At 42.0% G+C, this 72,089-nt stretch overlaps 2 protein-coding genes and 1 pseudogene across 2 annotated transcripts; 2 read left to right on the top strand and 1 right to left on the bottom strand.

Annotated features, from left to right (window-relative positions):
- The first annotated feature begins 3,522 nt into the window (after nt 1-3,522).
- On the top strand, nt 3,523-5,577 carry LOC110884093 (protein RER1A). The gene is made up of 3 exons (XM_022131759.2): nt 3,523-4,027; nt 5,073-5,253; nt 5,332-5,577. Exons 1-3 carry the CDS (start codon nt 3,594-3,596, stop codon nt 5,389-5,391), a joined length of 675 nt encoding a protein of 224 aa, XP_021987451.1. The 5' UTR covers nt 3,523-3,593; the 3' UTR covers nt 5,392-5,577.
- A 1,252-nt stretch (nt 5,578-6,829) lies between these two features.
- On the bottom strand, nt 6,830-9,001 carry LOC110884088 (annotated as a pseudogene).
- A 5,061-nt stretch (nt 9,002-14,062) lies between these two features.
- LOC110933979 lies at nt 14,063-39,676 on the top strand. The gene is made up of 3 exons (XM_022177179.1): nt 14,063-14,245; nt 14,348-15,046; nt 37,697-39,676. Exons 1-3 carry the CDS (start codon nt 14,063-14,065, stop codon nt 39,674-39,676), a joined length of 2,862 nt encoding a protein of 953 aa, XP_022032871.1.
- The last annotated feature ends 32,413 nt before the right edge of the window (nt 39,677-72,089 follow it).

Here is a 72,089-nt window from a genome sequence, read left to right on the forward strand (position 1 = left end):
ATTCTCAAATCATCGTTCATCGAACTCGAAATATCACAAATCGTCGCGAAACACTCAAAACCAGGCAAGCCGATCGAACAGGGCAACCTGATCGAACAGGCTAGCCGATCGAACAGGGCAACCTGATCGAACAGGCTAGCCAATCGAACAGGGCAACCTGATCGAACAGGCTAGCCGATCGAACAGGCTGTTCGATCGGACAGCTGCTCGATCAGGGATGCTGTTCGATCAGCTGACCCTTTCCTCTTTTGGAAGCCTATAAATAGGGCTGTCTTTGTCAAACTTTCCACTTTTGGAAAAGCTCTGACCGACCAGCCTCTTCTTCTCACTAAATCTCAGATTTCTCTCAAACCGGTAAGTATTTCACTCTAATCCTTGTACGTTTTTGTTCATTAATCGATTCTCCATCTTTCTATCTTTCAAAATCTGAATTTCATCCATGAAATCACCAAGATCTAGGTGTTCTTGAGTGATGTCATCATGGTGTTCTTGGTGTTCATCAAGAACTTCATGTTCTTGACTTCATTCAACCATGAATAAGCTAGATCTAACCGATTTCCACAACAATAACTTAAAATCTACCAAAGATCTTAACATTCCACGGTGGAAAAGGATTGGAAGATGGGTTTTCATCTATCTTTCAACTCTTTTACACTCAAAAAGGTGAAAACGGGACTTGAACCGATTTACAAATCAATCTAAACGAACACATGGTTCAAGATTCGGGTTCTACCTAGAGATATACCGATTCCGGGTTAAACGTTAAACTTAAGTTCCAAACCGCCTCTGGCCGAGCTTGGGTGATTCCTGCTCGAGTCAGTAGACTAAGTAGGGGCTTCAGCTTCGTGGTTCAACTCGTAGTCAAAATATCTCTAAAACATCAACAATTAACGGGAATAACCAAGTGTTAAGTGATAGGTTAACCGAATCGAGAAGCTGGCCGAACGGCTAGGCTGTTCGATCGAACAGCCCAACCGAACGACTATGCCAGCCGATCGGCTAGGCTAACCGATCGACTAGCATTTAGTCCCACAAACTCATGAAGTGTAATATTGACGAGGTACTGTTCGATCGACTACGTCACTCGATTGTAATCATTACTGCTCGAATCATGAGATACTATACTTCAAGACACTTAGACTTTTCGAAACATTGGAATGTCACCCGATCGAGCATACCAACCGATCGAGTGACATATTTGAAAACAATGCAATGCTAACCGATCGGTTGGGCTAACCGATCGAACAGCTGTTCGATCGGCCAACTTGAAAGGTAGTACAAACCATCATACACAAACACATCCTTCACATCAAAGGAAGAAACAATCCACTTGAAGGAACCAGCCGATCGAGCCAGCCGGCCGATCGAATGGATGTTCGAACGAACTTTCAAACCAATCGAACAGCCCACTCGATCGAACTGCTGTCCGATCGAATGGCCTACTCGATCCAAGTACATTGTTCACTTTTTCCGCGTTACTCATCGTTGTGTTATCAAACTATTCAGGCTAACCTATTCTCAGTGCTCCCTTCAATCCACAATCAACCACTGTGAGTATACTCGATCCCTTTTTGCTTTCAGCACTTTTGGGTGTTACATACGTAAACTATCAAATTTACAAACAACACAAACTATTTGAACGCTAACCTACTTGCATGTATTACTTGTCTAAATGATTGCTGTTTATTATGTTTACACGTGGAGTGCTATCTACCTGCTTTAGCAACATAGTACTATAGTTTGGACTCAGCACCCGTTCCCACGGGGGTTGCTAAGGACAATTACTTGCATGGATTACAGTGGTAATCATGTATCGCGAACTGTCTCGGACAGTCAACTCGAAGTCGTTGGTATCGATGGTCCCATGTTGATAATTTACATGCATCGTTTGCCCTTGTGTACGTGCTTGGTTATGCGTAAACTATTCGAACTCTATATGCTATATCAAACTTGTGTACTCACCTTTACATTATATGTATTGACTTTTATTTTAACGTATGTGACAGGTGTTTAAGCTACTAGCGTGCTAGGGAAGCGAGGCAATAATAAGCTTCTAGGAGCCTGTGACCTTAGGACAGTGTCCACGTATCTGTTCCAGGGCCATAATTATCTGTAGATCTTGTACTGGCACCTGTAGTCAGTAAGATTTACAGTTAGTCGTCTAGAAGTCTTAAGACAATATTTAATTCGGTTTGTAATAATTAAGAATTTGAGTTGTCGGAACAGTTCCCATATTGTTTGGTTGATTTCTATGATAACTTGTTATTATTTGGGACACGGTATGGGACGTGTTATATAACTAAATTGTATGATAGTTGTTGTGGAAACTTCTGAACAATCTGTTTCGCTCAGTGCCGCGCCCCGATGATTCCGCCATCGGTTGGGGTGTGACAGTTTAATCTGTTCTGTAAATGATTCCGGCGATGTCGCTGCAGGGTGGTTGTAGGTTGTGGGGTGGTGGGTTGAGAGAGATTATAGAGAGATTGGGTTGTGGTGACAGTGAAATAGTTTAGATTTTTTTTTAGTTTTCCGATACAGTCCCTCAATAATAAGTCTTTACAAATAAACCCTTGGAAGGTGAAATGACAAGTATGCCCTTTGCACATGATCATACTTAACCAAAAAATTGACTGAGTTAGGCTCAAAGGACAAACCATGCTTGATTTTTAAACATAAAGAACAAAACTCGTCAACTTTAAACATAAAGAACACCGCCTGAAAAAAGGCATAAAGATAAAGGACAATTCTTGCAATTCACTCTATAATTAATTATATATGTTACGTAAATCCGATACAAGTACAAGTGATTAACAAACGACTTGTGTTCACATTTGTGTTCAACTTATTTCTAATTTGGTCTTCGTTCAACTATTAGATCCCACCTAAACTCCAAACTCAAATCCACAACAACCAGAGGTAAACTAAACAACCCATCACCGATCTATCATCATCCACAATCATTAAACTAAACGTTTTGTGTTTGTTTCAGATTAGAGAGTTGTTGGCGGCGATGACAGCCGTACTAGTGCTTTTGACGACAAACATAAGGGTCGTGTTGGGGATCAAATTTGTTAGTGATAGGGAATAATGTTTTTCGCATAAAGATGAGTATGGGTCTAGTGTTCGGTAATGATGATAGTGGTGGTGGTTTTGATTTGTTAGTGGTAGTGAATAATGTTTTTTCGCATAAAGAGGAGTATGGGTCCGGTGTTCGGTAATGATGATAGTGATGGTGGTTTTTTAAAGAAGAGTTAAATGTCATTTTAGTCCATGTGGTTTAGAACATTTTTCTAATTTAGTTTAAAAATTTTATTCCACTCGCATAAAAATAAGTATGAAAGCTTCATGTTGATCTCCACAACAAACCTAAGGCATACAAATTACCATTTACTCTTAAACATATTTTCCTAGAATTGATAAGAAAATATGCAATATTCACAATTAAGAAAAAAAAAATACAATAATAATTAATAATTAAAATAATATTCAATAAAATTAGAATAACGCTTGCAAAATCATCATAGGCATATTCCCGTTTCCTCCATCTATCTACCCCCAAATCAGTTTCCCCACACACCCTCCACGACGGTACCATGATGGATCCCGGATCCACCCCCACCCCCACCCCCACAACCACCACCACCGCCGCCACTCCCACCACAGACGCTGCACCGTCGTCCGGCGCCCTACATTCAACCGACACACCCGCAGCCGCCGTCCAACGTTGGGCCTTTGTTATCTCACAACGCTTCCAACACCTGCTGGACAAGTCAACTCCGTTCTTGCTCTACCGTTGGATCGTCTTCTGCGTGATCGCGATCATCTACACTGCGCGCGTGCTCTACTTGCAAGGGTTTTATGTGGTGTCGTACGCGCTTGGGATTTATATTCTTAATCTCCTCATAGGGTTTCTGTCTCCTCAGGTTGATCCCGAGTTTCAAGACCTTTCTGATGGCCCGGTTCTTCCTAATCGGAGCTCCGATGAGTTTCGCCCCTTTGTTCGTCGCCTTCCCGAGTTTAAGTTTTGGTAACTATTGCTACATACAGTTTTGTTTATTGTTTAATTAACATGTTGTCTTAATTGGAATATAAGGGATTATATAATATAATTGAAAAAAAAAACTAAAATAATGCTTTGAAATTTGATGATAATATGAATTAACTGGAGATTGTTTGTTTATTCTAACATAATCTAGGGTTTGTTTAGGGTATGTATGTTTATGACACTGTGGTTACTGATGGATTTGTTAAAACATTGTTGATGAATTAGTATAAGTTTGTAGCAGATTATAAGGTTATAGGATTGTAAAAATGTTGTTGGATCAACCAACCCCTAGCCTGTATTAGAAATGCACCCATTCTGACCCGATTTCCTGTAGAGCCGAACTGGTTTCAACCCGTTACCCAACCTGACCTGCTCGCTCGTTCTGCAATAATTAGTTGTGGGCTTGCAGGTCTATTTTGTCATTAATATAAGAGCATTAATAGTGGTAGTACCCACCCTTGTTTACAAACCGCCACCTCAGCGTGCCACATCAGATTTCAAACCAACCTTTAAAAACCTTCAACTTTCTTCCAACAACAAACCACGACAAACCTCCACTCACCATCCACTTTTATATAAAAAATATATTGAAGAATTTTGCATGTGTGTGTGGTTCGGTTCCCACATCTTCGTTCCCGGACCAGTCCTTCTCCAAGGACTATGGGGATTAGGGTTTGAGAGTTGGGTCCTTCTCCGCGGACCAATGGCACCTCACCCCATTGGAGGTGCTCTAAGTTTGCTTTAGTACTTTACTACGATATATACCGATGCATTCTTTTATCCTTGCAGTCACAAACTTTTGTCTCCAACTGTCTAGGAATTATGAAGAATTGCCTCTTGTTTACAACAGCTTTCTTGTTAGACTATTTCAGGAGCTTTATATGATATCTGATGATCTCTAGTTCTCTATTAATCTATTACGTTATTATGGTTTTAGGTTTTCGGATGTTCAAATGGCATCTTGGTGCCATGCAAATAATGCATGCAATTTGATGATTTGATTTTTTTATAATTTTTTTCCCCATAGGTATTCTATAACGAAAGCCTTTTGCATTGCTTTCGTGTTGACATTCTTCGGTGCATTTGACGTGCCTGTTTTTTGGCCTATACTCCTTTTTTACTGGATCATATTATTCACTCTCACCATGAAGAAACAAATACTGCATATGGTCAAATACAAATATGTCCCATTTTCCTTTGGAAAACAGGTATCCACTAGCCCCGTTTTATATAAACATTACAATTACTTTGTTATACAACTATTTATCAAGTAGTTTCTTGTACAGAGGTATGATGGAAAGAGGGCAAATCCAGCTGAGACTTCGAGTCTTGTTCCTAGAGACTGAAAGATTGAAAGTTTTTCGTAAGTTTTATTTCCTGTACTACCCTCGACTCACATTATAGATTTAATGGTTTGCTGACCTGCTCGTTCTAGAAGATAATTTCGTACAGGTTTTAATTAGCCGTAAAATTTTAGACGAAGGAAGCTTTGGTTTTTATATAAAGGGCTATTCAAATTCAGTATCGTATCTTATTGTGACTTTGTGTTTATCTGCTTATCTCTATTTATCGTGCGCATACCTTTTATATATGTGTATGAAATTGACCCCTTACAAACCTTAAAGCCTGTTCCCAGTCCGCCAACACTGGTTGATTTTAAGGACACGGGAAGAAATCTTTGATTGAATTATGCTGATATTTTTTGCAAAAAAAGTGTTTTCTTTTTTTTTTTTTTTGTTGAAAAATGGTAAAACCGTAAAAAATCTGCAACACTTTTTTGCAAGCCCGATGGCGGTTATACCCGATTTATGTGACAAACCGAAAGCATCAAACTTGGCCTTTTCTCTCTGTGCAGTCTAGAATATCATGAAGCTGGCCTGTAATACCTATAAACACAATAAAGGGACCTCTTGACACAACCGGTTGTACAGATTAGCCATATCAGCATCACTCTCTAACCAGTGTCAAAACTCCCAAAGAATGGCGTTAGCTAAAATGTAATTTCATTCCCACAATCTAAATGTGACTGTGCGAATTAAACTTAATATCCCAAAATGATTGGATTTTCTTTCCTTAAGCCTGTATCCTGCTTCTTTAAGCTCGGGTACATAGTGTATAAGCTGTGTTGTCAGTGTGTCAGCGATGCTGCTACTATGTGCCCATCTTTTTTGTCCATCTTGGTTTTGGAACCGAATCGAACCGATTCTTTCCCACCTAATGACCTAAAAATCGATTTTAAATCGAACCAGGTCCAAACAAAACTGGGTTTGACCATGTTTGACCGGAACTGGTTTGGGAAAATAACCAGGCTTGTGCACTTCTCTTTCTGACATAACACTTAGGATGTGTAAGACTCAAGACAATTCGCTAAAAATGAGATGCGGAGCCCATTATTGGCACTGACATACTTAATACGTCTACAGAAAAAATATGGTTGTTAGTATTGGTTGTCAGGTTCAAACTGATCTTACCGATACTAGATTACTAGCCAGAAGTTTTGGTTCAAAACACTAGCTAAAAGTATCATTTAGGTTCCTGGTTTGGCGTTTAGGATGCGTATCGTACCAATCCAAAACCATTTTCATTACTCTACTTCTTAAATTTTCAATACAAGTATAAATTAGTTTGACAAACAGTCAAATACACATTGTTACTTATCCGGTGCTTGGTGCTTCTGTCTCCTGATTTAAACCTAAGTAAGACAACTCGACCTTGAGTTCAAACGATTAATAACAGTTACTAGTACAGTTGTTGCTTGCATATATGAAAGCTATGTAGACGATCTTTTGTCATTATAGATGTTATGTAAGCTTTTTTGACGATTTGAAACAGTACCTTGTGAGTTTCTGATAGCTATAATTACAAATTTAAACCATGTTATATGATCACCAAAAGTTATTCACATTAGCATTTTCACACATGAAAACCGCCTCAGCGAGTTTTGACGAGTTTAAGAACCAAGAAGTCAATTTTTTTTTTTGCACAAATACGAATATCTTAAACAAGATTATCTCACATTTTCTTGGATGCTGGTGGTGATCTCTTTCTCAGTATTAGATGGGAGTTCAGTAGGTGCTTCAGGCCATGGTGTTCGCTTCACTGGCACTGCAACCGTCACCTCTAACTGAGGGTCGATTATCCATCTGAACCGAAACAAGAATCATCAAAGAGTTAAGAAACATGATCTAAGAATTAGTAATCTTGATTTGTAACTTGAGTAACAAAACTAACCCGGAAGGAAATTTGCTATCTGTACGAGCCTCGACACGAAGCCACCACAACATCACCTTCTTCCCACAACTGCCTAGCGGCTCCACCATAGAAGAGTCTTCAACAAACGAAAGAGGGCTTTCAATTTCACCAACTTCGTCACCAGCAGCCACCGTGTCCAAATCCTTAATCCACTCGGGTCTAAACTCGGATTCTTCCCATACCAACTTCGAGTTCATCACAAACCCACACCACTCAAGCTTTCGAGGCAACACTAATGCCATATCGCCTATGTAATTCGCACTCTTTTGTTCGTATACAGTAGAATCAAAAGTGTGCCACCCGATTAACTGATCAGACGAGTTACAAGCTGGACCTTGGACCGACAATGCTGGTTTCTTCTCATCTACCACATCCAAATTCTTCAGAATCTCAAAAGGATCTTGATCAGACTGACTCGAATGAACAAGAAACCCAACTGAAACAGCACCGATCCATTCGACCTTTTGGATTTCGTCAACCAGTTCTAAAGTATGCATATTACTATCATCAGCAAACATCACAATCCCATCAAGCTTCTCCTCTCTCACAACTCTGAATCATCAACAATTACAATTATTATAAATTTATAATCAATTTATGTAACAGTTTGGATTAAAGTTTACCTCAAGGCCTGCAATCGCATTTCGGATTCCACCTTATGCCGATCATTCCAAAACATCGGCATCTTCTTGTCGAATCCAATATGCTTAACCCGAACATTCAAATTCGCTTTCGCTCTCTCCAGCAAAACCGCAGTTTCATTGGTGACACCACCCGCTTCCACCACGATCCAAACGACGTCATAGGGCAGATTCATCAACGTATGCATTAATCCAGTTAAATGCAAAGCTTGAAAAGTCCGTACATAAGTTGGAGTAACCACAATCAAAGTTCTAGCGTTTTAACCCCGTACTGAACTCTCTGTTCATGCTGAACAGTTTGTATAATTCTATGAGCTCTCATTACCTCCTGGGGGTCCGGGTGGGGCCACGGGCGGACCCGGATTCCATGGCGCCCGACTATTACTCTACTGGTAACAACAGAGTTGTTAAGTAATGCTGTTGTGGTGAAAGAGAGAGTTTGTGTAATATTGGCTGCAAACGGGGGCGTGGTTAATATGGTGGAGGAGGTTGGAGATAATAAGAAGAAGATTAAACTAGAGAATCTGAATCCAAGGAGAATGGAAATGAGGCAGCATATAGAGTGGAGTATTGTCCAGAATATGTTTGCTGGAGATTTTGTAACGCTGCTGCCGGTGCTCTGCTGCTGCAGCAACTGAAACTTCATTGTAATGTATGTTGAAGTGAGTGCTGCAGTAACAATGTGGATGTGTTATTAGATGGTTTGAAGAGGTGAGTTCGATGGTTGTTGGAGATGATGGTGATGGGTTGAGGAACTAACTGATGGGGGTGGGTTGAGCTAACAAGGTTGGTTGTTGTAGTGTAGAAATCGAACAGGGGGATGCTTTGAATGTAAGGTGGAAGTGGAAGCTTACAATTGTTTAATTAAATTGTTAGTTGGTGTATAAAACATCACCCGAATATTAAGTCAATAAAATGTTATCATTAATTAAATTTACATAAGACCATCTTCAACGCAAAGGGAGAGGCGTCTTCCACGTCACCTGCGGTGACTTCTTCTCTCCTTCTCTCTAATCCACCTTGTCCATACAGATCTGGCACATAGGCAGGCGGCTATCTATAGTAGTCTCTCCCACAAGCATCTCTACCTCACGGACGTCCCATTGAAGATGGTGTAAAGTGTGTATACGTAAATTTTTGTACTATTAAAGAAAAAAAGAGTTTGTTAGACCACACAAAGTGGGCGTGGTGGCCCTTCTACGCCGAGAACACCACCCCGTGTGGTAACGTAGACATGGCGTGGTGGTGAGGGCGGGGAATTTTCCACTTAAGTGGGGGGAATTTTGGTTGTAAGGTGGAGACTCTTGCTTGGTGGGTAGATTTTAGATATGTTTTAATTGGTTGATGTTGTTGTTATTATTATTATTAAACACCACTTTCACGCCCCTCCCACCCTTCACATTTAGTGTGTAATGACTTCATAAGTTTTAACTACACGTTACCTCATTAAAATAAAAATAAAAAGAATAAACCATGTGATTGGTCAAGGGGGCATTGGGCTCACCCTCTAACCCCCCCCCCCCCCTTTAACGATGGTTGCCGCACGTTAAGGGGCTTTAATGAAGTGGTATATTGGTGTTTAACTTCAGATTACGACCACCGTGGCAGGGATGTGATCCTGCAATGGATGGTCTTATGGGAGAGAACTTTGGCAAGCAAATGAGAGGATCTATACTACATATGATAATATGGTCCCATGGCATTATAGCCTAGTGATATCTTGGGGGTGAGATAAAGCTTAGAGACAATTAGATCCTGGGTTCGATTCCTACAAAGGGGGGGGGGGGGTCCTCAGATTTATTGGGTTTCATCTTGAAATGGTGTATAGACCTTATAGCTTAGTGGAGATGGATTTGATCGGATGGTTCTATCGGTGACATGATAATACTTGAGTGGTCTGTTAGTGATCCAAATTTTCCGTTAAAAAAACATGAGAGTATGGTTATATGGGTCAGATTAGGCTTAATGAGCCGAAACTTGCCTCCAGATGTTAGGCCCACTTTGAGACTCGCGTTAACAACAAAAAAAAATGAGATTAACCAAATAAAAAAAAATAAAAATAAAAAATTAGACATGTTAAAAATTATTCTACATACGAGTGTATTGCTCAAGTTTGTGTTGGTAGTATTTAAAAGAGTAAAATGCACGGATAGTTCCTGCGGTTTTGTAAAGTAACACGTATAGTCCCCAACTTTTAAAGATTACACTCTTGCTTTATGTGGTTTGCTCAGTTGTTACTTAGATAGCCCTGAAGTGGATGACCGTTAGTTTTCTCTGTTAAGTCTAAGGGCATACGGGGTGTCATCGGTGACCCCCATCGGTGCCCCATTTCACCGATTAGGTATACACCGCCAACCCACCGGTGACCAAGAGAGAGGAGAGAGAAACGGTGAGCCGCCACCGAGGAGAGAGGGAGGAGAGAGAGAGGGAGTGACCAATCACAGCTTTCCTTTTTTTTTTTTTTTTTTTTTTTTAAAAAAAAAACCAATTCACCTAAGAGTATGTGTTATGGGGCGGCATGTGAGGGGCGGTATGCCTCTTCGCGCCTGCATAGCGCCGGCACACCGCCACGGAGGGCGCCATGGCTGGAAAAAATGGAGGAGGCGCGATGGTGATGGCGCCGCTACTCTTGTTCCTTTCCAAAATTCCACCAATCAGAAACAAGCAATTTTTTTTTATATTAATTAATAAAGTTGAAAATTATTAAATAGGTAATGATGGGTAGGGGCTTTATGACTACGGGCTCTAGTGTTATAACGCCCCATAAAGCCCTTGTGTGACGTGGCACGACACGTGTCGCATAACGCCCCACAAGGGGCTTTATGACTACGGATGGCCTAAGAGGGGAGTGGCGCCATCAAATTGGGGTGTTAGGGGAGTTTAAGAGGGAGTTGACGTGGCACACGGGGATTGGTTTGGCGTAAGAGAGGGGACTCACCTATTAGGTGAGCACCCCCTTCACCCTAAGTGAAATGACTAAACTACAAAAATATTAATTAAATACTTAAAAGAAATAAATTTAATTAATCATTTAACAATTATGATAGGTCCCAAAGATTTTATTTAAATATAAACGAACTCTCACCCCACACCAACCCCCACCCCCACCCCTTATACACAAACTACCACCGTACACAATAGTGTTTCGTCGGAGCTCAACCAACAACCACCGATACAGTGGGTTCTTGAACATGCAACCACCTTAGACCACCATCATTCTTACTTGTTCACATCCAAAAAAAAAAAAAAAAAAAAACAACGATCATCCTCTCTCCAACAACTCAGATCTGAAAAAAACAAAAGTATTCGACAACTTTGTAGTTGGTGGATGTGATGGAGATGACCGATGATGGTGCGGTGTACATCGCGGCAGAGGGGGTCGTGTTTGCTGGCTGAAGTGGGTGGGTAGAGTGGTGGTGTCGGGTGGTTGGTTGCAGGCGGAGTGGGTGGATAGAGTGGTGGTGTCGGGTGGCTGGTTGCGGTTGAAGTGGTCGTGTTTGCCGGCTGAAGTGGGTGGGTAGACTGGTGTCGGGTGGCTGGTGTCGGGTCATCAACGTCACAATTCTCTTGTTGTTTTGTGGTGTTACAAAAGCCTTCATCTTTATCCCCAAATCAATGGTTTCAATCACATAAGTTTTAAGATAAACCCTAATTCATGTTTGTGGGTTTTATAACTGTGATTTAGCTATTACATTGGGTTGATTGTAGCTTTTTGATGTGAGTTTAAGGGTGGAGGTTGTTGATGGTGGTGGAGGATGTTGATGACTGTGGGTGATCTTTGAAATAGATCAAGTTAGAATTAGGGTTTGGTGTAACGAGGAAGAGGACATGAATGGTGGGGTCGACTTTTTAATTAGTTTTATTTGGTTTCTTTTACATTAAAGGCATATTTGTGATTTAGTAGACTTAACAGAGAAACTAACGGGCATCCAATTTATGGATTATCTGAGTAATAACTGAGTAAATCACAGGGAGTAAGAGTGTAATTTTTAAAAGTTGAGGACTATACATGTTATTTTACAAAACCACAAATACTATCCGGGTATTTTACTCTATTTAAAATTTCTACAACATGACGTTGTTGTCTATAATTATAAGGGTAACGTGTTATAATGTTTTTTTGTTTAATGTAAAAAAAACATATGTAGCGGATCTCATTAGTCTTTAATTAATAAATTAAGAAATTTGTATATGTTTTTGAATGATCAACATCTATTTATTAATAGAGAAACCGAGTCAGCAAATAGCTAGAACCCCAAAAATTTTGTATGACCTTAGTTATAATCATAATAAAATAAACCCTCACGTCCCCATAACTATAACTTTTGTAAGCTTTTGGCTTTTTAGAATTGTTGGGAAAAAATTTGATGTTTCTTGTGACTCAGGTTTGACTCCCACTATTTCTACTATTTTCTGTGGCATCCAGGTGAAGGGCGAATACGGGTGGCGCTGGTTCGTCTTAGATGGGAGGCGATTTTTACCGATTATTCCACTGTCGTGCATTCGGACGGGTGGAGGTTGGGTTTCCGCGCATCTGGGAGAGCCTAGGGGCTGGCGGCGGTTGAGTAGTCGACCTTGGCCACAGCTCCCGGTGTCACGGTGGTTGCCATGTCGTTCCTTGCTGTTCAACAAAAAATACTTCACCGCTTTATTTAATTATGTTTTAAATCAGTTCATTAATTAATCACTCAATTAGTTTTTATAGGGTCCTAATAAAGAAACACCCCAAAATCTTAATTTCACACCTTGTATATGGGTCGTATAACGTTATACGACCCGTATAGAATAATCTGACATGACAAACATTGGGTTGTATAATGTTATACGACTCGTATAGATGGAGAAAAAATTAGGTCGTATAACATTCTATACGGATCGTATTATTTTATACGGCTCGTATACACGGTTACAAAAAGACATTCTCTGACATATTTTTGTGAAACAATCAGTTATACAGCTCGTATAACTCTTTACGGGCCGTATATATTTAGGGGTATGAAAATAAGGGTTAGAGATGCGAGAATAGTGAAACGGTTTTTATATAAGAATTACAACTCACATAAAAGAAATTATTGTATTTACATAATTCTTGTAATGCTGAATCTAGAATGTTAAAAATGATTAACTTTTTTTTATGAGTAAAGTGGCAAAATGGTCAATGAGGTTTGGTCACTTTTGCCACTTTAGTTCAAAACTCAAATCTTTTGAATCTAGGTCCATGTAGTTTCAATTTTGTTGTCATTTTTATCCAAAAGCAGAATCTTGTTAGATTTTTCAGTTAACATTCAATTTTTTTTTTGTTTTTTCCTCTTTTTTAATGAAGAGCAAAATCTTCATCGTATTCTTTTTCTCTCTTTTACTCCCTTTCCTCAGGCTCTCTCTTCCTTATTCAAAGAGATGGCACGATTGTATTTAACATTATGTTTTTATCCAATCTATACACTGTTCCTAAAACCTACGTAAATTGTTATATAGGAATAATAATAAACACATAAGTTATCTTAAAATAAAAGCATTCATCAAATGATCATAACACATTTCTTTCATAAAAAAAAAAAAAAATTCTTTCATAAATTTGAAAGTTAGGATTCATGCCAACATCACATAATCAAGTACTCGAGGGTCATCTAAAGTTCCTTATCTCCATTTGTGACTGACGAGGTATGACCCGCATCGGTCAACCCGACCCGGTTACAACCTATTATTTTAATATGAATATAAAATTATTCTAGAACTTTCCATCTCCGCACGGAAGTTACACAACCAAATCTCCAACTTTTCGGGAAGATCATGCAAATCCCTAACTTATCGGAGTATATCCTAGGTTAGAGGAAACCCTAATGGAAAACCTATAAATAAAGGTAAACGTATAAGGTATGATCATCTTGCTCTCATATAACTTTCTCCTCTAAAATTCCTTTTACTCCCACAAACCGAGACTTATTCTCACGCCGGAGGGTGGTTACAGGAATAACCCCATTCCTGTAATGAGTCCTAACAGTGTTTCTGTTTTGCAGCCAATCGTTCGGATCACTGATCGTTGAAGTCCTAGCCCGTAATCAGCGCATAGGTCAGTGTTTCTTCATTGGCGCTATCCGTGAGACCTTTTCAGTGACAGAACCTCATGGCAAGTGATCAGAACGTAGCAGATCAAATGATGACAAACAATAACCTGACGTTGGGGACAAGCCTCGCTGCTACCACGCAGTCTCCCCCAGCCGTTACAAGGTCGCTGGACCCAGAGTTCGAGGCAGAAGGACCGCCGCCAGGTTTTGATAACATCACCACCGTTCCTTCCCAGACTGTGGTGACGAATCCGTTTCTTTACATGCCCTCACAACTGCAATCGAGATAGTTAGGGGGAACTAGCGGTGATATGTTCACCCCAGCGACAATTACTAATGCACAGGCTTCACGCCTCTCCTCCGTCCCTGTTATCACATCGGCAAGCCCCAGCACCATCATACCACAAACTAGCATGCCTCAATACTATCAACCTCTGACTACCAACTCGATGCCACCGCTATACTCAGCAGCGCTTACAGCGGCATTGTCAACACCGCCTCATCAACCGGTCATCATGCCGGCCGGAATTATGAACGCTCCCGTCACACCAGGAAACCAAGTATACTTCCCTAGGTATTGTTATGCACCCCCGTATGGATATTTACCCTCATACGGGGGTTCGGCGTACCCGCTCCAGGGAACCGCGCAGGGTAGCACTCAATCGCCATACGCGGCTTACATGCCGCCTTGGTGGAATCTTCCAACACCACAACCGGTTTACACCCAGACTCCGCCTACAGCTGAACCTGTTTACGACAGGGGAAACACGGTTAGGCCTCGGGTGTCTCCAATAGGAAATTCCAATCCTATAGTGGGTACTGCCCCGGGTATGGACGCCCCACCAATACAGCCTATAAACGTGGAAGAAGACGAACTCACCAGGCCGTACAAGCCGATAGACGCGACTTTCCGGTCTAAATTCACCCGACGAATCGCTGAGGCCCCTATCAAGGAGAAACCCAAGATGCCCCAAACGGTTGGCAAATATGACGGCCTCGCCGACCCGGACGACCATCTCAACTTATTCAAAAGAGCCGACGAGGTAGCCTGTTGGTCCATGCCCTTATGGTGCAAAATGTTCGTACAAACACTAGTGGGCGCGGCCCGGGTCTGGTGGGATAGTCTGCCTACAGGTGAAATATACAGCTTTGAAGATTTAGAGTCCAAATTTATCTTACAGTGTAACACCTCGAATTTTTGTGTCCAATGATGTGTTAACACGTGTCATTTGTTTACACGTGGCATCTATAATAAATAAAGGACTAATTTTGACAAACCTTGAATGTATATAAATTCGAGGGTTATAAATGTCAACAAGGGTAAATATACTGTATAGTATCCCTAAATAATGCTTAAACCTTCAAACGAATAAATAATAGATCGTACAAAAACAAAACGCGAAAGAAAGTGAGAGATTACAAACTACAGGGGTTAACTGTGTCAACATGTTTAATAATACCTCTGAGTGACCCTTTAACGTTCCAAAGACTTTGTAACGGTATTATACACTCACTAAAATAATATATATGAATTTCGCGAAGTTTCGATATGAAACGAGAAAGTTACGATCGAATTCGTAGAAGAAGGGTTAAAAGCGTCAATAATGAAAGTTAAGGCTTTCTGAATAATTAATAAACTAACCGGGGACTTAATAATGCGGGTAAATAACACGAGGCCCCTATCGGTAAATAACCGAGGGCTAAACCGCAAAGTTACCCCTTCAAAACCGAAAGGTCAGGCAAATCATTACGAAAGATTTCGTTATTAATGGCTGGATTCTGCAATCATTGCAAAAGGATTTGAAAATCCTGAAATCTTAACCTCTCGCGGCCCGCGTGAAGGTTAAGCTTAAGTTGAGGCGGGCCGCGAGCCACCTCAATTACGCGCCTGGATTCTTAATCCCAGGCGGCCCGCGTAAAAGAGCATGGGGACTCCCATGCGGGTCGCGTAAAGTGCCCAGATGCAGAATTGTTGTAACTACATGGCTTTTGGAGCTTATGAACGACCAAACCTCAATCAATGAGGCATGGGTGCCCCCTACTCGACCCATAACCCTCTAATACACCTGCCATTCATCCAAGGGCACTTGTAGAGTTGTGTGTAATGATCTTGAGCCATGACATTTGCTATAAATAGCACTAGTATGCAACATAACATTCACAACATTAAAACACACACCTCTGATCATTTCAAAAGCTCTCAAGTCCTCTTCTCTGCTCCATAAACAAGAACACAACTTCTGTAAGTGATCTAACCCTTTGTGGTGTCACATTTCCTTAGTAAATGGCTAAGAACAAAACCGTCGTAACTACGGTTTGACTTTACAATAAATCAGTAATGGTTCAGTCTTATGACGAATCAAAAGTGGTTATGAGTTGGTATTTATGTGGGTAATAAACCTCTAAAATGGTTCCCCCTGATCACCACTCTAACTATGTCAAATGTCGAGTCAAACGTGCGGTTAAAAAGTCAACAGAAAGCTATTTTAGCGAATTATGCATAATCTGTAATATATATGTTATGGAACCTGTTTTGATAATCATAAAACATGATAATAAGTATATAAACATGTTTGCGCTCGTTTGAATCGATCATTTACTATATAGAACCGGTTCGGAGCCGAATGTCGCAAAAGTTTGACTTTTGCTTTGACTTCAGTTCTGACCCGTTTTAGTGAGGTATAAAGATACCTTAGGACTCTCTTAGGACCAGGTCACATGTTGGTATACGCCTCTGTGGTCGGTTCAGGAGTTATCCGAGTCTTTTACGTATTTCCGTGTTTCGCCTAAAAGTTGACCGTAACGGCCTTTTAAAATTAAAACGAGTATTTCGGACACGTGAACGGACCAAAACCTTGCTTGTTAAATTATAAGCATGTCCTTAAAGTTTCACGTCAATCCGAGGCCTAGAATGAGAGTTATGCTAAAAGGCGCACTTTTAAGAAAGTTTTGTAATTAACGGCGCAATTAGCATAACGCCCATCTAACCCAAGTTTTCGTCACCAAAACTTTTACCCACTGTGGTAAAATAATATTTTGGGAATTTTAAAGATTTTTAATAATTTTTACCTTGCTCATAACCTGCGGTTATGGCTACGGTTCGGTAAATACCGAATATGCCCTTTTTGGCCAAAACGGGAGTTCTACAAGGTCTTTTGACCCGATTCCAGTTGCTACTGGTTTTAAATAATAAATAAAGTATTTTAAGCTTTATAAGCTGTTCGGGAAACTCAGATTTCCTGTAGAACTCGAAAAGCCATTTTAAAGTCTTTAAAATGACCGAAAAGCCCCTACGGGGCATAATATTAACTTAAACTCGTTACGGGCATTACGGAAGGTATCCTACTGATACCAAAATACTTTTAAGGCATATTGACTTAGGAAATAAGCGTAGGACACTTATGGTTAACCGTTTCGCCTATTTGCGCACACGGTACGGCTCATGGAACTAGTTTTCGTGCAATAGCCGATATGGGTCAAATTATATTATTTGAACCCCAAAATCCAGAGTATGGACTATAAACCCATATAAAACAAGTCTCTGAACTTGTTGGGTCCAAATCATACTCCATTCTCGGTTTTCGCCTTTTCGCGCGATTAAACCATATCAATATATATCGGAACCAACCGGTCTAGGCTACGGCCATATAACGACCCGTTAGGATTCTAAGAGGTTAATTAAAACCTTCGTTCCAGATTAGGAGCCCCAGTAAAAGCTATCGGTGACTTGATCTAAATTAAGGATTTATACTTGCAAAGGTAAATACTTTAACTTATTTCCCCTATATGGGCTTGGGTTACGGTATATTAATACCGCTTGATTGAGCATTATATAATTCCATCGCTTAGGTGGTTAATTGATTAAATATGATCGGCTCATTTAAACAGTTTTGTTGCTTATAAGCCTTTGGGGGGTTTAATGACCGTTGTCCCGGATATCCTTGGCATCATTTTACGAAATGGCCACGACCATCGACATCCCGGTGTAGGCGTACACCCGGTATAAAGTGTCGACATTAAAATTAAAAGACGTAGCCGTTGGTTTTTATACTACGGTTTTACGCAAACGTGGTGTGTCTATAAATCTTTAACCCGGCACGACCCGGGCTACTGAACGCATAAAAGAACATGTAAAACGTTCACAAGATCATTATGAATTTTCCCAAGTTATAAAAGAGCTTGTGCCTTGTGCATTCAAATCAATTTTAATAAACATTTTTAAATGTGTCAGTTGAATGTATTTACCAGTGTAAACTGACGTATTTTCCCCAAAAAGATTAAGTGCAGGTACCTAAACGTAATTGGCTGGTATTAGCTCCCTAGCGTCGGGATAAGCCTCGCAAGCTTGATTGCAGTATCTGATGGAACAATACTTTATATCTATTTACGATCCACTGTGGATATATCCAACCCCTGTAATACATTTTGATATTACGATCAGAGGTTGAAATTTTTATATTTATCTTATGCTTCCGCTGTGCATTATATAATTGTGTGGTTTGACTATATTGTTGCCAACATCGTCACGGTAATCCCCCACCGGGCCCACCGGTGAGACACGTGGAAATCGGGGTGTGACAGGTTGGTATCAGAGCCAACATTGAGTGAATTAAACACTATCCTATTGTGTTTAATCTCAGTGACATAATTGCACATACTTGAGTCTAGACAATAACTTAGGACAAATTCGGATTATTACTCCTTTTTGTCTTTATTTTCGATTTGATTTTTAATAAGTTTTGGAGCAGGAAAATGCCACCTGTTATATTCCGAGGAAGAGGAAGGGGAAGAAGAGGCCGAGGAGAAATCGTGACACATCACGATACCGAAGCTGGACCATCTGGTACAAGACATCCTTCGATGACAAGGAGCGAAGAGCCACAACGACGAAGAGATCTTTACGAACCCGCGAGGCATTCCACTTCGCACAGCTCGACGCCATCCTACCGGCACTCCTTTGGGCCAGATTCAGAAAATGATCCCAATAACCCACAACCTTCCTTCATACCTCTACAACGTTCGGTATCGCACCGAAATTACGACGACCCTACTCCCTACTACATAGGTCAGTTCAATCCGGCTGACTACATACAGGAACCTTCAGGTTTTGTTCCACTAGGGCCACATGACCACTTTTCGGAAGATCCCATGGAGGAAGATGAGGATCCTACTGAACCAGCTCGTGGTACGCCCACGCATCCGATAGAAGTTTCTGATGGGTCATCCTTCCATGGAACGCCCTATCAAGGACCTGACAGTTTCCAAGCGATGTTTGACCGACATGAATGGTACTACACGCCATCTCGACAGACATCTCAACCACCGAGACATCCACAGGATCCCTCTGAGGATTCACGCTTTGAGGCAGTTACGCCACCACCTCCGCCACCGGCGCAACCAGTAATACCTGATCCGCCGAGGCGTAGGAGGACAAATGCTCGTATGTCTACACGAGGAGGAGGGGGTATCCACTTCAGCACTCCTCGACATTCTAGTAGTAGCCACTATCCGCCGCTACAAGAAGAAGGACCTTCAAGTCCTATACAGGAGGCGAACTCCGCACCAACTGCACGAAATTCGCCACCATTTGGGTATGACCAACCCATACCTGCTTATACAGGTCCGACGGCTTACAACCCGTTCGAACCGTCACAAGCACAATACAACTACGGCTATGAGCGCGACCCATATGTGGTGTCGGCAAGATATAATGCACGCTACCCTGACGGAGCACATGGAAACATGGGACCACCGGACTACTCAGCCCATGGGTATCCAATACCTCCCAGACCTCCCGTTCCGCATCAAGCGCCACAACCACGATTCTCTCCTCCTGAACGGGAAGAAATACTCCATCGACTAGATCGTGTGGAGAGAGAGTTCGAGGAAGAAAAGAAACGCCACCGAGGATTTCTCAAAGGCTTGGCGAACCTACTAAAGGGCAAAAAGAAGAAACGTGACCACTAGCCCTTAATAGTTGTACGAATGTAATTTACTTTAAAATTAGTCCCTGTGAGGACAACTTATCGTATTTCAGTCCCTACGCGGACTTATCTTTAGTCCTTGCATGGACACCTATCTTGTATTAGTCCCTGCGTGGACTTGTCACTTATTTTAAAACCTCTATGGAGGTATGTACTATTTGAAAGACCCGTTTAGGGCAATATGTAATTGTATTTGAGATTTTGGAATGTATGTTATAAGTTTTGTTTTAATATATATAAAAATAAATCAAAACCATTCCTTTTATATTGATCTGCCTAAATAAAGAATCTTACAAGGTGAAACCTAGCTTGGGGTCTTTTAAGATCTAGTCAAGATGGTACGACCTAACTGAAAAGATTCTGATTCCCTGTTAACCTCTGTACGCATGTTAACATTCATGGCAGATGTGATTCGTTAAAATCACGCACGTCATTCTTATACAATAATCCTTTAAGGATTTCAAAACCCAACTAAATGATATATAAATCGTGGGTTAAATCACCAATGAAGGTGATCAATATTATAAAGACATCCATTAGTGATGCAATGCCTACGGGCCAGAATTATTAAAAACATCCCTTAGTGATGCAGTGCCTACGGGCCAGAATTATTAAAACATCCGTTAGTGATGTAGTGCCTACGGGCCAATATTATTAAAAACATCCCTTAGTGATGCAGTGCCTACGTGCCAGAATTATTAAAACATCCGTTAGTGATGTAGTGCCTACGGGCCAATATTATTAAAACATCCATTAGAGATGTAGTGCCTACGGGCCAACCATACTAAAACATCCATTAGAGGTGTAGTGCCTATGGGCCGAAATAATCGTCTTATAACGACAAAAGACAGTGGTGGTCTATGACTCCCTGTCAAGAAGAGATAAAAGAACTACGGTTCAATTCTCTATGCCTTGGATTCTCTGAAATCTCGGCTAATATTATAAAACATCATCATGATTAGGCTTTATGCCGCCAATATTATCTATATAGCTGAAATAGGATATATTCAGATCCTAATATGTAATGAAATAAAAAGTTAACCAAATATGGTCTCTGTACCATGGTTGACGAATTGTCATAAAAGACAATTATATAATAATCTTCTAAATAAAATTTTGTTATCTTCTGTAACAGAATCAAGTTACAATGACGGATCCCGATGGAGAGAACAGCCACACAAATGAAGATGACTATGACAATGCGTCAGTGCATTTGACAGGCGCACAACTGAAGACTCTGATTGCCAATGCTGTTCAGGCAGCTATTGATCGTCAAAATACTGAGTCTCAAGGCAGAACTGTGTCAAAACCACCCTCTAAACCAAAGACACACTCCAAACCACCCTCTGAACCCAAGAAAGATGACGACAAGCACTCGTCTACTGAGCACAGCGTTCATCGCGATAGAGAATATACTGATGCGTCAAGTGCTAAGGGTTGCACCTACAAATACTTTGTATCATGTAAGCCCCGTGAATTTACAGGGGAGAAAGGTGCGGTTGACTGTATCACCTGGCTAGACGAGATGGACACGATAGTGGACATCAGCGGGTGCGCTGAGAGGGACATGGTTAAGTTTGTGTCCCAGTCATTCAAGGGCGAGGCCCTGGCGTGGTGGAGAGCTCTGGTGCAGGCTTCAGGTAAGTCTGCCTTGTACAAAATGTCATGGGGGGAGTTTATTACCCTCATAAAAGAAAACTACTGCCCTCAGCACGAGGTTGAGAAGATTGAGGCAGATTTTGTCTCACTAGTGATGACAAACCTGGATTGTCAAGCATATCTGACAAGTTTTAACACTATGTCACGCCTGGTGCCATATCTTGTGACACCAGAACCTAGAAGGATTGCCCGTTTCATTGGGGGGTTAGAGCCGGCGATCAAGGCCAGTGTGAAGGCCTCTAGACCGACGACCTTCAGGTCAGTTACTGACCTCTCCTTGTCTCTTACACTTGATGCTGTCCGTCTGAGGGCACAAAGGAGCAAGGAGGCTGAAAAGCGAAAACGTGAGGATGATACCTCACGAAAGTCTGGGAAAAAGCACCGTGGAAACGGTGAAAGCAAAAGAGGGTCGGAGGCAAAGAAGGAGGGGCAAGCTGATGGAAGACCTTACTGCAAGGTCTGCAAGAAACCTCACTCCGGGAAGTGTAGGTTTGCGTCTGGTTCACAGTCGCAACAAAAGACTCCACCCTGTGGGCTATGCAAGTGTCACAGCCCCCGATCCCTATCTCCCGGGAACGGGCGGCCGTGAGCCAGTTTCGGTGGTATCACATTTTATTTATTCAATTTGGCAGCGGAAATTTTCATCAGGACCGTAGTTAGGAAATATTTTAATCAGAGTAAACCACCATGTTTATAACATTAAACATATGGGTAAAAACCCAAGTTTTCAATATACACGTTTCATAGGAATAAATCCTATTTATTTAATCAAAACATCCATTTTATTCTTAGGTAACTTTATTGCCACTTTTCCAAGCCTTCAGTGCTGTCCAGCTGGCTTCTATTTGGCTTTCACATTTTGTTACCTGAAACGCGTTTTAAAAACCTTTTGTCAGTGGGAAATACTGGTGAGTGAATCCCAGTTTAATCAAGTTTAAGTAAAAACCAATTTGCAGTATTGAGGGCACATCCGCAATTACATTTGTATCCAAGACATCACAATTAACATCAGTGGTACGGTCATACTCAACTTATGGGATGTTACCACGCCAGTAACCAATTTTGTATACAAAACCCCAACATACCCACTATAATTGTATTCTTCACAAATACTCAATAACTGTCATTTGCATGGAAAGGTATTTAAGGTTTTGTAAAAACAGTTAACAAAAAGGAGATTACTCACATTGCTGTTTTAGGTTTTTCGTAAGGGTTTCCTGGAGATAATCTATAAATTACACAAATGCACGTGTGTTAGTATAATAACCCATTTTAACATTAGTAATACCCTCCCCGAGACGGCATTCCAACGACTACGTCGGGCAGAACCACGACAGCCGTTACGGAACCCTAGATCAATCGGGCAGCGTATCTAATACGTCTCCAGGGGTTATAATACTTACATCGTAGCAGAACCTCGCTATTTTAGGGGGTATAATGCCCGGGTATAGTGTATACTACTTCAGAAATTTAGAAAGAAAGAAAGATTTGAGCGATCGTCGAATGAAGCCGATGCGTGCTATTTATAGGATCTGATCTGGGGTTTCTCGCGGCCCGCGTGGGATTTGGGCCGGGTTCACGCGGCCCGCGTCAAATGAAGTCAACGGCGTAGCTTGGCCCACTCATCACTAGACTTGACACGGTGTTGACACGTGTCGGCTCCGGGTCATGCCACAAATCAGGACGCTCGCGGCCCGCCTTCACTTCCCCAAACATGTACGCGGCCCGCATCAACTAAGGGTTTGACGATATCTGGTTCTCCTACTCGCGCGGCCCGCTTAAGCTTGAGGTGAGGCCCTACGCGGCCCGCCTCAGCTTAATAATTATTGTTTTTTATTTATTTTATATAGTATAATCTATCTTGGGGCTCGGTTTTCACATACGGGGTGCATATAAAGACAAGTTGATATATTTACAATATATATTAGGGTGTCAGAAATATTATGAGGATGTCGGTTTTACCGAGGGTTGTTATATCCTCCCCACCTTGTTTTAGAGCTCGTCCTCGAGATCTACTGGAACAAGTGTGGATATTTCTTTTGCATTTCGGATTCAAGCTCCCACGTGTACTCGGGTCCTCTTTTGGAGTCCCACTTTACTTTGACCAGAACCAATCTCTTATGCTTGAGATTTTTAACTTTCCTATCTTCAATTTGTAGAGGCTTCTCCACAAACTTGAGTTGCTCATTAACCTCTATATCCTTAAGAGGTACTACGAGTGATTCATCAGCTAAACACTTTTTAAGATTGGATACATGAAACACATCATGTATTCCTGCCATTTCCTCTGGCAGTCGTAGCTGATAAGCTACAGGTCCTATTCTTCGGATAATTTCAAAAGGTCCAATATACCTGGGACTAAGCTTTCCTCTTTTGATGAATCTTACCACTCCTTTCCAGGGAGAGACTTTCAATAACACTTTATCTCCCACTTGAAATTCTAATGGTTTGCGTCTGTTATCAGCATAGCTCTTTTGGCGATCACGTGCTGTTTTCAGTCGTTCCTTGACTTGAATGATTTTATCAGTTGTTTCTTGTACTATCTCAGGTCCAGATAATTGTTTTTCCCCAATTTCTGCCCAACAGACTGGGGTTCTGCACTTTCGTCCATAAAGTGCTTCGAATGGTGCAGCATTGATACTTGTGTGATAACTGTTATTATAAGAAAATTCTATTAAAGGTAAGTGTTCGTCCCAGTTACCTCCAAAATCAATTACACAAGCTCTAAGCATGTCCTCCATTGTCTGAATTGTCCTTTCGCTTTGTCCGTCCGTTTGAGGATGATAAGCTGTGCTTAGATTTAACCTGGTTCCCATTGCTTTTTGGAAACTTGACCAAAAATGAGAAGTAAAACGGCTATCTCTATCAGAAACAATTGATAAAGGAATGCCATGTAATGAAACAATTTTATTTACATATAATTTGGCTAATTGTTCCATACTAAAGGTTTCCTTCATTGGTAAGAAATGAGCTGACTTGGTTAATCTATCTACAATCACCCAGATTGTATCATTACCTTTCCTTGTTTTAGGCAATTTGGTAACAAAATCCATTGTTATCCATTCCCATTTCCAAACTGGTATTTCTAATTGTTGTAACGTTCCTGAGGGTTTCTGATGTTCAGCTTTAACTTGTGAGCAAGTTAAACATTTAGAAACATAAGCTGCTACGTCCTTTTTCATTCCTATCCACCAGAAATTTTTCCTTAAATCCTGGTACATTTTATCACTTCCTGGATGCATCGTATATTTAGACTTATGGGCTTCTTCTAATATACGGTGACGTAAATTTCCTAATTTAGGTATCCACATTCTCTTTTTATGGAACCTCCAAATTCCATCTGTTCCTTGTTCTAATTCCTTAATCATTCCTTTTAACTTTTCAGTATCCTCCTTGATTACTGATTTTTATGCTTTTCTAATTTGATTGTTTAAATCTACTTGTAGATTTAATTTAAGAGAACGTACCCTTTTTGGCTTTTCGTGATATTTTCGACTTAATGTATCAGCCACCACATTGGCTTTTCCTGCATGATACTGGATATCACAATCATAATCACTAAGCAATTCCATCCAGCGTCTCTGTCTCATATTCAACTCTTTTTACCTGAAGACATATCTTAAACTCTTATGATCTGTGAATATGGTAAACTTACTACCATAAAGATAATGTCTCCAAATCTTAAGGGCAAAAATTATGGCTCCTAATTCCAAATCATGGGTTGAATAATTTCCTTCATGACTCTTAAGCTGTCTAGATGCATAAGCTATAACCTTTTGACGTTGCATCAATACGCATCCATAACCTAATTTAGAAGCGTCACAAAAGACTACAAAGTCTTCAGTTCCTTCTGGTAATGCTAGTATGGGTGTATGGGTTAATCTTTGCTTAAGGATTCTAAAGGCTTCTTCTTGTTTTGGTCCCCATTCAAACTTAACAGATTTACAGGTTAGCTTAGTTAAAGGAATGGCTATTCTAGAAAAATCTCGAATAAATCTTCTATAATAACCGGCCAATCCTAAGAAACTTCTAACTTCAGTTGGTGATTCTGGGGTTTTCCATTTGGTAATTGCCTCGATTTTCGTTGGATCTACATGAATTCCTTCATGATTCACCAAATGTCCGAGAAATTGCACTTGTTCTAACCAAAATTCACACTTTGAAAATTTAGCATAAAGCTTCTCTTTTCTCAATAAACTTAAAAGTAAGTGCAAGTGCTTTGCATGCTCTTCTTTACTTTTAGAGTAAATTAGAATATCATCTATGAAGACAATTATGAATTTATCCAAATATGGCTTACATATTCGGTTCATCATGTCCATAAATGCGGCTGGGGCATTGGTTAAACCAAATGGCATGACAGTAAATTCATAATGACCATACCTTGTTCTGAATGCGGTTTTAGGAATATCCTCTTCCTGTACCTTTAATTGATGATATCCTGATCTTAAATCGATTTTAGAGAAAAATCGAGCTCCTTGAAGTTGATCAAACAAATCATCGATCCTCGGTAATGGGTACCGATTCTTAATCGTGACTTTGTTCAGTTCACGGTAGTCAATGCACATACGCATTGATCCGTCCTTCTTTTTAACAAATAAAATCGGCGCTCCCCATGACGATGAGCTTGGCTGTATGAATCCTTTTTCCAACAACTCGTCTAGTTGTTTCTTCAGTTCTTGCATTTCAGCGGGTGCTAAACGGTAAGGTGCTTTGGCAATCGGTGCTGTTCCGGGTAACAGATGAATTCTGAATTCAACTTCCCTGTCTGGCGGTAGTCCTGGCAATTCTTCTGGAAAGATATCTGAAAATTGGGATACTACTGGGATATCTTTTACTTCTTTTCCTTTAGTGTTAGTGATTATTGAAATCAAATACACTATAGATCCTTTTCTTATACAACTTGCAGTTTTCATCACAGAGATGAATTTAGTGGATCTAAAAGGTTTATCTCCTTTAATTGTAATCTTTTCACCTCTTGGTGATTTTATCTGTATTGACTTTTGATCACATAAGATATTGGCTTTATTGGCTATTAACCAATCCATTCCTAATACGACATCAAATCCTACCAAATTCATTGGGTAAAGGTTTGCCATAAATTTTTGATTAAAAATTTCTATTCTTGCTCCCTGCAAGATTTCAGAAATCTTAACAGTTTCTCCATTTGCGGTTTCCACTAGACATTCTTGTGGTAGTTTAGTTAATGATTGATTTAGGAGTTTGCAAAACGAAGTATTAATAAAACTTTGGTTTGCACCAGAGTCAAATAATACTTTAGCAAAAATATCATTAACTAAAAACGTACCAGCAATTACGTCTGGAATCATCCTGGCTTCCTCTGTAGTTAGCACGAATGCTCTGGCATTTTTAGGATTTTTGTTGGTTGCAGCTGGAGCCAATTTCGGACAGTTTGTCCTAATGTGACCTTTTTCCCCACAATTGAAACACATTCCATTACTGGATTTCTTCTTGCAATTCTCTTCCTTGTGTCCTGGGGCCTTGCAAAAATTACAGTAAGTAGAGCATCTTCCAGAATGCTTCTTTCTGCAGGCTTTGCAGTAGGGTGCAGAGGTAGAACCTACATTCCTACGATTGGAATTCCCAGAACGGAATTCTTGAGTAAGCCTTTGGGTTAGGTTTCTCCTCTGATCTTCTTCTCTAGTACGGATTAACTCATCTGTCAAGGTATTAGCTAGTTCTACAGCTTCCTCTATGGTTTGGGGTCTAGCTGCCTTGACTACATGTCTAATTTCTCCAATTAATCCCCAGATGTAACGGGAGATTAACACTGGTTCAGGTGATGCAAGGGTAGGTACTATTCTAGCATATTCAAAGAATGTGGTAGTGTAACCCTTACTATCTACCCCGGTCATTCTTAGATTCAGAAACTTATTTGCTATCTGTTCTTTTTCATTGGGAGGGCAGAATTTCCTTTCTACCATGTTCTTGAATTCTTCCCATTCCATATTATAAATCCTATCACTTCCTCTGGATTGGAGGATAGTGTTCCACCATTCTAAGGCTGCATTTTTAAACAGATTTGAAGCAAACATTATTTTATCTTCTTCAGCACACTTGCTTATTTTCAGAACTGCCTCAGTTTTCTCTATCCAGCGTAAAGCTGCAATGGGTCCTTCATTGCCCGAGAATTCTATTGGTTTGCAGGACCAGAATTCTTTGTAAGAACAACCATGTGGCATGGTTCTTCTTCTTTTGGGAACGGGCGCTTGAAGTATGGGTCCATTGTTCACGCTGTTTTCGGGTTCAGTTGGTCGCTTACTGCTATGCTTACTTTTATTATTCGCTTCCTGAACTGTTTGAATAATAAATGGCATCGCATCTATAATTCCCTGTGCCACAATATGCTGAACGGCACTATTATCCATTTGATTTCCGTTGTTATTATTGTCCGAATTCTCATTAACCACGTTAATGTTACTCTGGTTATCGTTATTCAGATTTTCTTGATTTCCCGTGTCGGCCATCTGAATTTTAGACATTTACCAAATATTAATATCACAAATAATATTTATATATAGCCAATCACATGACACGCACTTTTTAACCAAAAGCGTCGAGCATTGCGACTTTTACTCTTTTTATATAGTATGCATCAATACACACCAGTACAGAAATAAAAATTACAGTACCGACTGAAATGTAAAACTACAATACTAATAGTATGCATCCGTAGTTTTTTTTTTTTTTTTTTTCTTACACATACACACATATATTATTATATTATTATTATTATTACTGTTTCTACCATCACCTTCACTGATATGGATTCATCCAAAAATCCATATTACGCTCATCGTATTTCCATACGAGGCGTTCTCCCACCTGTCGCATACGATCACTGCTTTCTAAAATTTCCTCCCCAAAAGTCCTAAGTTCCTGGACATTTTCTGCACTCATTGGGGGTGCAGGTTCTAGGACTGGGTTTGGAAACTGAGGTACGGGTTCCTGATACGGAGGCATAGGGGCTTGGTACGGGTATGGATTTTCTAAAATTTCCCTAACATATGCGTCACTAATGTTGTAGGGATCTTGAGGATCTAACCCTGGATAAGCTCCTAAGTTGGGTATTGGCACATTTTCCTGAATTGGGTTTTGTTGCACGTAGTCCCGAACATCGTCCCACCAGGGGTCGTAGTTGTTTGGGTCTAAAGGATCAGGTGCAGGTACCCTAGGTATCTCCTCCGGGTTGTACTCAGGTATTTCTATCTGGTCTTCTATTTCCATGGGTTGATCAGGATTTTGTGGTTGTGGTGCTAGCATTTGTTCCAGGTTTGGGTCAGCAGCAGTGGTTGCTAAAATATGGATATTAGCGATACCCCTATTGAGCATATCCTGATTATAAGCATCAGTTTCTCTTTTTGCTGCGGCTAACACTCGCTGTTCCTCCAACTTTTTCATTCTTTTCCTACGTTCGTGCGCTCCCCTACTGAACCATCCCCTCTTTTTCTGAGGAAATGGCTCTTCAGACTGAGCCTTAAACACAAAGATCCCTTCTTCTGTGTCAGCAGAATACCCTGAGAGGGCAGGCTGAGAAGAGGAGGTGCCTTCGCTTCTAGGCGAACCAGACAGTTGACGATAGGCGTCAGAAGGTCCTTGGTCGCTCATACTGTAAACTAACAAATAGTCAGATAACACATAACAAGAAATACAATTATACACGTATTTCCATAATTTATTTCCTACCACTTTGAACTTTGATGTCAGCAGAACACTTCTGTGGCTGAATCAGTGGCATAGCTCTGATACCACCTTCTGTCACAGCCCCCGATCCCTATCTCCCGGGAACGGGCGGCCGTGAGCCAGTTTCGGTGGTATCACATTTTATTTATTCAATTTGGCAGCGGAAATTTTCATCAGGACCGTAGTTAGGAAATATTTTAATCAGAGTAAACCACCATGTTTATAACATTAAACATATGGGTAAAAACCCAAGTTTTCAATATACACGTTTCATAGGAATAAATCCTATTTATTTAATCAAAACATCCATTTTATTCTTAGGTAACTTTATTGCCACTTTTCCAAGCCTTCAGTGCTGTCCAGCTGGCTTCTATTTGGCTTTCACATTTTGTTACCTGAAACGCGTTTTAAAAACATTTTGTCAGTGGGAAATACTGGTGAGTGAATCCCAGTTTAATCAAGTTTAAGTAAAAACCAATTTGCAGTATTGAGGGCACATCCGCAATTACATTTGTATCCAAGACATCACAATTAACATCAGTGGTACGGTCATACTCAACTTATGGGATGTTACCACGCCAGTAACCAATTTTGTATACAAAACCCCAACATACCCACTATAATTGTATTCTTCACAAATACTCAATAACTGTCATTTGCATGGAAAGGTATTTAAGGTTTTGTAAAAACAGTTAACAAAAAGGAGATTACTCACATTGCTGTTTTAGGTTTTTCGTAAGGGTTTCCTGGAGATAATCTATAAATTACACAAATGCACGTGTGTTAGTATAATAACCCATTTTAACATTAGTAATACCCTCCCCGAGACGGCATTCCAACGACTACGTCGGGCAGAACCACGACAGCCGTTACGGAACCCTAGATCAATCGGGCAGCGTATCTAATACGAAGAAAGAAAGATTTGAGCGATCGTCGAATGAAGCCGATGCGTGCTATTTATAGGATCTGATCTGGGGTTTCTCGCGGCCCGCGTGGGATTTGGGCCGGGTTCACGCGGCCCGCGTCAAATGAAGTCAACGGCGTAGCTTGGCCCACTCATCACTAGACTTGACACGGTGTTGACACGTGTCGGCTCCGGGTCATGCCACAAATCAGGACGCTCGCGGCCCGCCTTCACTTCCCCAAACATGTACGCGGCCCGCATCAACTAAGGGTTTGACGATATCTGGTTCTCCTACTCGCGCGGCCCGCTTAAGCTTGAGGTGAGGCCCTACGCGGCCCGCCTCAGCTTAATAATTATTGTTTTTTATTTATTTTATATAGTATAATCTATCTTGGGGCTCGGTTTTCACATACGGGGTGCATATAAAGACAAGTTGATATATTTACAATATATATTAGGGTGTCAGAAATATTATGAGGATGTCGGTTTTACCGAGGGTTGTTATAGCAAGTCCAAGGATCATAAGACAGTGGAGTGCAAAAAGATAAAGGATGCAACCTGCTATAATTGTAATGAAAAGGGGCATATTAAGAGTAATTGCCCGAAGTATGCCAAGAAGGCGGAAGAGACTAAGAAGTCCAATGCGAGAGTTTTTCGCTTGTATGCAAAGGAAGCGGTTAAGGACGACAATGTTCTTACAGGTACTTTTCTCGTAAATAATATATTTGCAAGAGTACTGTTCGATTCTGGCGCTGATAAATCCTTTGTAGACCAGAAATTTTGCCAACTACTAAATATGCCAATCAAAACCCTTGACGTGAAATACGAAGTAGAGTTAGCAGACGGCACGATAGAAACCGTCTCTACTGTTCTAGAAGGATGTGAAATGTCCATTAGGAACCATTCTTTTCCTTTATCTCTACTTCCTTTCAAACTTGCGGGTTTTGACATCGTGCTAGGCATGGACTGGTTATCCCATAACCAGGCCCAAATCATTTGCGGCAAAAGGCAGATAGTTTTAAAGACTCCGAGTGGTGAATCTCTTACCATTCGAGGGGATACGCATTACGGACTGCCCGAAGACGTATCTATGCTGAAAGCTTCAAGATGTTTGAACAGAGGCTGTGTAATTTACATGGCTCAGGTGATAATTGAAGAACCAAAGCCGAAGATCGAGGATCTTCCTGTCATTTCTGAATACCCCGAGGTTTTTCCCGAAGAACTACCTGGTTTGCCACCAGATAGACAAGTGGAGTTCAGAATTGACATCATTCCTGGAGCAGCTCCGATAGCAAGAGCACCTTATAGATTAGCTCCTACGGAAATGAAAGAGCTGAGGACCCAGTTGGATGAACTGCTGGCGAAAGGTTTTATCAGACCTAGTTCATCTCCCTGGGGAGCACCAGTTCTGTTTGTAAAGAAGAAAGACGGATCAATGCGGTTGTGCATTGATTACCGTGAGCTGAACAAAGTTACCATAAAGAATAGATATCCTTTACCAAGGATCGATTATCTATTCGATCAGCTGCAAGGAGCAAGCTACTTCTCAAAGATCGACTTGAGGTCGGGCTATCATCAACTAAGGGTCAGAGATGAAGATGTACACAAGACTGCATTTAGGACTCGCTATGGTCATTACGAGTTCCTAGTGATGCCTTTTGGGCTCACAAATGCACCGGCTGCGTTCATGGATCTCATGAATCGCGTGTGCAAGCCGTATTTAGATAAATTCGTCATAGTCTTCATAGACGATATCCTGATCTATTCTAAAAGCCAAGATGACCACGAGAAGCATCTCCGTTGCATTCTCGAATTATTACAGCATGAGAAACTCTACGCCAAATTCTCGAAGTGTGAATTCTGGCTAAGAGAGGTTCAATTTTTAGGTCACGTTGTGAGTGAGCGTGGTATCCAAGTGGATCCCGCTAAGGTAGAGGCAGTCATGAACTGGCAAGAGCCGAAGACGCCTACCGAAATCCGTAGCTTCCTGGGATTAGCAGGATACTACCGGAGATTTATTGAAAATTTTTCAAGGATTGCTGCGCCCTTGACTTCCTTGACCAAGAAGAAAGAAAAGTACATTTGGGGCCCAAAGCAGCAAGAGTCCTTTGAAATCCTGAAGCAGAAGCTAAGCAACGCTCCTGTGTTAACATTACCAGAAGGTACTGATGAGTTCGTGGTTTACTGCGACGCATCACACACAGGCATGGGGTGTGTGCTTATGCAGAAGGGCAAGGTGATTGCCTATGCTTCAAGGCAATTAAAGGTGCATGAAAAGAATTACACCACCCATGATTTGGAGTTGGGTGCCGTTGTATTTGCACTAAAGTTGTGGAGACATTACCTTTATGGTATTAAATTTGTGATTTATTCTGATCACAAAAGCCTCCAGCACCTGTTCAACCAGAAAGAGTTGAACATGAGACAGCGCCGTTGGATGGAAACCCTGAATGATTATGACTGTGAAATCAGGTACCATCCCGGCAAGGCGAATGTGGTCGCCGATGCCTTGAGCAGGAAAGAAAGAGTAAAACCCATTCGAATCAATGCCAAGAGCATTGAAGTCAAGAACAATCTAATTGAAAGGATATTAGCTGCACAGCGAGAGGCTGTGTTGGAAGCTAACTATCCAAATGAAAAGCTGGGAGTAACTGAGGAGCAGTTGACTCTTAGCAAGGATGGAATTCTTAGGCTGAACGGACGTATATGGGTTCCGATTTATGGAGGACTACGAGATGTTGTTCTCCAGGAAGCCCATAGTTCCAAATACTCAGTCCATCCTGGTGCTGACAAGATGTACCAAGACTTAAAGGCAAATTATTGGTGGATAGGCTTGAAAAAGTCTGTAGCCGCCCATGTAGCAAAGTGCTTGACTTGTGCTCAAGTCAAGGCCGAGCACCAAAAGCCATCTGGCTTGCTACAACAGCCTGAACTTCCCGAGTGGAAGTGGGAATGCGTAACTATGGACTTCATAACCAAGTTACCCAAAACCAGGAAAGGAAACGATACAATATGGGTCATAGTCGATAGGCTGACTAAATCAGCTCATTTTCTACCCATTAAGGAGACATATAGCTCCGATATGTTAGCCCAACTTTATGTTGATAAGATTGTAGCCTTACACGGCATACCTGTGTCTATTATCTCCGACAGGGATACTAGATACACATCTCATTTCTGGAAAAGTTTCCAGCAATCTTTGGGCACGCGTTTAAACTTTAGTACGGCTTACCATCCACAGACGGACGGCCAAAGTGAGCGTACTATCCAAACGCTAGAAGACATGCTTCGTGCATGTGCGATCGATTTAGGTGGTAGCTGGGATAAAAACCTACCCCTGATCGAATTCTCCTACAATAATAGCTACCACACCAGCATAAAGGCTGCGCCTTTTGAGGCATTATACGGTAGGAAATGCAGATCGCCTGTTTGTTGGGCGGAAGTAGGAGAGGTCCAATTATCGGGACCAGAGATTGTTTTCCAGACGACAGACAAGATTGTCCAGATCCGGGAACGTCTCAAGGCTGCCCGCGATAGGCAGAAGAGCTACGCTGATCCAAAGCGTAAGGATTTTCACTTCGAAGTGGGTGAAAAAGTATTACTTAAGGTGTCACCCTGGAAGGGGGTGATGCGTTTCGGCAAGAAAGGCAAACTGAGTCCGAGATACATAGGAACTTTTGAGGTCATTGAACGGGTCAGATCAGTCGCCTATAAGTTGAACTTGCCTGAAGAGCTCAATGGAATTCACGATGTGTTCCACATCTGCAATCTCAAAAAGTGCTTCGCCGATGAATCTTTGGTGATTCCACACACAGATGTGCATATAGATGAGAGCTTAAAGTTCATAGAAAAACCTTTGTCAATTGAAGATCGACAGGTGAAGAAGCTTCGCAGAAAGCACGTACCGATTGTAAAAGTCAAATGGGATGCTCGTAGAGGTCCTGAATATACGTGGGAAGTCGAAGCTACAATGAAAGAAAAGTACCCCTATTTATTTGAGTAAATCTCGGGTCGAGATTTATTTTAAGGGGGTGAGGATGTAACACCTCGAATTTTTGTGTCCAATGATGTGTTAACACGTGTCATTTGTTTACACGTGGCATCTATAATAAATAAAGGACTAATTTTGACAAACCTTGAATGTATATAAATTCGAGGGTTATAAATGTCAACAAGGGTAAATATACTGTATAGTATCCCTAAATAATGCTTAAACCTTCAAACGAATAAATAATAGATCGTACAAAAACAAAACGCGAAAGAAAGTGAGAGATTACAAACTACAGGGGTTAACTGTGTCAACATGTTTAATAATACCTCTGAGTGACCCTTTAACGTTCCAAAGACTTTGTAACGGTATTATACACTCACTAAAATAATATATATGAATTTCGCGAAGTTTCGATATGAAACGAGAAAGTTACGATCGAATTCGTAGAAGAAGGGTTAAAAGCGTCAATAATGAAAGTTAAGGCTTTCTGAATAATTAATAAACTAACCGGGGACTTAATAATGCGGGTAAATAACACGAGGCCCCTATCGGTAAATAACCGAGGGCTAAACCGCAAAGTTACCCCTTCAAAACCGAAAGGTCAGGCAAATCATTACGAAAGATTTCGTTATTAATGGCTGGATTCTGCAATCATTGCAAAAGGATTTGAAAATCCTGAAATCTTAACCTCTCGCGGCCCGCGTGAAGGTTAAGCTTAAGTTGAGGCGGGCCGCGAGCCACCTCAATTACGCGCCTGGATTCTTAATCCCAGGCGGCCCGCGTAAAAGAGCATGGGGACTCCCATGCGGGTCGCGTAAAGTGCCCAGATGCAGAATTGTTGTAACTACATGGCTTTTGGAGCTTATGAACGACCAAACCTCAATCAATGAGGCATGGGTGCCCCCTACTCGACCCATAACCCTCTAATACACCTGCCATTCATCCAAGGGCACTTGTAGAGTTGTGTGTAATGATCTTGAGCCATGACATTTGCTATAAATAGCACTAGTATGCAACATAACATTCACAACATTAAAACACACACCTCTGATCATTTCAAAAGCTCTCAAGTCCTCTTCTCTGCTCCATAAACAAGAACACAACTTCTGTAAGTGATCTAACCCTTTGTGGTGTCACATTTCCTTAGTAAATGGCTAAGAACAAAACCGTCGTAACTACGGTTTGACTTTACAATAAATCAGTAATGGTTCAGTCTTATGACGAATCAAAAGTGGTTATGAGTTGGTATTTATGTGGGTAATAAACCTCTAAAATGGTTCCCCCTGATCACCACTCTAACTATGTCAAATGTCGAGTCAAACGTGCGGTTAAAAAGTCAACAGAAAGCTATTTTAGCGAATTATGCATAATCTGTAATATATATGTTATGGAACCTGTTTTGATAATCATAAAACATGATAATAAGTATATAAACATGTTTGCGCTCGTTTGAATCGATCATTTACTATATAGAACCGGTTCGGAGCCGAATGTCGCAAAAGTTTGACTTTTGCTTTGACTTCAGTTCTGACCCGTTTTAGTGAGGTATAAAGATACCTTAGGACTCTCTTAGGACCAGGTCACATGTTGGTATACGCCTCTGTGGTCGGTTCAGGAGTTATCCGAGTCTTTTACGTATTTCCGTCATTCGCCTAAAAGTTGACCGTAACGGCCTTTTAAAATTAAAACGAGTATTTCGGACACGTGAACGGACCAAAACCTTGCTTGTTAAATTATAAGCATGTCCTTAAAGTTTCACGTCAATCCGAGGCCTAGAATGAGAGTTATGCTAAAAGGCGCACTTTTAAGAAAGTTTTGTAATTAACGGCGCAATTAGCATAACGCCCATCTAACCCAAGTTTTCGTCACCAAAACTTTTACCCACTGTGGTAAAATAATATTTTGGGAATTTTAAAGATTTTTAATAATTTTTACCTTGCTCATAACCTGCGGTTATGGCTACGGTTCGGTAAATACCGAATATGCCCTTTTTGGCCAAAACGGGAGTTCTACAAGGTCTTTTGACCCGATTCCAGTTGCTACTGGTTTTAAATAATAAATAAAGTATTTTAAGCTTTATAAGCTGTTCGGGAAACTCAGATTTCCTGTAGAACTCGAAAAGCCATTTTAAAGTCTTTAAAATGACCGAAAAGCCCCTACGGGGCATAATATTAACTTAAACTCGTTACGGGCATTACGGAAGGTATCCTACTGATACCAAAATACTTTTAAGGCATATTGACTTAGGAAATAAGCGTAGGACACTTATGGTTAACCGTTTCGCCTATTTGCGCACACGGTACGGCTCATGGAACTAGTTTTCGTGCAATAGCCGATATGGGTCAAATTATATTATTTGAACCCCAAAATCCAGAGTATGGACTATAAACCCATATAAAACAAGTCTCTGAACTTGTTGGGTCCAAATCATACTCCATTCTCGGTTTTCGCCTTTTCGCGCGATTAAACCATATCAATATATATCGGAACCAACCGGTCTAGGCTACGGCCATATAACGACCCGTTAGGATTCTAAGAGGTTAATTAAAACCTTCGTTCCAGATTAGGAGCCCCAGTAAAAGCTATCGGTGACTTGATCTAAATTAAGGATTTATACTTGCAAAGGTAAATACTTTAACTTATTTCCCCTATATGGGCTTGGGTTACGGTATATTAATACCGCTTGATTGAGCATTATATAATTCCATCGCTTAGGTGGTTAATTGATTAAATATGATCGGATCATTTAAACAGTTTTGTTGCTTATAAGCCTTTGGGGGGTTTAATGACCGTTGTCCCGGATATCCTTGGCATCATTTTACGAAATGGCCACGACCATCGACATCCCGGTGTAGGCGTACACCCGGTATAAAGTGTCGACATTAAAATTAAAAGACGTAGCCGTTGGTTTTTATACTACGGTTTTACGCAAACGTGGTGTGTCTATAAATCTTTAACCCGACACGACCCGAGCTACTGAACGCATAAAAGAACATGTAAAACGTTCACAAGATCATTATGAATTTTCCCAAGTTATAAAAGAGTTTGTGCCTTGTGCATTCAAATCAATTTTAATAAACATTTTTAAATGTGTCAGTTGAATGTATTTACCAGTGTAAACTGACGTATTTTCCCCAAAAAGATTAAGTGCAGGTACCTAAACGTAATTGGCTGGTATTAGCTCCCTAGCGTCGGGATAAGCCTCGCAAGCTTGATTGCAGTATCTGATGGAACAATACTTTATATCTATTTACGATCCACTGTGGATATATCCAACCCCTGTAATACATTTTGATATTACGATCAGAGGTTGAAATTTTTATATTTATCTTATGCTTCCGCTGTGCATTATATAATTGTGTGGTTTGACTATATTGTTGCCAACATCGTCACGGTAATCCTCCACCGGGCCCACCGGTGAGACACGTGGAAATCGGGGTGTGACATACAGTTTAGCCAGCAGCGCAGACACACGAAAGATAGAAACGAGCTCCTCCACATCCGTCGGCGAGACAATGAGACGGTAGAAAACTTTATCATCAGGTTTAACAAGGAAAGCCTGGCGATCCCGGGCGTGACAAATGATCTGGCATGTGGAGCTTTCCTTCAGGGTGTAAATGATGACGAGTTACTAAGGACGCTACATGGAAGGGATGGCGTACCCCCAACAATCGATGAAATACTGCGAATAGCCAAAGTGTACGTCATACAAGAGAAGGCAGTGGCAGCTAGCCATGCAGCCAATAGGAAAAAAGAAGCCCTAAAAAACCAGGAGGAAAAGGATCACCGGGGGTCTAAAGGCAAAAGCAGGGGAGACCGATACCAGAGAAACGACAAAGATGCGCGGTACGATAGACACCGAAACTCCTATTCAAGAAATGAGCCATCGAAACCTCGATCCGAATACCCCAACTTGAGCAAGACACCGGCTGAAATTTTAGCCTCAGAAAACCTCAGGTTTAACCCACCGAAACCACTGAAAGATAATCCTAACAAAGATACGAGTAAGTACTGTGAATACCACAAAGGGAGCGGTCATGACACCAACGATTGTTTTCAGCTTAAAAAACAGATCGAATATTTTGTAAAGGCGGGTAAATTGGCACACCTAGTAAGAGATATCAAGCAGGGCCCACCTGTCGTCAAGGAAGAAAATGATAAGGCGGCAGGCAAGAGGCCGCGTGAATTGAATATGGTACACGCGGATATGGGAAGGGGAGCAAAACGGAGTTTCTCCACGCTCGAACCCTGGATGTTGGCAACAATGACCATAGAACCTCACATGGAGGACTTGCATCTTACCACAGATGCCCTGATCATATCCGCTGCAGTAGGAGACTACCGCATGAGGCGAATCCTGGTTGACACCGGGAGCTCAGAAGACATTATCTATGAGCATTGTTTCAACAGAATGCAACCAGAAGATAGAAAGCTGCTTGAATCAGTACACGCCCCCATCAAAGGGTTCACAGGGGAAAAGGTTGACCCTATTGGTCAGATCACTTTCCCGGTAACTTTTGGGCAATCACCTAGAGAAAGAACCATACTCCTGACCTTCCTCGTGGTCCGAGCTGAGTCATATCACAACGTGATTATCGGAAGGTTCACCCTGGGAAAATTGGATGCTATAGTCTCCACGGCGCGAGGATTCATGAAGTTTCCTACACCGCGGGGTATTGCAACCGTGTTTCGTGACAAGATTGGAGAAGTACTAAGTACCAAAAGATGCCACCAAGGGCCTACCGGAGCTACGGGCCCAGAAAGATGGGTACTAAGCACACGCCATCCGGACCAAATGGTCACAATCGGGGACACCCTTTCCCCAGAAATTAGAAACGACCTGAAGCAATTGTTAAGAAGAAATGTTGACATCTTCGCTTTTGAACATTCTGACATGACAGGAGTCCCCCGTGATAAAGCAGAACACAAACTTGCAACGCTCCCAGACGTTAAGCCGGTCGCACAAGGTAAACGTAGCATGGCCCCGAACCGACGGGCAGCAGTTGTCAAAGAGGTACGAAAATTAGTAGAAGCTGGAATCCTCAGGGAAACACAATACCATACGTGGGTATCCAACCCGGTAATGGTAAAAAAGCCAGATGGAACGTGGCGAATGTGCATTGATTTCAAAGATTTAAATAAGGCGTGCCCTAAAGACGCATACCCGCTGCCCGAGATCGACTTAAAGGTCGATTCCCTGGTACCCTACAGATTTAAGTGTTTCCTGGACGCGTATAAAGGGTACCACCAGATCAAGATGTCCAAAGAAGATGAAGAAAAAACGGCGTTTCACACCGATGTGGGCATTTTCTGTTACACAAAAATGCCTTTGGTCTACGGAACGCCGGAGCTACCTATCAGAGACTCATGGACAAGGTGTTCGAGACACAAATCGGACGAAATTTGGAGGTCTATGTCGACGACCTTGTAATCAAAAGCAGGGAAGAAAAGCAAATGTTAGCAGACATCGTAGAAACTTTTCAGCGGCTTAGAGAGTATAACATTAAACTAAACCCGAAGAAATGCTCTTTCGGGGTGGAAGAAGGGAAGTTCCTAGGGGTAGTGGTCACCCGAGATGGTTTCAAAGCCAACCTAGAAAAGGTGGCCGCCATAGCGCGGATGCCTTCCCCACGAACATTGAAGGAAGCTCAAGCCCTAAATGGGCGGCTAGTAGCGATCAACAGGTTCTTGGCAAGACATGCCGAGAAATCCCTGCCCTTCATAAAAACGTTGAAAGATTGCCTCAACAAGAATGGACCAACGAAGCGGAAAAAGCTTTGCAAGACATGAAACGCTTCATAGAAGGATTACCCATGCTGACAGCACCAAGGCCTAATGAGGTGTTAAAGATGTATTTAGCGGCAGCTCATACTACAGTAAGCGCTGTGCTCATGGTTGAACGGGACGGAAGACAAACACCAATATATTACATCAGCCGAGTGTTAGCGGGACCCGAAACGCGGTACCCCACGTTGGAAAAACTAGTCTTGGCACTAGTACACGCCACACGGCGACTGAGAAGATATTTCCAGGCACACCGCGTACAGGTCCTAACAAATTACCCGCTGCAACAAGTCCTGCACAAGCCGGAGATTTCTGGCAGACTGGCCAAGTGGGCAATTGAACTTGGTGCTTTGGATATCGAATATCAGAAGCGAACAACAGTTAAGGGACAAGTGATTGCTGACTTTCTAGCCGAAATACCTGAAGGAGAAGCTATCGTGGACCCAGTCGTCTAGGACATCCCGGAATCTAGCACTGCCCGGCAGACCTGGAAACTATACACCGATGGGTCATCTAGTGGAAAGGGATCTGGAGCCGGCTTAATGTTGATAAGCCCGGATGAGATCAGGCTGATGTACGCCTTACGCTTCGATTTCGAATGTTCTAATAATGAAGCGGAATACGAGGCACTACTAGCAGGCCTGAGAATGGCGAAATCTATGGGAGCGGTAAGGGTAGATGCGTACGTTGACTCGCTGCTGGTCAACAATCAGGTAAACGAAACGTACGAAGCCAAAGATGAATCAATGGCAAAATACTTGGCGAAAACAAAGGAACTCATGGATTCTTTCGATAACGTCACGCTCAATCACGTACATAGAGGTAAGAACCAGATAGCAGATGCCCTCAGCAAACTCGCCACCTCAGGTATGGAAAAGGAAGTCAAAGTCGAAACGCTGCAGACACCCTCAATCGAACCACGGAACGTTTCCGCCGTTACAGCAGAAGATCCTTGCTGGTACACTCCGGTTCTACGTTTCCTTGAAACGGGGGAGCTACCTCCCGCCAAGGGCGAAGCGCAGAAGATACAAACGAAAGCGCTGCAATATGAGATCAATAATGGTGTCCTATACAGAAAGTCTTACCTGGGCCCACTGCTGCGATGTGTCTCCCCAACAGAGGCAAAGTATCTCATCAGCGAAATCCATGCAGGTCTATGCGGCATACACGCTGGACCCAGGGCGGTGGTAGCCAAAATCCATAGCGCGGGATATTATTGGCCTGGGATGCACGAAGATGCTGTAATAGAACTTCGGAAATGCCGCAGTTGCCAGAAATTCGCTCCCCAAACAATAAGGCCCAAGAACAATCTAGTACCGGTGACAGCAGCGTGGCCTTTCCAGAAATGGGCCGTTGATATCGTGGGACCTTTCCCGCCGGCGCCCGGAAAGTTAAAGTACCTAATCGTGGCAGTTGATTACTTCACCAAGTGGGTGGAAGCTAAGCCTTTAGCCAAAATAACGGCGGATAATGCCAAAAAGTTCCTCTGGGAACACATAGTATGCCGTTTTGGATTGCCGCTGTACCTGGTAAGTGACAATGGAACACAGTTTACAGACAAAATTTTCCAAGAATGGTGCGCCAACCTCCACATCCAACAAATCTTCACATCAGTAGCACACCCCCAAGGAAATGGCCAAGTAGAGCGGACAAACAGAAGTTTGCTGGATGGCATTAAGAAACGATTAGGCCACGAAGGAAGCTCCTGGGTGGAAGAATTGCCAAACGTCCTTTGGGCATAGGGAACAATGCCCAAAACCAGCAACAATGAAACCCCGTTTAGCCTAACCTATGGAGCGGAAGCAATGATACCCGCTGAAGCGGGATTACCGTCACTACGCCGCCTCAACACAGGCGATGACAATGATCGATCTCTAAGGGAAGGCCTGGATTTACTGGAAGAAAGGCGTGAGGCAGCCGCCATCAGCGAAGCAAAATATAAAAAGGCATTGGAAAAATACTATAACAAGCGAGTGGCCAAGCAGAATTTCAAAACAGGAGATTATGTTATGCGTGACAACGAAGCAAGCAGGACGGAACCTTCGGGCAAGCTGGGCCCAAACTGGGAAGGCCCTTATGTCATCCAAGAAGATCTGGGTAAAGGGGCCTATCGCCTATCTCTACTAGATGGCACACCAGTACCACGCAGTTGGAATATCGCTCAATTAAGGAAATGTTACTTGTAAGACCTTGCTCCTAACAGCAAGAGTGAACTACTTTTCTCATTTCGCAATTGTAACTCACCCGTAGTGGTGTCCTTTCGTTTTACTTCAGTTCAAGTTTAATAAAAGTTATTTACTTTTGTTTTCATCATAAGTTACCATCGCACAACGAGTGCACAAAACGGTAAAACTACAAACAACACCCTTAAACACGAAATATTTTCAACTACACAAGTCATAGGGTTAAAACATACAACGCTTACGGCGGGTATCTTGGTAATAGATACACAAACCGCCACAAAACAGATAGGTCTTTTTACACATACACGTAACCTATCTTAAACAAACCAAGTACTTGTCCCTGTCGTTAAAAGCCAACACATGGGAACCAAAAAACAGAACATGTTCAAAACATCTACTAATGGAAGTTGGGTGCCATCACCACTGCAGGGGTATGCAGCACCACACCACCATCAACAAATGTAGCAGGATCAACGGCCAAGTTGCCAGATGATTCACCATCCACCATCGGAGCCACCATTCCCGAATCGGCCATCTGTTGCTTCTTGGGATAACCACCAGAGCGACGTTGGTACGTAAAACGGTATCGCTGGTCATGATCCACCGGGATAAGATCTGTCAGGGCGTCAGCTGATGTCACACCCCGATTTCCACGTGTATCACCGGTGGGCCCAGTGGGGGATTACCGTGATGTAGTTGGCAACAATATAGTCAAACCACACAATTATATGAATGCACAGCGGAAGCATAAAGATAAATATAATTCAACCTTTGATTGTAATATCAAGTGTATCACATATAGTTGAATAGTATCCACAGGGGATCAAAATAATAATAAAAATATTGTTCAACAGACAAGGCATCAGAGCTTGCGAGACTTCTTAAGATGCTAAGGAGCTATTGCCAGCCGATTACGTGTAGTACCTGCACTTAATCTTTTTTGGGAAAATACGTCAGTTTACACTGGTAAATACATTCAACCGACACTTTTGAAAATGTTTATTAAAATTGATTTGAATGCACAAGGCACAAACTCTTTTATAACTTGGGAGAATTATTTAATATTATAATCTTGTGAACGAATTACATGTTCCTTCTTTGCGTTCAGTAGCCCGGATCTAGTCCGGGTTAAAGATCAATAGACACACCACATTGCGTAAAACCGCGGTGGGTAAACCAACGGTTACGTCTTTTAATAATATAGACATAATACCGGGTGTACGCCTACACCCGAGTGTCGAGGTCGTGGCCATTTCGTAAAATGATGCCTAGGATATCCGGGACATGGTCATTAACCCCCCAAAGGCTTTTAAGTAACAAGACTGTTTAAATGAGCCGATCAAATTATTCAATTAACCACCTAAACGATGGAAGATTTGATGCTCAATCAAGCGGTATTAATATACCGTAACCCAAGCCCGTATAACGGAAAATAAGTTAAAAGTATTTACCTTTGCAAGTATTGTCCTTAATTGATTAAATCACAGATATCTTTTACTGGGGCTCCTATTCTGGAACGAAGGTTTTAAAATAACCTATTAGATTCCTAACGGGTCTTTATATTAGCCGTAGCCTAGACCGGTCAGTTTCAAGGGATAGATACGGTTTAATCGCGTGAAAGGCAAAAACCGAGAATGGAATGTGATTCTGACCCAACAAGTTCGAAGACTTGTTTTATATGGGTTTAATATTCACACTCTGGAATTTGGGGTCAAAATAATATGGTTTGACCCGTATCGGCTAATTTATGTAAACTAGTTACATAAGCCGAACTGTGCGCGCAAAAGGCGCATCGGGTAACCGTAAGAGTCCTACACTTGTTTCCTAAGTCAATATGCCTTAAAGAGGTTGTGATATAAGTAGGATACCTTCCGTGATGCCCGTAACGAGTTTAAGTTTATTATACGCCCCGTAGGGGTTTTCCGGTCATTTTAAAGACTTTTAAAGGAGGTTTTAGAGTTCTACAGGAAATCTGAGTTTCCCGATCAGTTTACAAAGTTTAAAATACTTTATTTATTATTTAAAATCAGTAGCAACTGGAATCGGGTCAAAAGACCTTATAGAACTCAAGTTTTGGCCGAAAAGGGCATATTCGGTATTTACCGAACCGTAGCCATAACCGCAGGTTATGAGCAGGTTAAAATTAATTAAAAATCTTTAAAAATCCCAAAATATTATTTTACAACAGTGAGTAAAAGTTTTGGTGACGAAATCTTGGTTTAGTTAGGCGTTATGCTAATCGCGCCGTTTATTACAAAAGTTTACTTTAATTGCGCTATTTAGCATAACTCCTATTCTAGACCTCGGATTGACGCGAAACTTTAGGGACATGCTTAGAATTTAATAAGCAAGGTTATGGTCCCTTCACGTGTCCGAAATACTCGTTTTATTTTGAAAAGGGCGTTACGGTCAACTTTTAAGTAATTAACGGAAATGCGTAAAAGACTTGGACAAACAACGAACCGGTCATAGAGGGTGATACCATCACGTGACCTGGTCCTACGAGAGTTCTAAGGCATATCTACATTGTACTAAAACGGGTCAGAACTGAAGTCAAAGCAAAAGTCAAACTTTTGCGACATTCGGCTCCGAACCGGGTCAATATATCAAATGGCCGAAGCAAACGAGTTTAGACAAGTTTATATACTTAATATCATGTTTTATAAGTGTTCAAATAGGTTTCATATCATCAATATTACAGATTATGCAAGAATCGTAAAAATGGCTTTCTGTTGACTTTTTTAAGTATACGTTTGACTCGACATTTGAACTAGTTAGAGTGGTGATCAGAGGGAACCCTTTTAGGGGTTTACTACCCATACAAATACCAACTTATAACTACTTTTGATTCGAGATATGACTGAGCCATTAAGGATTTATCTCGTAGTCAAACCGTAGTTACGACGGTTTGATTTTTTTAGCTATTTGACTAAGTAAAACTAAACCACAAAGGATTTAAACAACTTACAGAAGCTTGAGCACGAATTAGGATGATAGAATAAAGCTTGGAAGCTCCAGAGATGATCAAGAGAATGTGTTTTGAGGTGTGGTGAACTTATGCACACAATAGGCCTATTTATAGTGCAAAACTTGGCATGGGATCATCACAACTCAGCCTACCAAGCATCATGGATGTTCAGCAGGTGGCCCTGAGTGCTAGGAGGCAAGTAGACGGCACCCATGCCTCATTTATTGCACATTTGGTCGTTCACTAGCTCAAAAAGCAAGTTAGTCCAAACTTTCTGCATCTGGGCGGTTCACGCGGCCCGCATGAAGGAATCATGCAACTTGTTCGCGGGACGCCTGGATCTTTAAACCAGACGCGTGCAAACAGAAGGCTCGCGGCCCGCTTCAACTAACTTAAGACCTTTACGCGGCCCGCGTTAGGTCTAATTTTTCTGTTTTTTGAATCTTTTATAATCATGACTAAATCTTTGTAATTAATAACGAAATCTTTGGTAATTATTAACCTGACCTTTCGGGTTTGAAGGGGTAACTTTGTGATTTGGCCCTCGATTATTTACAACTAAGGGCCTCGTGTTATTTACCCGCACTGTTAAGTCCCTGGTTAGTTTGTTAGTTATCTGGAAAGCCTTAACTTTCATTGTTGACCCTTTTAACCCCTCTCATACGAATTTGATCATAACTTTCTCGTTTTAAAACGGAACTTCGCGGAATTTATATAGTACATTCTAGTGAGCGTATTTTACTGTTACAAGGCCTCGGGTACGTCAAAGGGTCACTCAGAGGTATAATTAAACATGTTGACACAGTTAACCCCCTGCAGTTTGTAATCTCTCACTTTCTTCCGCGTTTCGCTTCCGTACGATCCATGATTTATTCGTTTGAAGGTACGAGCATCGTTTAGGGTTACTATACAGTATACTTACCCTTGTTTGACATTTATAACCCTCGAATTTACATACTTTCAAGGTTTGTCAACATCAATCCTTTATTAAATATTAAATGCCACGTGTAAATTCAAGACACGTGTCAATACATTATTGGACACAAAATTTCGAGGTGTTACATCCTCACCCCCTTAAAATAAATCTCGACCCGAGATTTACTCAAACAAATAGGGATATTTCTCTTTCATCGTGGATTCAACTTCCCACGTGAATTCGGGACCTCTCCGGGCATCCCATTTAACCTTTACTATCGGTACATGCTTTCTTCGAAGCTTTTTCACCTGCCGGTCTTCAATCGACAAGGGCTTCTCCACAAACTTCAAGCTCTCATCTATATGCACATCTGTGTGTGGGATCACCAATGATTCATCAGCGAAGCACTTCTTTAGATTGCAGATGTGGAATACATTGTGAATTCCATTGAGCTCTTCTGGTAAGTTTAATTTATAGGCAACTGACCCGACACGTTCGATAACCTCGAAAGGTCCTATGTATCTCGGGCTCAGTTTGCCCTTCTTACCGAAGCGCATCACCCCCTTCCAGGGTGATACCTTTAGTAACACTCTTTCACCTACCTCGAAGTGAAAATCCTTACGCTTTGGATCAGCGTAACTTTTCTGCCTATCTCGGGAAACTTTGAGACGTTCCCGAATCTGGACAATCTTGTCCGTTGTTTCGAAAACTATCTCTGGTCCCGATAATTGGACCTCTCCCACTTCCGCCCAACAAACAGGCGATCTACACTTCCTACCGTATAATGCCTCGAAAGGCGCAACCTTTATGCTGGCATGGTAGCTATTGTTGTAGGAGAATTCGATTAGGGGTAGGTTCTTATCCCAACTACCACCTAGATCGATAGCACATGCACGCAGCATGTCCTCTAATGTTTGAATAGTACGCTCACTCTGACCGTCTGTCTGAGGATGGTAAGCCGTACTAAAATTCAAGCGTGTGCCCAAAGATTGCTGGAAGCTTTTCCAGAAGTGAGACGTGTACCTAGTATCTCGATCAGAGATAATAGATACAGGTATGCCATGTAAGGCTACAATCTTATCAACATATAACTGGGCTAAAGTGTCGGAGCTATAAGTCTCCTTGATGGGTAAGAAATGAGCTGACTTAGTCAGTCTATCGACTATAACCCATATCGTGTCATTTCCCTTGCTCGTCTTTGGTAACTTGGTGATAAAATCCATAGTTACACACTCCCATTTCCATTCAGGAAGTTCAGGCTGTTGTAGCAAGCCAGATGGCTTTTGATGCTCAGCCTTGACTTGCGCACAAGTTAAGCATTTGGCTACATAAGTGGCTACAGACTTTTTCAAGCCTATCCACCAATAGTTTGCCATTAAATCCTGATACATTTTGTCTGCTCCAGGATGGACAGAATATTTGGAACTATGGGCTTCCTGGAGGATAACATCTCGTAGTCCTCCATAAATAGGAACCCATATTCGTCCATTCAATCTCAAAAGTCCATCCTTGTGAAGAGTTAACTGCTCCTCAGTTACTCCCAACTTTTCCTTAGGATAATTAGCTTCTAACACAGCCTTTCGCTGTGCAGCTAATATCCTTTCAATCAAGTTATTCTTCCATCCTCCTAGCATTGATTCGGATGGGTTTCATCCTTTCTTTCCGGCTCAGGGCATCAGCGACTACATTCGCCTTGCCGGGATGGTATCTGATCTCACAATCATAGTCATTCAAGGTTTCCATCCAACGGCGTTGCCTCATGTTCAACTCCTTCTGATTGAACAGGTGTTGAAGGCTCTTGTGATCTGAATAGATCACAAACTTGATTCCGTACAAATAATGCCTCCACAGTTTTAGTGCGAATACAACTGCACCCAACTCCAAGTCATGGGTGGTGTAATTCTTTTCGTGCACCTTCAACTGTCTCGAAGCGTAGGCGATCACCTTGCCTTTCTGCATGAGCACACACCCCATGCCAGTGTGTGACGCGTTGCAGTAAACTACGAACTCTTCTGTACCTTCCGGTAGCGTCAACACAGGAGCGTTGCTCAGCCTTTGCTTTAAGATCTCAAAGGATTCTTGCTGCTTAGGGCCCCAAACAAATTTTTCCTTCTTCTTGGCCAGGGAGGTTAAGGGCACAACAATCCTTGAAAAATTTTCAATAAATCTCCTATAGTATCCTGCCAATCCCAGAAAACTATGAATTTCGGTAGGCGTCTTTGGCTCCTGCCAATTCATGACCGCCTCTACCTTAGCGGGATCCACCTGGATACCACGCTCGCTTACGACATGTCCAAGAAATTGGACTTCTCTTAGCCAGAATTCGCACTTGGAGAATTTGGCATAGAGTTTCTCGTGATGTAGCAATTTGAGAATACATCGTAGGTGTTTCTCATGGTCAGCTTTGTTCTTTGAATAGATAAGAATGTCGTCGATGAATACGATGACGAATTTGTCTAAGTACGGCTTGCAGACGCGATTCATGAGATCCATGAACGCAGCCGGTGCATTTGTGAGCCCAAAAGGCATCACTAGGAACTCGTAGTGACCGTAGCGAGTCCTAAATGCTGTTTTGTGTACGTCTTCATCTCGGACTTTCAGCTGATGGTAGCCCGACCTCAAGTCGATCTTTGAGAAGTAGCTAGCCCCTTGCAATTGATCAAACAAGTCGTCGATCCTTGGCAATGGATATCTATTCTTTATTGTGACCTTATTAAGTTCACGATAATCGATGCACAGCCGCATCGATCCGTCCTTTTTCTTAACAAAAAGGACAGGTGCTCCCCAGGGAGATGAACTAGGCTTGATGAAACCTTTTGCTAACAGTTCATCCAGCTGGGTCCTCAATTCCTTCATTTCCGTTGGTGCTAGCCTGTAGGGTGCTCTAGCAATGGGAGCTGCTCCAGGGATGATATCTATTCTGAATTCCACTTGCCTATCTGGTGGTAACCCAGGTAGATCTTCGGGGAAAACTTCTGGATACTCCGAAATGACAGGAATGCCCTCTATCTTTGGTTTGGGCTCTTCAACTAACACCTGTGCCATGTAAATGACACAGCCTCTTTTTAAGCATCTTGAAGCCTTGAGCATAGTTACATCCTTGGGCAATCCATACTGCGTATCTCCTCGAATGGTAAGCGATTCACCACTCGGAGTCTTTAGCACTATTTGTTTTCTGTTGCAGACGATCTGGGCCTGGTTGTGGGATAACCAGTCCATGCCCAGAACGATGTCAAAACCAGCCAGTTTGAAGGGAAGTAGAGATAGAGGAAAAGAGTGGTTCTTAATGGATATTTCACATCCATCTAGAATAGTGGAGACGGTTTCTACTGTGCCGTCTGCTAGCTCTACTTCGTATTTCACATTTAGGGTTTTGATAGGCATATTTAGCACTTTGCAAAATTTTTGGTCTACGAAGGATTTATCAGCGCCTGAATCGAAAAGTACTCTTGCAAAGATATTATTCACGAGAAAAATACCTGTGATTACGTTGTCGTCTTGCAAAGCTTCCTTCACATCCATCTTGAAGACTCCAGCGTTATTCTTTTTGGTTTCTTCTGTCTTCTTGGCGAATTTGGGGCAGTTGCTTTTAATGTGCCCCTTTTCACTGCAGTTGTAGCAGGTCGCATCTTTAATCTTCTTACAGTCCACAGTCTTGTGGTCTTTGGACTTGCACAGTCCACAAGTATACGACTTTGACTGGGACTGTGAGTTTGACCCAAGCCTGCATTTCCCAAAGTGGAATTTCTGGCAGTTTTTGCACTTGGGCTTCTCTCCGGATTGTTGCCCATCTTTTCTCGACTCCGTCCCTCTCTTGCCATCACCGTTCCCACGGTGTTTCTTTCCCGACCTTCGTGAGGTATCATCCTCACGCTTCCTCTTCTCGGCCTCTTTATTCCTCAGCGATCTCAGTCGGACCGCGTCCATTGTGAGGGACAAAGAGAGGTCAGTTACAGACCTGAAGGTCGTTGGCCGAGAGGCCTTCACACTTGCCTTTATCGCGGGTTCTAACCCCCCGATAAAACGAGCGATTCTCCTTGGTTCCGGGGTTACTAGATATGGAACCAAGCGAGACATCGTGTTGAAGCTCGTCAAGTAGGCCTGGCAGTCCAGGTTTGTCATCACCAATGACACAAAATCGGACTCTATCTTCTCCACCTCATGCTGAGGGCAGTAATTTTCTTTGATGAGAGAAACGAATTCCTCCCACGTCATGCTGTAAAGCACAGCTTTTCCCGAGGCCTGAACCAGCGCCCTCCACCAAGCTAGGGCCTCGCCCTTAAACGATTGCGACACAAACTTCACTACGTCCCTTTCCGCGCAGCCACTGATGTCCACCACAGTGTCCATCTCATCCATCCACGTCATACATTCGACGGCACCCTTCTCCCCCGTGAAGTCTCGGGGTTTACAAGACACAAAGTACTTGTATATGCAGCCCCTGGCACGGGAAGCATCAGTATACTCCCTTTCACGACGAACACTATTTTCATTTGACGAGCGATTGTCGTCGTCCTTCTTGGGCTTGGACGAGTGGTTATCGTCGTCTTTCTTGGGCTTGGATAGTGGTTTGCTGTGGGATTTTGAGTGTGTCTTCGGCTTAGAGGGTGGTTTGGAAACGGTTCTGCTTCGAGATTCGGTATATTGTCGATCTAGAGCTGCCTGAACAACGTTGTCGACAAGAGCCTTTAGTTGAGCGCCCGTTAAATGTACTTGGGCATTATCATAATCATCTTCACTTGTATGGCTATTTTCTCCATTGGGATTCGCCATAGTAGCTTGTATCTGCTGCAGAAGATAATGAAAATTTTATTTAGGAGTTTATTATAGAATTGTCTTTTATGGCAATTCATTAACCATGGTAACGAAGACCATATCCGGTTAATTTGTTACTCACTTTATATTTAGGATTTGAGCATACTTATCCTATTCACAATTAATATTGTTAGTGGCATAAAAGCCTAGTCACGAGGACGTTATTATAATATTAGCCGAGATTTCAGAGAATCACGGTATGAAGGTTTGAACCGTAGTTCTTTTACCCCTTTCTGACAGGGAGTCATAGACCACCACTGTCTTTGGTCTTATTATGACAGTAATTATGGCCCGTAGGCACTACATCACTAATGGATGTTCAATAAGTGATCATCTTTATTGATGATTTAACCCATGATTTATTATATCATTGCTTTGGGCTTTGGAATCCTTTAAAGGATTCTTGTAAAAGAATGACGTGTGCGATTTTTAACGAATCACATCTGCATTGATTGTTAACATGCTTACAGAGGTTAACAGGGAATCTGAATCTTTTAATCAGGTCTTACCATCTTGGCCGGATCTTAAAAGACACCTGGCTAGGTTTCACTCTTAAGATTCTTTATTTAGGCAGATCAAATTAAAAGGAATGATTTTGATTTATTTCATATATAGTAATAACAAAAATGAAATTCATAACATAACATTCCATAACTTCGAATACAATTACACGCTGCCCTAAACGGGGCTTTTAAACAAGTACATACCTACATAGAGGTTTAATAAAAGACAGGTCCACGCAGGGACTAATACAAGATAGGTGTCCGCGTAGGGACTGAAAGATAAGTCCATGTAGGGACTGAAATACGATAAATGTCCACGCAGGGACTAAAGTGTAAGCACAACAATCCATAAGGAGACTAAGGGTCTCGTTTCTTCTTCTTGCCCTTCAGTAGGTTTGCCAATCCCTTGAGGAATGCTCGGTGGCTCTTACGTTCTTCCTCGAAGTCTCTTTCCACACGGCTCAAACGGTGGAGTATTTCTTCTTGTTCAGGTGGGGAAAAACGTGGTTGTGGCGTCGGTTGCGGAACTGGAGGTCTAGGAGGTGCTGGATACCCATGAGCTGAGTAGTCCGGTATTCCCATGTTTCCATATGCTCCGTCTGGATATCGGGCATTATACCTAGCCCCTACCACATATGGGTCTTGCTCATAGTTGTAATTGTAATGAGCGTGCGACGATGGTTCGAACGGGTTGTATGCCGATGGACCCATGTACACAGGTATTGGGTGGTCATACCCAAACGGTGGCAAAGACGGTGCAACTGGTGCGGAGTTCGCCTCCTGTGCTGGACTTGCAGGTCCTTCTTCTGGTAGTGGCGGGTAGTGGCTACTACTAGAGTGTCGAGGGGTGCTGAAGTGGAAATCCCCTCCTCCTCGTGTGGACATACGGGCATTTGTCCTCCTACGCCTTGGCGGATCAGGCATTACTGGCTGTACCAGTGGCGGAGGTGGTGGCGTAACTGCCATGAAACGTGGATCCTCGGAGGGATCTCGCGGATGTTGCGGCTGTTGTGATGTCTGATGAGATGGTGTATAGTACCACTCATGTCGGTCGAACAACGCTTGGAAGCTATCTGGTCCCTGATAGGGTGTGCCATGAAAGGATGACCCATCAGAGATTTCTATTGGATGCGTGAGCGTACCACGAGCAGGTTCTATCGGATCCGTGTCCTCGTCCATGTGGTCTTCGGAGAAGTGATCCTGTGGTCCTAATGGGACAAAGCCAGCAGGCTCCTGAATGTAGTCAGCTGGGTTAAACTGACCTCTGAAGTATGGAGTAGGATCGTCAAAATTGCGGTACGATACCGAACGTTGTAGAGGCATGTAGGAGGGTTGAGGGTTGTTGGGATCATTCTCGGAATCTGGCCCGAACGAGTGACGGTACGATGGCGTCGAGCTGTGCGAGGTGGAATACCTCGCAGGTTCGAAAAGGTTTCTCCGTCTTTGCGGTTCTTCACTCCTTGTGGTCGAAGGGGCTCGCGTATTTGAAGGTCCAGCTTCGTGATCGTTGTGAGTAACGATCTCTCCTCTGCCTCTTCTTCCTCTTCCTCGGAAAATTACAGGTGCCATATTTCCTGCTTTCAAAACTATTAAAAATCACAATAACAATAAAAGACAACTGGAATAAAGAATTCGAATTTGTCCTATGTTCTTGTCTAGACTCAAGTATGTGCAATTGTGTCACTGAGATTAAACACATTAGGATAGTGTTTAATTCACTCAACCTGGCTCTGATACCAACCTGTCACACCCCGATTTCCACGTGTATCACCGGTGGGCCCAGTGGGGGATTACCGTGACGTAGCTGGCAACAATATAGTCAAACCACACAATTATATGAATGCACAGCGGAAGCATAAAAATAAATATAATTCAACCTTTGATTGTAATATCAAGTGTATCACATATACTTGAATAGTATCCACAAGGGATCAAAATAATAATAAAAATATTGTTCAACAGACAAGGCATCAGAGCTTGCGAGACTTCTTAAGATGCTAAGGAGCTATTGCCAGCCGATTACGTGTAGTACCTGCACTTAATCTTTTTTGGGAAAATACGTCAGTTTACACTGGTAAATACATTCAACCGACACTTTTGAAAATGTTTATTAAAATTGATTTGAATGCACAAGGCACAAACTCTTTTATAACTTGGGAGAATTATTTAATATTATAATCTTGTGAACGAATTACATGTTCCTTCTTTGCGTTCAGTAGCCCGGATCTAGTCCGGGTTAAAGATCAATAGACACACCACATTGCGTAAAACCGCGGTGGGTAAACCAACGGTTACGTCTTTTAATAATATAGACATAATACCGGGTGTACGCCTACACCCGAGTGTCGAGGTCGTGGCCATTTCGTAAAATGATGCCTAGGATATCCGGGACATGGTCATTAACCCCCAAAGGCTTTTATATAACAAGACTGTTTAAATGAGCCGATCAAATTATTCAATTAACCACCTAAACGATGGAAGATTTGATGCTCAATCAAGCGGTATTAATATACCGTAACCCAAGCCCGTATAACGGAAAATAAGTTAAAAGTATTTACCTTTGCAAGTATTGTCCTTAATTGATTAAATCACAGATATCTTTTACTGGGGCTCCTATTCTGGAACGAAGGTTTTAAAATAACCTATTAGATTCCTAACGGGTCTTTATATTAGCCGTAGCCTAGACCGGTCAGTTTCAAGGGATAGATACGGTTTAATCGCGTGAAAGGCGAAAACCGAGAATGGAATGTGATTCTGACCCAACAAGTTCGAAGACTTGTTTTATATGGGTTTAATATTCACACTCTGAAATTTGGGGTCAAAATAATATGGTTTGACCCGTATCGGCTAATTTATGTAAACTAGTTACATAAGCCGAACCGTGCGCGCAAAAGGCGCATCGGGTAACCGTAAGAGTCCTACACTTGTTTCCTAAGTCAATATGCCTTAAAGAGGTTGTGATATCAGTAGGATACCTTCCGTGATGCCCGTAACGAGTTTAAGTTTATTATACGCCCCGTATGGGTTTTCCGGTCATTTTAAAGACTTTTAAAGGAGGTTTTAGAGTTCTACAGGAAATCTGAGTTTCCCGATCAGTTTACAAAGTCTAAAATACTTTATTTATTATTTAAAATCAGTAGCAACTGGAATCGGGTCAAAAGACCTTATAGAACTCAAGTTTTGGCCGAAAAGGGCATATTCGGTATTTACCGAACCGTAGCCATAACCGCAGGTTATGAGCAGGTTAAAATTAATTAAAAATCTTTAAAAATCCCAAAATATTATTTTACAACAGTGAGTAAAAGTTTTGGTGACGAAATCTTGGTTTAGTTAGGCGTTATGCTAATCGCGCCGTTTATTACAAAAGTTTACTTTAATTGCGCTATTTAGCATAACTCCTATTCTAGACCTCGGATTGACGCGAAACTTTAGGGACATGCTTAGAATTTAATAAGCAAGGTTATGGTCCCTTCACGTGTCCGAAATACTCGTTTTATTTTGAAAAGGGCGTTACGGTCAACTTTTAAGTAATTAACGGAAATGCGTAAAAGACTTGGACAAACAACGAACCGGTCACAGAGGGTGATACCATCACGTGACCTGGTCCTAAGAGAGTCCTAAGGCATATCTACATTGTACTAACGGGTCAGAACTGAAGTCAAAGTAAAAGTTAAACTTTTGCGACATTCGGCTCCGAACCGGGTCAATATATCAAATGGCCGAATCAAACGAGTTTAGACAAGTTTATATACTTAATATCATGTTTTATAAGTGTTCAAACAGGTTTCATATCATCTATATTATAGATTATGCAAGAATCGTAAAAATGGCTTTCTGTTGACTTTTTTAAGTATACGTTTGACTCGACATTTGAACTAGTTAGAGTGGTGATCAGAGGGAACCCTTTTAGGGGTTTACTACCCGTACAAATACCAACTTATAACTACTTTTGATTCGAGATATGACTGAGCCATTAAGGATTTATCTCGTAGTCAAACCGTAGTTACGACGGTTTGATTTTTTTAGCTATTTGACTAAGTAAAACTAAACCACAAAGGATTTAAACAACTTACAGAAGCTTGAGCACGAATTAGGATGATAGAATAAAGCTTGGAAGCTCCAGAGATGATCAAGAGAATGTGTTTTGAGGTATGGTGAACTTATGCACACAATAGGCCTATTTATAGTGCAAAACTTGGCATGGGATCATCACAACTCAGCCTACCAAGCATCATGGATGTTCAGCAGGTGGCCCTGAGTGCTAGGAGGCAAGTAGACGGCACCCATGCCTCATTTATTGCACATTTGGTCGTTCACTAGCTCAAAAAGCAAGTTAGTCCAAACTTTCTGCATCTGGGCGGTTCACGCGGCCCGCATGAAGGAATCATGCAACTTGTTCGCGGGCCGCCTGGATCTTTAAACCAGACGCGTGCAAACAGAAGGCTCGCGGCCCGCTTCAACTAACTTAAGACCTTTACGCGGCCCGCGTTAGGTCTAATTTTTCTGTTTTTTGAATCTTTTATAATCATGACTAAATCTTTGTAATTAATAACGAAATCTTTGGTAATTATTAACCTGACCTTTCGGGTTTGAAGGGGTAACTTTGTGATTTGGCCCTCGATTATTTACAACTAAGGGCCTCGTGTTATTTACCCGCACTGTTAAGTCCCTGGTTAGTTTGTTAGTTATCTGGAAAGCCTTAACTTTCATTGTTGACGCTTTTAACCCCTCTCATACGAATTTGATCATAACTTTCTCGTTTTAAAACGGAACTTCGCGGAATTTATATAGTACATCTAGTGAGCGTATTTTACTGTTACAAGGCCTCGGGTACGTCAAAGGGTCACTCAGAGGTATAATTAAACATGTTGACACAGTTAACCCCCTGCAGTTTGTAATCTCTCACTTTCTTCCGCGTTTCGCTTCCGTACGATCCATGATTTATTCGTTTGAAGGTACGAGCATCGTTTAGGGTTACTATACAGTATACTTACCCTTGTTTGACATTTATAACCCTCGAATTTACATACTTTCAAGGTTTGTCAACATTAGTCCTTTATTAAATATTAAATGCCACGTGTAAACTCAAGACACGTGTCAATACATTATTGGACACAAAATTTCGAGGTGTTACAGCTGACAAAGATGGCATTCTAGAATCCATCGGCTGGGGGTCCTCGACAACAACACTTTGACAGGCCCGATTTGCCCGGGCCGGAGCAACATTGGGAAGTGGCCTTCTCCTTCGAAGCATTGACCTCGTTACAGGATGCTGCAATTGGAGTAAGCCATCTGCAGCATCCAGCACTCGGAAGATTTCGGAAAGTCGTTGCCTACACCTTTTTCTCTCCATCCTGTCGAACTACCAAATAAGGAAAAGGAAGGCAAATTTATAGAGAGTTTAAAAATACTTGACAGTGATGACGTTAGAAGCATTAATAGAAAATAATCATTACACGTCACATTGCCACATTTTCAAAATACGGCGGTGTCAGAAATCATGACATTAGCATTAAAACGGCTGTCAAATCAAAATAGATATGGGCACCAAACCCAAGTAAAACAGTGTCATTAGCAAAGCCACAAGAATAAATAACAAGTGAAACAAACAAATTTGTCATTCCTCTTCAGACTCCTCCGCGGGGTCCAGCATCAAACGCAGCGACTCTATACTATCTTCATTCACTTTATCCATCAAATCGCCATAACATGGCAGTGGCTCGGTATATGCCGCTTCGAGGGCATTCGACATGTCACTTTGAAGTTTGCTTTTGACAGCATGGAAATCTGGAGTTATCTTGTCTAACTGATGACACTCCATATAGCCTTTATAAACACCGTCATGATGCCCGGATTGATAAGCAGCGGCAGATAGACGATCAATTAGGTTGGTAAAGGGGGGCGACTCATGTAAATACTCAAACGCCCCCACCAGCCCATTGGTTATCAACCAGTTCCTGTCACCGCGAACAGCCGCCAGCTGGCTAGTCAAATCATCCACTTCGGCGTTAGATTGTGCCAACGCATTTTCAACCTCCTTTAGCCGGGAAGCAGACGATGTAGCAAGCTTGTTATTCTGGGTGACGAGAGAATCACAATGGTCCTGAAGCTCCTTAACCTTTCCCTCTCGCTCTTCCAGCTCCGCCTCCAGTAGCCGAACTTTGGCATGAGAAGCTTCTATTTCGGCTGTCAAGCCTTGGTATCGTTCCTGAACCTGAGACACAAAATCAGTGTCAACACGGAACCTATCCAATTGTGTCGATAATTCGAGTCTCACCTTTTGGGCCTCCGCTATGGCCTTACGCTCCAATTCTTCCTGTATATTCTTGGCTTGAGCCAGAACCTGGTCTTTCTCCGCCACATCGCGGGCCCACATTATCCGTTCCTTAGCAAGGTGGGCAGTCACCCTTTTCAAATCCTCCTCAGCCTTGTTTTTCTCTGACAAAAACCTCGCTTCCCTTAACCCAACAGTTTGAAGTTGACTCTCCAAGCGATGCTTATCATCCTTCAGCTCTTGAATAGTAGCCCGCGCTTGGTGGAGTTGAGTGTTATCATGCATCCATCTACGACGAATTTCTACCAGCCTTCGTGGTAGGCTCACAGAATCCGATATTGAGGAATTCATCAGATCTTCATTGTTCAAGCCCTCCACGTATGCCGCCTCGACCGGGGGATACGCCCGCTCAACCCAGTGCTGAATCACAGGGGGGAAAATTAGCCTTGAAGATTCAGCAATTTTCCATTGCGGCTGATAGCGTTTATCCTGAGCATTGGGATCCCATCGAATGGTCGGTAAGAACAGGTCATCAATCAGACGGGCACCGTCATCAGCGATGCCACTGCTTGACCCCCCAGCTTCACTAGCAGCAGCACCACCAATGCTGGTCACCTCCTGTGCCACGGACACGGCGGTAACTTCTTTATCAGCAACAGAAAAAATGCTTATGGGCGAGTCAAACAAGGGTGGACCAACGCCGCATGTCCGTGGTGTAGCAACAGTGTCGACGGTAACAGCTACAGATAAGGTAGGCGAGGGAAGCGGCATAGCACAGCTAATAGCAGTGGTAGCAGGAACCTGGGTTTTGGGCTCCGTGGACACGTCAATACTGGAACTAGGCAACGACAACGCCACAGGTGACATAGGAGTCGATGCAATAATCCCAGTTTGCATTCCCACAGCGGTACCTGCACAATCAAACGAAACGATTTAGCAACATGAAGTTTTAACCTACATCAGCATGACAAGTCGGTCAGTGCATACCTATCGGGAGAGCATGAGCAGCTTGTACCGCCTCGAAGGCACTTAGAGTGGGGACAACAAACGTTTTCCTCTTTTTTAAGGCACGACCAGGGCTCGTCATGTCGGTGGCAAGAGAAATACCCCGCCCAAGAGAGACAGATTCCTCAATGGAAGAAATGGCCACATTAGTCGCCGCATGTTTCTTCCCGGTAAGCTTTATCCGAGCGGGTCTCTTCTCCAATGCAGGAACGCTGGTATTTGAAACAGCTGGCAGGGGGAAATTTATATAGCAGGGTCCGCTGGTACATCGGGTAGAATAAACTGCTCAAGGTGCATCCCTAGCACGTCCAGCTCTCCTTCATCCAGCACGCGGTCAGCAGGCCTCAACGCAAGGTGCCGCGGAGGATCAACGAAATCAAACATACTCCATTCCCCTGTGGAATATGTGTACGTTATTTCTGAAATTTAAGAAAAATATGACCAAAGATAATTAAACATACCTGCATCATCCCTTTGAAACGAGGGGTACCGCCGGATATCACGCCATAGCAAACTCATGTCTGCCATCACCAGAGCACCTTCAGGGATAATCGTGCACTCGAAGGGACGACCACACAATTTCGTGTACAGAACATTCGACACGTACGCATCCTCCGAAGGACCGTCATCTTTGACCTTATCCTTTGGTCCCTTTTCCTTCCAATACATTTCACCAGGAATAACAGAGGCATCGATATAGAAAAACTTTTTCTTCCAATCTTTGTCTCTAGAACTGGTAGGAATGTCCCTAAGGCAGGACACATCAGTGTCTCTCCGGTCGAAGGTAAAGAAAGGGGATTTCCATACAACCACGAAGAAAGCCCTAAACACAACTAGTTCCGGAATATGACCTAGGGCAATGCAGGAAAATTCGAATTGGCGAAGTTTCACCAACCCGAGGGGATGTAATTGAGAAATGTGAATACGGTAGAAATCGAGCACCAATTTAAGAAACTTGGTAACGGGTAACCGAAAATTGCAGAACTTGAAGAAATCACTAAACAACGTGATTTTACCCGATTTCAGGAGAAATGCAGTATCCGTTTTGGACGGCAATATAGGGTTCCATTCGGCCCGGATGCCGTAGTCTTGAACAAGGTTGTTGTAAGACGTTACACCCCACTTGCAGAAAAGCACATCGGTAGTGGCGGCAGCAGAAGAGGACGATTCACTAGGTTTTGAAGCCATTTTTTGGAGAGAATGATGAACGAACGATTTGGGGAAAAGAAATTTAAACCCTCATATATGGAAGTGTTACTTATACGCAAAAGTAACCTTTCAAATTCAAAAAAGGCGTACGGACGGAAATACGTGTCCAAACAGGGTAAGCACAGTTGTCATCCCAATGATGACCCAACTGTCACATGACCACATCCTATCTTTTCGCCGTCATTTCCCCAAAACATAACGGCACTAGGCCCAACGTATTGGGCAATAATCATAATACAATAACTTTTCTTTTTTCTCTCTTAGTCCGAGCTAATGGATTTCTTTCCATGAACTCGGACTGGGGGGACATGACGAGGTATGACCCGCATCGGTCAACCCGACCCGGTTACAACCTATTATTTTAATATGAATATAAAATTATTCTAGAACTTTCCATCTCCGCACGGAAGTTACACAACCAAATCTCCAACTTTTCGGGAAGATCATGCAAATCCCTAACTTATCGGAGTATATCCTAGGTTAGAGGAAACCCTAATGGAAAACCTATAAATAAAGGTAAACGTATAAGGTATGATCATCTTGCTCTCATATAACTTTCTCCTCTAAAATTCCTTTTACTCCCACAAACCGAGACTTATTCTCACGCCGGAGGGTGGTTACAGGAATAACCCCATTCCTGTAACGAGTCCTAACGGTGTTTCTGTTTTGCAGCCAATCGTTCGGATCACTGATCATTGAAGTCCTAGCCCGTAATCACCGCATAGGTCAGTGTTTCTTCAGTGACCTAAGGCCGTGGGGTATGGGGGTTGGGTTGGGGCGTGGGTTGGGGTAAAACGCCCAAGCCACCACCCCAGGTGGGCTTGGGTTGGGGCGTGGCCCCTTGGGGCATGGAATTTAAGCCGGGCGTGGGTTGGGGGAGCAAGGTGAGTTGGCGGATTGTGATTGGCCCATTAAAAGTAGCCGTTAGGGTAGCCGTTGGGGGCTACTTTTAAAAAAAAATTTCCTTTATAAATACTTACCACATTTAACATTTTTCTCACACAATATCAAACACATAAAACACAATATTACCATGAGTTCTTCAAGTTATAGTGAATCGTCATCATCATCTGACGATGGTGCGGAAATATTTCTACAAACGATCGTGGCGGTGGTGAAAGCTACCGTGGAAGACGAAGACGATGAGGAAGAGACTCAACTACCTAAACGGAGGAGAAGGTACATCGCTCGTGAACGACACACCGCTAACGATTTGTTGGTAAGCGATTACTTCTCAGCGGAACCTAAGTATGATGAAAAAATGTTTAGGCGTCGTTTTCGTATGAGTAGAAACTTATTTTTAAGAATATATAGAGATCTTGAGGAGAAATATGTTTGTTTCCAACAAAAACCCGATGTCACCGGGCAATTAGGATTTAGTACGTGGCAAAAGGTCACGACCGCACTTAGGCAGTTAGCGTACGGCAATAGTTCGGACATTATGGATGACTATTTAAAAATGTCTGCACGTGTAGCTAGAGAAACTCTTCACAACTTTTGTTCGTGTATTCTAGAACTTTATAGGAAAAGATATTTGAGAAAGCCCTCCTTCAGTGACATGCAACAAATATTGGAACATCACGCAGATTATCATGGGCTACCCGAGATGCTAGGTAGTTTAGATTGTATGAAATGGCCTTGGGAACTTTGTCCTACCCAATGGCAAGGCGCTCACACTAGTGGATTTCACGGGGTGCCAGCCATCATGCTTGAAGCGGTTGCGTCCCAAGATCTTTGGATATGGCATGCGTTCTTCGGTATGCCAGGTTCACATAATGATATTACCATCATAAACCACTCGCCTCTTTTCAATGAACGGGTAAATGGTATAGGACCCAAAGGAAGTTTCTTTGTAAACGGGGTTGAGTATGTGTACAGGTACTACCTAGTTGATGGGATTTACCCAGAGTGGGGGGTTTTCGTAAAATCGTTCACAAGACACGGTACCACAAATCCAAAGAGATTAAAGTTTAACAGGGTCCAGATGGCTGCATGACGTGATGTCGTGGTCACGCAAATTTAATCCCAAGAACAACTATGTAAATAGTGGCAAGTGGGTATCGAACACAGGGAGTTTGTGGAAAATGTGCTATTTGAAGTGCTTCTCTAAGTTAACTAAATTAAACTAATTGCAAGAAAAAGTAAAATTCAAGAGTTGGTTTGATTTGATTGGTTTTAAAAACTAAGATTAATTAACTAATTTGCGAAATGAAAATTGGATTGTAACAATTGAGAGACAAATGACTATCTTGAGTTTCCGGTTTGGTTCGACGTTTGTGTTAACATTTAACTAGAAAGAACTACATAGACATAGTTCATGTATGTTCAATTGCAGTGATGAAAGGGGACTAAGTACTCAGATTCCTAGAACGTGAGGTTGTCACCCGATGATCAATCAATCCTTACCCAAACCTAACTATACCCATGATATCTCGATTGCCAACGGCACCAAGAACGTATGGTTTCTAATTAGTTCACTATAAGAATTAACAAGTTACTAACAATCAAACATACACCATAACAATCAATTCAAATCAAAAGCAATTGTTATTCTAGAAATATGAAATGAAAACACATAGTCTTACTCAAACCTTCAACACAAGATAATCACCAAGTATTTAGCCACTCATGGCTTTAACTAACATCATGCAAAAAGTGGAAAAGAAAATAGTGTTCACAAGTTTCACCAACAAGCACTAATGAAGCTAGATGATTTTAAGTGAAAGATGGTTCCAAGATATCTTTCTTCACTCCCAAATGCTCCTTATATCCTCTCCAACTCGTTCCCCCCAAGTAGTAACCGAAAACATATGATTAAGAACCATAATGTTCCATAAAAAACTTTTTAAATGCGGAAGTTACGGTTTTGGATCAGTCGTCGCCGTAAGCTACGCCATGTGTCGTAGCTTACGGCGGTCAGTGTCATCCGGAAGTCAACATAGCGCCGTACGCTACGGCTCATCGCCGTAGCTTACGGCGATCATCAATCTTTACGGCTATTCCTTCCTGTCTTACGGCGAGACTTTTGGCATGATGTGGGTGCCGTAAGCTACGGCCTGGTGGCGTAGCTTACGGTGCTGAGTTTGTTTTCTTCGCCAACTTTCATTCTTTCGCTCTTTGACTCCAACACTCTAGCATTCCGTCATACCTTCTAAAACCCGCGTTTTGCACACTTTAACACCTGCATCATCAACATCTTGTGATTACCTAATTCAAGCAAATAACCGGATAAAATATGGGATTTCATTTAACTTAAAAGCCTTAAGGGTTGTCCTACGGACCACCCGTCACATCCCCACACTTACCCGTTGCTTGTCCCAAGCAACCCATTAAAAACTATTTTTAACCATAAGCGCCCAATCATGCAAACCAAGCTAAAGTGCCGTCCTTTTACTAACTTTTTATCATACCACAAAACACACCCCTCACAAAGACTCTCGGTGACAAGAAAAATTAGCAAATTATGCTAAACCACTCAATGCGTATATGTGTGTGTGTGCGACAATAAGCTTGTATGAGAATCAAGTTTACTCCTAACAAATATTTAACATGCTTATGAATCAAGGGAACTTACGGTTATAACGGGGCTAGGCGCAAGGGTAGGAAAGGGAATATATATGTAGTAGCGAAGGACCTAACCCGGTCTTTTATTACATAATGAAACAAACAATAAACATGACATAACTTCTATATACAAGACAACTCAACATCACTTTTTTTATATATATTCAACATAACACCATAACATATCTACATACTACTAAAACAACTACTAACACTATAAGACCGGGTTAAGTCGGGTAAATTTTTGGGAAACTAGCTAAGGGGTAACAAATGATCGGCTTTTAGGCACAAAATGGGCAACTAAATGTCCAAACCCCCGCCCCTCTCGCAACCATGCTGATATATATAATTAATGAGGTCCAACCCCCCAAATCCCACACTCGCACTCACCTAGACAATGCATCCTAAAAGTCCCCTATCATCTTCAAAAGCATGCCAACTCTAGGACTTAACAAGCATTCACACACAAGTTCTATTTACACACTACACACACCGCCACTCAAGCAAATAATTAACTCTCATATGTGGTTCAATTCTCACCAAGAAAAAGCTAAGAACGGGTGTCGGTGTGTTAAATGGTACAATATCAAGTTTTCAAATTTTTACACTTTTCGCTTGGATTTGCAAAAATTTTTGAATTTCTCAAAAATTTCCCCCATCCCCACACTTGGGATACATTGTCCCAATGTATGGTTTTGAGGGAAAGATCACTTGAACCAAGAACATCCCCAATTGCTTATATTCTCAAACCCAAAATTTATTTATTTATTTATTTATTTATTTATTTATTTTTAGAAGACACCACCAACTCTCACAACCCAACAACATATTAATACGAACACCACCCAACCTCCCAACCGCAACATAAACATAAACACATAGACATATATACAAAGATGTACAAAGGAGCAAAATACGACCTGGCTAGTAGTACTTCGGCTGTGGAGGCCCAAAAATGGATGTCATCATATCCGTCCACTCTCCAAAGCCAAATGCTCCACCGCTACTACTGCTTCCTTGATCACTGCTTGGATTTGCTTGTTGATAACTCATGGCATGCGGGTCCACCCACTGAGAATGGTGCATAGGCGGGGTGGGGTATGACACACTACCATCATATGGTGGCAATGTGGTGTAGTCCACAATGGGTGGATCTCCTACAACTGGCTGCCCCGCATGCCATTGGTCATGCATGCGTCTTTGACGATCATCCAAGTAACGGTTGTTTGTTTCTTCTTCACGGGCATATCTATGAGCACGGTTCCATTGCTCATTTCTATCGTAACTTCTTTTGATAGCCCTTTCCACACTAGCACCCATGAATGTTTGTTGATCAAAGAGCATCTGGTTTGGTTCACTCCAATCACCAAAAGTGGGTGGCCGCCTTTGTTGAATGATTTGACCCATATCCCCCGAATGGGCCCAGTACGGATCATATGCCTGTTGTGCATAATCAAATGCACTACCCACATAACCAGATTGTACGCCGGCTCCTTGAACCCCCGCTTGACCGGCACCTCCTACTTGAGCATCTACCATGAATGTGTCTTCACGGTAATCATCATCTCCACTTACTTCGTCATCCATTGATTCGGGTTCCTCTTCCTCTCCCGGTCGAAACGGTCTCGCATCCACTTTTAATGCTCTCCACCTTCTACCATCCGTTTTCAACTTATGAAACCTTTCCGATTCTGTGTAAGTCCAATCCGACCCAAGATTCTTAAGGTCGAATGGTCTAAACCTCTTGTACGAACCTTTTTCATCTCCCTTGATTGCCCCGTACTTCTTAAGCAATGCCGTAATCAACCGGCAGTGGGGTATAATCTTTCTTTCCCCACTATTCTTGCTCAACCAAATGTTGTTTAGCACCAAAAATCGGAAAGGAACCTTGGGTGTCCCATGCATCATCATGTATAAGATTGGCACTTCTTGAAACCGTACCTCCATCTTGTCACCCCGCCTCGGAATGACATTATACATGCACAACGTCAACAACAACTTTGCTTCCATCCTCAAGTTTCTTCTATATAGCTTCCCATGTGTTGTACCCGGGAGGAAGAGGTAATCAAGCATATTTTGCCATTGCGGATGCTTATTAGGCTCATGGTAAAGATCCTTAAGACTTGGGTAGATGTATTCATTGGCCGGCCCATCATCAAACTTTGCTACCCGGCGCAAAGAGTCGTATGACATTTCTACTTTCACACCATTACACCACCCAACCAACCGCATCTTGTTCGGAGCTTTGAACGGAGGACATTCAAGTGATGCCACCCACTCTTGAATCTGCGTATCATACATTTTTTTCTTCTCACCATCATAACATTTTGTAGCCGCCCCCCAACCCAATGCGTTAAACTTGGCTATGATCCCGAATGGTCCGAAATCAGCCTCCCGGATCTCCTTTTCACAAATAAATGCTTCACCTCTCTGTTTTAGCTTGTTCATTTGTTCATGAAATAGATCCTCTCTCCATTCCGCGGGTTGGTCTAACAATGAACCGGTTGTCCAATCCGGCTTTGGCCCCCTTGGAGGTGCATCCTCCACCGGGTCCGGGTCACCAACTCGAACCAATTTCCTCCTTTTCTGTTGTGCCGCATCCCCTTGGGAAGAACTTGCAACTCCCTTTCCTTTCCTAGACGCCATGCCTACACACATTCAAAAACCAAGCAAACAATTCAAGTTAGTTATTTTTACCCAATCTTCCCCACACTTGCTTTATGTTATAAGTATAGATGTGCAAAAACCCAAAATTTTATTCTTTCAAACAAAATTTTGGCATGATGTCCCCTAAAATTAGAATTTTTCCAAAAAATTTTCATTAGACATCAACACATTTATACCTATAGCACTCAATGGTTCACAAAGTTCTATCATCTATCTCATACAAGCAAGTGTGTAAGCAAAAACATAATGAAAACTTACAAACTTCAATGTACTTCAAAGAATGAACAGAAATTGCATACCTTGGTGTTGTAGAAGATGAGAATCACAAAAACTTGAAGTTCACACAAAAACCCACAAAAAGCCCCAAAATTTCGGCACCCCCTAGGCTCAAATCCAACCCAAAACAAAGGAACCTTCAAGATTCAAGACTAAATCTGAATTCCTTGTGAAATTTCACCCAAAATGGACCCAAGAATCACTAAAATCGGACTAGATTTGAGTAAGATATGAAGATGTGAAGATTGGGGAAAAATGGGGGTTAGGGTTCTTGATAGAGAAGAAGAAGAGAAAGATTTGTGGTTGGGGAAGATAGATGAAAGGTGTGGATGGGGTTAATTTGGTTTAATTATTATTATTAATATTTTCGGATTTAATTATTATTCTTTTTTTTTATAAAAACTGCCGAACAGGTGCCCCCTTTTCGCTCGGAGCCGTACGCTACGGTCCTTGGCCGTAGCTTACGGCTGGATCTGGGAGAAAATACCCGGCCGTAAGACAGGAGGTGTTTGGCGTAAGCTTGTTTATTATTGATGGCTACCGTAAGCTACGGCCCCCCACCGTAGCTTACGGCGAGTACTAGGCTTAGGAGGGGCCGAAATTTTGCTTGAAAACCTTGTTTTTTGTTGTTTTGTTTTTTTTTTATTATTTTTTATGTGTTTTTATAATTTAAAGAAAACATAAAAATACTACCCTACCCCCCGTTAAAAACCCGTGTTGTCCTCAACACTACGTTCGGGAAATCCGTAAAAATTTCCCCACACTTGTTTCGAACACCGGTTTAAACGGGACTTATTCAAAACGCAATAAACTAAACTAAATATTTACAAATACCAAACCTGGGCCTCTTTCATGTTTCTTCATCATCCACCGGGTGTAAAATGTAACCCACTTTATCTAGCTCGAGGTTGTTGATATCATTACCTTCCAAGTACGGTTTGAGTCGATGCCCATTCACCGTTTGTTGCTTGTTAGTTCGTTCGTCTTGAATATCAACAACCTTCCCACTCTTCGGACAACATACGAACCCATCCACTTGCTTTTTAGTTTCCCCGCAAACAGTTTCAACCTTGAATTATACAACCACACCTTCTGACCCACTTCAAAGTTCTTTTTCTTTATTTTCGCATCATGAACTTTTTTTAGTTTGTCTTTGTATGCGGATGCACACTCATAGGCTTGATCCCTTATTTCCTCAATTTCATTCAATTGAAGCTTCCTTGCCCGACCCGCTTCATCGTAGTTTGCGTTTACCGTTTTAATTGCCCAATACGCCCGATGTGCCAACTCCATAGGCAAATGACATCCTTTCCCATAAACCATCCGATAAGGAGTGGTATCAAGTGGAGTTTTGTAGGCCGTTCGATAAGCCCACAATGCATCGTCAAGCTTGCTTGACCAATCTTTTCGATCCGTTCTCACCGTCTTCATTAAAATTTCTTTAATTTGCCGGTTAGATACTTCCACTTGACCACTCGTTTGCGGGTGGTAGGGTGTGGCAATGCGGTGGTTCACATTATATCTTTTTAGTAATTTTCCAAAATTGAAGTTTTTAAAATGTGAACCACCATCACTTATTATCACCCTAGGCACACCAAAACGAGCAAAAATATTAGATTGCACAAACTTACATACGGCGGAATGATCGTTGGTCCTTGTGGCAATAGCTTCAATCCATTTCGACACGTAATCAACCGCAACCAATATATATAAAAACCCATTTGAGTTTGGGAAAGGACCCATGAAGTCTATTCCCCAAACATCAAATACTTCTACTACCAAAATCGGGTGTAACGACATTTCATCACGTTTTGAAATACTTCCCATTCTTTGACAATTGATGCAATTCCGGGCATACTCACAAGAATTCTTGAAAATCGTGGGCCAATAAAACCCACTAGATAACACCCGATAACCCGTCTTGTTCCCACTAAAATGCCCTCCACATGCCGATGAATGAGCATGGATCAAGATCTCTAAAACTTCCGTTTCGGGAACACATCTTCGTATCACTTGATCGGCCCCGATTTTAAACAAGTCGGGTTCATCCCATATGTATTGCTTCACTTGACTAAGAAACTGTTGTCGTCTCTTCCTAGTCCAATGGTTTGGAATTGCACCCTTAGCCAAATAATTAACGTAATGGGCATACCAAGGTGCAACATAAGTAGAGACGGCCAACAAGTGTTCATCGGGAAACCGTTCATTGATTTCACTTGGGTCATCAACACCTTCCAACGGGATTCGAGACAAATGATCCGCAACAACATTTTCACATCCCTTTTTGTCCCGAATCTCAAGATCGAATTCTTGTAGCAAAAGCACCCAACGAATCAACCGGGGCTTCGCATCCTTCTTTTCCATCAAATATCGGACCGCACTATGATCCGAATACACTATCACCTTGCTCCCCCAAATGTAAGATCTAAACTTGTCCAAGGCATACACCACCGCTAATAATTCTTTTTCGGTTGTGGTGTAGTTGAGTTGCGCCTCGGACAAAGTTTTGCTTGCATAATATATCACCACCGGCTTCTTATCGACCCTTTGACCCAAAACCGCTCCAATGGTCGTGTCACTAGCATCACACATAATCTCGAACGGCTTTGACCAATCCGGTGGTTGCAAGATGGGAGCCTTCACCAACTGTTCCTTCAACACATGAAACGCTTGCAAACATTCATCAGTAAAATCAAATGGAACATCTTTTAATAACAAGTTACATAAAGGTTTTGTAATTACACTAAAACCTTTAATAAACCTTCGATAAAACCCCGCATGTCCCAAAAAAGATCTCACCCCCTTAACATTCTTTGGTGGGGGTAAAGATGAAATTACCCGAATTTTTGCTTTATCTACCTCCATTCCCCGGTCCGAAATCACATGCCCCAAAACAATACCCTCTTGAACCATAAAATGGCTTTTTTCCCAACTTAGTACCAAGTTTGTCTCAACACACCTTTTTAAAACTTTTTCTAATTCATTAAGACAAGAGTCAAAACTTGGACCAAAAATGGAAAAATCATCCATAAACACTTCAAGAGATTCCCCGACCATGTCCGAAAATATACTCATCATACATCTTTGGAATGTGGCGGGGGCATTACATAGTCCAAATGGCATTCGCCGAAAAGCGAATGTACCATATGGACATGTAAACGTGGTCTTGTGTTGGTCGTCCGGGTGAATAGCAATTTGGTTATATCCCGAATACCCATCCAAAAAACAATAATATTTTTGACCGGAAAGTTTCTCAATTATTTGGTCAATAAAGGGTAACGGGAAATGGTCTTTTGAGGTAGCCGCGTTTAATTTTCGATAATCAATACACACTCGCCACCCGGTTACCGGGCGGGTGGCGATTTGCTCACCTTGTTCATCTTTCACTACTTGGATGCCGGATTTTTTAGGCACTACCTGAGTTGGACTTACCCATGCACTATCCGAAATGGGATAAATGATCCCCGCATCCAACCACTTGATAACTTCTTTCTTCACCACCTCTCTCAAATTCGGATTTAACCTTCTTTGTGTTTCACGGGTCGGCTTTGCGTCCTCACTTGTAATAATCTTGTGCATCACAATGGATGGACTAATGCCTTTTAAATCGGCTATCGTCCACCCAATCGCCGCCTTATGAGCCTTCAACACCCGCATCAACTCTTCCTCTTGAGCTACCTCCAAGTTGGAAGCAATGATCACCGGTAAAGTGTCATTCTCCCCCAAAAATGCATACTTTAGGTGCTTTGGTAGCTCCTTCAACTCCACACTTGGTGGACTTTCCAAAGAAGGCTTGGTGCCCGAATCGATTTCCACCGGTAAAGTATCCGTTTGGTAGGTCCATGGTGGATTCCGTTCCTTCACCGCAAGGGCTTCTTGCTCTTTCTCTTCTACCTCTAACTCGCATGCATGAACCTGCAAAGACATATCACAAACACAAGAACCCAAAATTTCTTCTTCGAACTCCTTCGGGTCATAACCATCTATGAAATCTGCTAAGAAACACTCATCACCATACACATTAGTACCGTTAGTAAAAACGTTTAACCTCATTTTTCTATTACCGAATGTCATGTCAACTGTGCCATAACGACAATCAATAATAGCATGTGCGGTGTTCAAAAATGGCCGACCCAAAATAACATTTTGTTGTTGAATTGGGTCCGCGGAAGAGTAATCTAGCACAAGGAAATCAACGGGATAATAGAATTCATCAACTTTAACTATAACATCCCGTACGATACCCCGGGGAAGTTTATGAGACAAGTCGGCTAATACAACCGTTGTCTCAACCCGCTTCAATGGACCAAAATCGTATTGGTCATATAACCCTCCCGGTAGGATACTTACTCCGGCTCCAAGATCCAATAACGCCCTTGTGGTTTGAAAATTCCCAACTTGAATGTTTATTAGGGGCGTTCCCGGATCTTGTAACTTAGGAGGAAGGTCCCCTTTCAATACCGCACTTACCCGCTCAGTCAAGTCTACCAATTTAGGCACTTTTTGTTGCCTCTTTTGAGTACACAATTCTTTTAGAAACTTGGCATAAGCGGGCACCTGTTTAATAGCTTCAAGTAAAGGAAGATTAATTTTAACCTGTTTGAAAACCTCCCACATTTCCTCTTTTTGAGGACCCCGTTTTGAAATAAAATTTTTTCTACCCGGATCTAATAAAGCCGAAGGAAACGGTACTTTACTAGACCCCTCACCCTCATTTACTTTTTCTTTTTCTTTAATAATTTCGGGTTTTTCAAAATTGGGTTTTTTAGAAGAAACAATGGGTGGTTCATTCTCTTCATCACTTTCTTGACCCGTTATATCCTCAACCACCCCATCAACCAAATCCGGTGAAGGATTGGTTTTGTATTCTTTCCCATTTCTCAAAACACTTACATGATGGATATTAACATTGTTACCTCTTGACGTACCATGGGATGGATTTACCTTAGTGTCGCTTGGTAATTGACCTTTACTCTTCTTCAATTCGGACACTTCAGTTGCAAGTTGACCCATTTGAGTGGTCAAAGTTTGGATTGCTTTGTCTCGCGCCTCATCCTTTTGTATGCGAGCGTCATCCATTTGGTTCCTCTTTTGCATTTCCGCTTGCATGCTCTTCAACATTTCCATCATTTCATTACCACCCGAAGACCCCCCTTGTTCTTGACCCGCTTGGTATTGCCTTTGGTATCCTTGGTTGTTCCCACCTCGATATCCACTTTGATTATTATAAGGTTGGCGCGAACCATAGTTCCCTTGGCTACCTTGAAAGTTCGGGTTTGATTGATTCGAAGGGTTCCCATAACGAAAATTCGGGTGGTTTCTCAACCCGGGGTGATAAGTGTTAGAATTCATATTGAAACTTCTACCACCCCCTCCTTGACCTTGAACGGCATGAACTTCTTCAAATTGCCCTTCCACCATTCCTTGGCAATTTTCCGCCGCATGACCTATTTCATTACACAATGCACAAACATCATAAATTTGATTAGAAGTTTGTATGTTACCATCATCAACCGCATGCACTTGTGTTCGGGTAACGGCCAGTCGTGCTCTCCTTGAAGCTTGAGCCTTTCTCTTTGATGTGATCGCCATTTGTTCCAAAAATTCCCAATCCTCATGCTCATAGTTTGTGCCAAATGTCCCATTTGTAATGGACATCAAATCTCGTGCATCTTCGGCA

This window comes from Helianthus annuus, chromosome 14 (genome assembly GCF_002127325.2).
Source record: "Helianthus annuus cultivar XRQ/B chromosome 14, HanXRQr2.0-SUNRISE, whole genome shotgun sequence".
Taxonomy (NCBI): domain Eukaryota; kingdom Viridiplantae; phylum Streptophyta; class Magnoliopsida; order Asterales; family Asteraceae; genus Helianthus; species Helianthus annuus.

Excerpts from the sequence above, each read along its gene's own strand:
- LOC110884093 (XM_022131759.2), top strand. The coding sequence starts at position 3,594 with ATGATGGATCCCGGATCCACCCCCACCCCCACCCCCACAACCACCACC. Across the intron at positions 4,028-5,072 it reads CTTCCCGAGTTTAAGTTTTG|GTATTCTATAACGAAAGCCT; the intron begins GTAACTATTGCT and ends TTTTCCCCATAG. Across the intron at positions 5,254-5,331 it reads CATTTTCCTTTGGAAAACAG|AGGTATGATGGAAAGAGGGC; the intron begins GTATCCACTAGC and ends TTTCTTGTACAG.
- LOC110933979 (XM_022177179.1), top strand. The coding sequence starts at position 14,063 with ATGGCAAGTGATCAGAACGTAGCAGATCAAATGATGACAAACAATAAC. Across the intron at positions 14,246-14,347 it reads CCGTTCCTTCCCAGACTGTG|GCTTCACGCCTCTCCTCCGT; the intron begins GTGACGAATCCG and ends ACTAATGCACAG. Across the intron at positions 15,047-37,696 it reads TATTCAAAAGAGCCGACGAG|TTTAGCCAGCAGCGCAGACA; the intron begins GTAGCCTGTTGG and ends TGTGACATACAG.